At 38.7% G+C, this 72,089-nt stretch overlaps 1 protein-coding gene across 1 annotated transcript; it reads right to left on the bottom strand.

The window, feature by feature from the left end:
* Nucleotides 1-22,835: 22,835 nt before the first annotated feature.
* EMC2 (ER membrane protein complex subunit 2) lies at nt 22,836-64,082 on the bottom strand. Its single transcript, XM_048068747.2, has 11 exons — nt 63,934-64,082; nt 58,069-58,182; nt 54,836-54,900; nt 50,957-51,042; nt 48,193-48,250; nt 35,490-35,575; nt 35,264-35,323; nt 32,717-32,798; nt 31,475-31,585; nt 28,150-28,254; nt 22,836-23,244 (listed from the first exon to the last, which is right to left on the bottom strand). Exons 1-11 carry the CDS (start codon nt 64,019-64,021, stop codon nt 23,158-23,160), a joined length of 942 nt encoding a protein of 313 aa, XP_047924704.1. The 5' UTR covers nt 64,022-64,082; the 3' UTR covers nt 22,836-23,157.
* Between the last annotated feature and the right edge of the window lie 8,007 nt (nt 64,083-72,089).

Below are 72,089 nucleotides of genomic sequence, written 5' to 3'. Positions count from 1 at the left end.
AACAAAAGCTAATGGATAGAGTTTGGCAAGAAAATATAAATGAATAGGAGCTATCAATAGTCAGTGTCATTTCATATTTGTGTAGTTTTCCATAGGCAGCACGTAAAGTGAAAGCCCATGTATAGCTACAAGGACTGGGGATGTGGACAGAGTTCTTGCCCACAGTGTGGGACAGTGAGGGAAGGAGCTTTACAACCTCTGCCTGAAAATCTAAAGGGTGGGTAATGAAAGGTGGAATCAACCCCTTTACATGGAATGATAGGCAACATGAAGGTAAAGTTTTGAAAAGTTTTCAGGTCTGATACAAAGGAACTTCATTTTGAAATGAGAAAGGGAGCCAAGAAGGACTAGAATCACAGAATCATAGAATATCCTGAGTTGGAAAAGACACTTAAGGATTGAGTCCATCTCCTGGTTCCACACAGGACCACCCAAAAATCAGCCCATGTGTCTGAGAGTATTGTCCAAAGGCTTTTTGAACTCCGGCAGGCTGGGTGCTGTGACCATTGCCCTGGGGAGCCTGCCCCAGTGCCTGAACACCCTCTCGGTGAAGAGCCTTTCCCTAACTCCCAGCCTGACCCCCCCCTGTCCCAGCTCCATGCCGTTCCCTCGGGTCCTGTCGCTGTCCCCAGAGAGCAGAGCTCAGCGCCTGCCCCTCCGCTCCCCTCGTGAGGGAGCTGCAGGCCGCCATGAGGCCTCCCCTCGGCCTGCTCTGCTCTAGGTTGAGCAAACCAAGGGACCTCAGCTGCTCCTCATATATCTTCCCCTCCAGACCCTTCACCATCTTTGTGGCCCTCCTTTGGACACTCTCTAATAGTTTTATGTCCTTCCTATAATGTGGTGTCCAAAACTGCACGCAGTGTTCAGGGTGAGGCCACAGCAGTGCAGAGCAGAGCAGGACAATGACTTCCCTCAATCAGCTAGCAATGTCATGCTTGCTGCACCCCAGGGTATGGTTGGCCCTCCTGGCTGCCAGGGCACGCTGTTGACTTGTACTCAACTTGCTGCCGACCAGAACCCCCAAATCCCTTTCCACAGGGCTGCTCTCCAGCCTCTCATTCCCCAGTCTGTACATAAAAGCCAGGGTTGCCCCATCCCAGGTGCAGTATCTACACTTGCTCTTGTTAAACTTCATGCGGTTGGTAATTGCCCAGCTCTGTAATTTGTCAAGATCTCTCTGCAAGGCCTATCCACCCCTGAGGGAGTCAACAGCTCCTCCCAGTTTACTGTCATCAGCAAACTTACTCAGTGTACCTTCAAGTCCCGTGTCCAATTCATTTATGAAAATATTGAAGAGAACTGGATAAAAAATGGACCCTGTAGAACCCCGCTAGTGACTGACCACCAGCCTGATGTAACCCCATTTACTCTAACCCCTTGAGCCTGGCCTATAAACCAACTGTTCACCCGTCACATTATACTCTAGCTGTATGCAGGACATTTTGTACAGAAGGATACTCTGAGAAACAGTATCAAAAGCTTTGCTAAAATCCAAAAAGAACACAACTGGCTTCCCTTGATCAACTAGGTGGTTGTCCCTGTCATAAAAAAAAAAAAAAAAAAAAAAAAGTTTGTTAAACAGGACTTTCCCCTTGTGAACCCAAATTACAAAGAAAAGTATTATGGTCAAAGCAATGGGGCAGAAAAATTACCTATGCAGCAGTATGCTGGATGGAAGTGAAGGACAAGACTGCATTTAACAAAAATAAAAAGAGCATATAGGGAAAATCAAGATATGAGCAAATGAAAGCTGAAGGGAGAGCTTTAACTGCACAGTTGGATACGAAATGTCATGTCTTAGAGATGGTAGGCAGACTTCAACGCTTTTTTCTCTCCTCACTCCTTCATCTAAGTGTGGAAACTTTGAAAGAGATGTGGGAAGATGATTTGTGTTTTATATGGAGTAACGGATAGACAGAGCTGTTATCTGCAGTGATGATGATGGAGAGAAGTGTTCGAAGCTTCGAGACTGATCGTGACATTTCCAAGTACAAAGGAGATATCTCAGATATAAATGGACTTATAAATGATGAACAGAGATGGGTTACAACCAGAAAACATTTTGTCCCCTTTCAGCAGAGAGCTGTTGCCATTTTATTTAGTAACATGTGCCAGGCTGTTTTTTGGCTTTGTGCACCATCACTCATGTTTGTACAGCTGCATGTGCCTTCTCACTCCTCCAGCGGGGTGCTCTTGTCTGTACTGGCTCCTGGAACAGTCCCTTGCTCATCCTTGTCCCCAGACTGCTGGGATGCCCTTTCCATGAGCACTCTTCCATGGAGAAATTACAATCATTGCAGCCCAAACTATGCCAGAAGTTATGCAGTATGGCTGACTGCACAACAGTGCCATGTCTTGTTCAGAAGAAGTAAAGATGGACTTAGTTCATCAGGCTAGTTTTGTTTTACTAGACCCAACCTGAGAGCATCTCTATTGGTAGGGGGAATTGAGGGGGTAAAAGGAAAAATGTAGAGGAGGAAGTTTGTAAAAGAAACCTCCAGAACAAATCACAAGCTTAACTAACTCTTCATCAAGAAACAACTCTACCCTAAGCATCCACCACTGCATTTTTACTGCCAGCCAGAAAAACTGTGATGGGCAATTTTCTGTATTATGCAGCAAGCCTGGCTTTCTATCCACAGCAGGCCGTGGGACTGATTGGATCAATTTTAGCTGTTATATAGCACTTCATACATACTAATCAATCATCCTATCACTAAGGAGACACAAACAAGCATGCTGCCCCTGTTTAACAGGGACAATTAGGGCCAGATTTTTTTATGAAGCTCTACACTCATCGTGAAAGTCACACCTTAAAGCTCTCCTGATTATTAGTATTTATTATCTGCACTGCAGTACAGCCTGTTCACCCCAAGCCTCAGCTGTATTAGGTGCTATATATAAAAGCAGAACAAAAAGATGTTCCCATGCTCCAATGAGCTTATTCTGATCTGGCTGCTTAGCAATATTGAAGTGTTTTGTTGAATAATAAGATTGAATAAACAGACAAGGTATGTGGCATGTACTCAAATATTTTTTAATGAAAATTTCTGACCCAAATGACCCTTGAAAGGTAGAAGCTGTCATTCTGAGAAATGCGTATGGACAGGCGTCATCCTTTATGATGCAGAATCTAACACATTTTCAAAGTGCTGGCACCAAAAGTAAGAGAGACTTGGGGACAAGTTTTGGCATAAATATTGAGGAAAACTGCCTAAACACTGGAAGAAACTGAAAAGTTTACACCTTTTTGAGAATTTAAACTAACCTACAGTGCTTTAGGGTATTTTCCTTTAGAATAAATATTCTGTCTTATATGGCACTGTACAATACGTATAGCAGAGGATACCATTTTTTGAGAAAGCAAATAAGCCTCATGACACAAATTCTACTCAGTGCGCTCATGCAAACATTCTTCATATTGAATCCAATAGGGCAACTTATGAAAAGTAGAGAAGAGAATTCGGTCCATTATGTAGCTATCAGATTTAAATTACACCAATAACTGAGATGCATGGGGTATCAGTGACAGGAACACTGGACCTAGAGTGTATGATTACTCAATTACTCCAATGTCTGTTGGATGCTTAAAGGCTAAAACAATTTTGGGTTCCTTCCAGTCAGTGCATATCACTGTCAGCTCTTCAGATAGTTTACCTTTCCCAAGAAGCTTTTGCTTACCTTATCACCTTCCCAGATCTGCTGCTTGCATTCTCCAATTACTGCATTTAACTGCAAGCCACGTTACATATACTTTACACTTCATCTTTATCTGTTCCATTTCGGTGATGTGATAGGCAAACATCTTAAACTTACAGCAGTGGGCTTTAAGTCACTGACATCTTATATTTATTTCCCCAAAAGCTTTCAGTTTTAGCAGGAGCTCAAATGGAGCTCTGAGAAAGTGGAGCAGGGAGCCGTATCCACAGCTGTGAAGACAGTTTGGCAAATGAAAGTATTCTTAAACGCAAGGCAAAAGGGGTAAAAATCTGTACTTCTCTTTGTAGTTCTGACCAAATTCATGAAGATCACAAAACTGAGAATTGAAAAGAGAGCTGAAATGGCCGATAATCTAAAAAAAAAGAATAACAAAAAAAAGGAACATGTGAAGCAAGGGGTCTAATTAACCGAAACAATTAAAACAAGTCTATAAAAGAGAATATATTCATTGGAAAGATTTATTAATAGTATTGTTATTCCTATTTTTAAAAAGTCTTAAAGGAAATCAGCTTTCCACAGAGTGAGCCAGAAATAGGTATTTCTTCCATTACACATTTTTATCTGATTTAGGTTCATCCCACAGTACCACTGTTTGAAATGTAATGCATCATTCAGGGAAATAACAACTAACCTGTAGATTGTCTATAAAAGGAATGTGATTAATACTTAATAACCAAAATCAAACTTGTTCATAGTTCTGGTTTGTCACATGGGTCTTGAACATACTTCTGTGTGCTTATAAAATGAATCCATAACCAAGTGGCTTCTAATTCCATATGCATTTTGAGCATCAGTCATTGCTTCTTGGTTTGTTGTTTTTCTGAACACTTTTCTACTCCAAATCTAAAGGAGCAGTTATGTAGTAAAATCAAAACAACTTTGTTAAACGCAAGTGAGACAAACTTATCACAGACAATATATGCAAAATCTTCATTATCAATAAAGGGAAAGAAGAAGAAAGTCAGCAATGAATACAAAATAAATTATTAAACTGCTTTTCTAATATTATTATATTATTTAAAATACTGTTGTAACATGAGATAATAATGGACACATTGAAAATACCACCTAGAAGAGGGGCTTTTCACATAACTCTAGAGTACTTCTAATCCTTATGCCTTCAGGGCAAGAGTTCAGGCCCACAAAGCTATTCTTTGAGGGCTAGAAACTGAAATACCTTTTCAGAGCTAGGCTACAGTCAGAGCTGTGTCTCTACAAGAGACTTTGTAGGCACTACATGCACTGGTTTATGTCCCTCTTTGAGTGAGTGACATGAGCTCAGAGAATATTCTTCTTCAGGGAAGTACCTAAGCATTTACCTGACCATAAACAAATGCTTAAACGGTGCTGGCTGAAACAGCGTGCTTTCTTGAGAGGGTACCATCAGAACTACTGGTTGCTTAGCAGCTTTGTAGATCATATTATTCCTGGAGGTCACCCTATTTAAAATTAAAGGCACGAAATTTTAAAATATCATGTCCAAGTCACACACACGCACCCCACCCATGTGTACATAAAACTCAGTTGTATGAATTCATGGAGTGCCTTGCCCAAAAAGGCCATATAAATGCACTCCATTATTCACAATTTAAGGAAAAAACAGCTCTCTGGATAGTTATATTAATCATTGATTGGAACTTTTCAGGCTTTAGAGCTGGTAATCCAAAACCTGCCTCAAATTAGGAAAAAAAATGGATGTGGTAGTAGTTAATATTAAATTGGAATTATTCTGATTGAACTATCTATCTGGTAGTGTTTCAGATAATTAAACTGAGCTCTGAGTAATACGAAAGGGTATAGTTATGGTCAGTTTTTTATCTTCCAGCACTGCAGGGCTGTTGGGACTTGAAAATTATATGCAGGCAGGTTTGGAAGGGGTCCAAGGTAGACCACACCGGACTCAGTAACATCTGGTGCATAGGGCTTCGATTTTTTAAAAGTGTGTCCTGACAGCTGTAAAATAGCAATGACATACATCTCTGAGTAAAGGCTAAATGTAAAGCTGGCAGCAAGTTAAGTGTATGACATTTGAAAGGCACTGCTCTGGTCTCAAAGCTGGGTACAACCACCCCGGGATATACGCAAAGACATTCCAGTTATGCTGTAAAGAATTTGTTTTACATCGGGCGGATGGGAAATTGTTGTAAAACCTTCATCTTTGACTAGCATTTCTCCTGCCTCTCTTTCATGTTTAACAAGTGGAAGAAGAAAAAAAAAAAAAAAAAAGGAAAACAGTTCTAATACTTTGGGCTAGCACCGGGAAGTTACTGACGACATCTAGGCGACCTCAGAAACTGGCACTGTGGTATGAAGTGCTGATATGCATCAATCTAATCACTGAATTTGAACGGTTATATTTTTTAGCTTTCAAATAAGATTTTTATAATGTGTATGCAACATAAATGGGGTCTGTACTTTTATCCACATCGGTGTTTAAACATGCCGTTGCTTTTTCCAGTGAATCCATAAAATTGCCTTCCTGTCTCTCCTCTAGTGCCCAAAGCAAAGCGAGGTGAAAAGAGATAGTGCGACAGGCTGAGGGCAGCCTCCTGCCGTCCCCTCGTCCCCTCGCGCCTCGCCACTGCTGGCACACTGCCCGTCATCAGGGATGGCTGTCAAGGGGGGAAGGAAGACGGCAGAAGTCAAAGTTTATCCCCATACGTTTCTGGCCAACTCCAGTGGCAAAATGTGTATTTTCTCATTTTGTCCACTTCCCAAATGTTTGCTCCACTCGCTTGCTGCATGCAGCCTTAAATAGAAATGCCTCCGGGACAGGTATCACGATATACATCCCTGAGCACCCTGAGTGGTGCAGTGCCCCTGCTTCGCTGCGATGGTGCTGTGGAGGCAGGAAACAGCATCTTAGCTGATGTATGGAAAATTCCCTAAAAAGGCTTCTTTCTGTATTTAGAAAGAGGTGGAGGGAAGAAAAGAGATGGCTCTTACAAAGCAATAATGAACTGACGTATTTGATCACTAGTCAGAACTGGAAATATAAAAAATTTCAAATTTTCATTAAAAAAAAACCAACCAACCAAAACCAAAACAACACAACAAATGATATTTTCATGATAAAAAAAAAAAAAAAAAAAGGAAAAAAAAAGAGAAACAATAATTTTCTGTTGTTTGAACTGCAAATTTCTGGTAAGAAAAAGTTCTGGTGAGAAAAAGGATTTTGGCAAATATATATCTCTATCTATCTATCTATCTATCTAGATATCTAGATATCTATCTAGATCTATCTATCTATCTATCTATCTATCTAGACATAGATATCTTTCCTAAACAAATTAAAGTCAACCATGTCATTAAAACCATAGACTGCCTTAAAAATAAATTATTCATTTGGGTCTTTTCAGGTTTGTGCATGGTCAGTTTTACCATGCCTCAAGAACAGTCGGCTGTTCTTGGGGGTCACTGCAAGACATACGCAGTGGGATGGGATGGCCTCAATCTCAGCCTTCCAAGCTAGCTTCCGCACATCCAACACACATGCTGGAACCTCAGAGCACAAAACTAAACAGGCTGAAGTTGTTCATTTGTTTGTTTAATAGGGCCAGTTCAGATGTCTATTAAATAAATTCAAATTGATTTGCCTTATCTGTACCCGACCACACTGGAATCATGAGAAAAATGGCAGAGGTCCCTAACGGGGGAGTTCTCACCACACTAAATTTTAGTGTTTTGCCACTTCATTGCCAGGACATGAGGAGCGAGCAAAGCACAGAGGCTGGGCTCCCGGGGAGGCACAGCAGGGCAGCTTGCGCAGGGCGAGGACTCGGCTTTAGCACTTTGAAAGAAAGGGGAAGGTGAGGAGGAGTTTCCTCGTAGCTAGAATCACCATGAAATGGATGTATTTTCTTTTTACTGAAGCTCATAGCTGACCTAAATGCATGCCCTACATGTCTGAGACAGTAACTACTTACCAAAAAAAAAAAGCAAACCTGTGATAAGTAAAACATTTTCTCTTACTCGTCACCTGAAAGGCCCATGGGATCCTACTCAGAGCAAACCCCTCCCAGCTACACACTGGCTTGAGTGCACAGTGAAGTTCCAGCTACGCTAATTAAGTCCAGTTAATATCTCAGTTAAGCATGGGCTGCATATGTGCAACGGGCTGAGTCATCTCTCCTTGGGACTCTGTGCGCTGAATCCTTTTTCTTCTGCGTTACATGAAATATAGCACTTTTTTGTTGTGGTCCTGAAGAAGCCGCTGTGTGCAGCCCTCGGCAGGCAAGGCAGGGAGCTGGGCACACTAACCCCAACATCACACCAGTGTGTGTAGCACCAGGCCCTGCTGCCTGGAAGCTGCTTTACGAAGCTCTGAGACAACTTTGAGAAATACCCCAACAAAGCACCTGCAAGATATGCTCACTCCAGAAATATATATATTTATTTTTCACTTACCAGCGTCTGAAACCATTAGGTCAGCAAATAATATCGTTCCTGAAAGTGGAAAAAAATAAGCCAAACCATTTTCCTTCCAAAGTCTGAAACAAAATTCCTAGGCTGCGAACATCGCCAATTTTTAACCCGCAATTACGTTTTTGCTGTGTTTAAATCTAAACTTATTGCAAACTGTGACTCGTTTTTTTTTTTTTTTTACACCATATCAACTCCATACTTAAAACTCAGTCACTATTTCCAGTATGTTAGATTGGTTATACCAGCAGTGGTTTACATTAAGACCTTAAAAAGGGTTAAGGAACTATTTACAATAGGAATGCTCATTGCAAAGGTTAAGCAGGGAGAAGTAAAAATGCAAGGGCTAGAAATGGTATCATTTGTCTTCAGAGCACAAAATTGCCTATGGAAATACTCCACTGCTGAGCAAACCTTTCACAATGTCCAGGGTAAAGGATGAGCAAGAGTTTCACTATTAAGAAACGGGACTCAGTAATAGGTCTGGCACTGCTGCATGCCTCCTGTCTGTGCAGGAGATGAAAAGGTGAAGAGATAACAAAGGACTGAAAAGGTGAAAGACACAGAGTTTTGTGCACACTTTCTCAGGATACTCTGGACAGGATCTGACCTAGGGGAGAAGAATTCATCCCTCCTTCAAGGTCCCCCACGTACACCATCTTTTATAAGGTCAGGCTTTACAGTACTAACAGCTTATTACTTTCACTTCTTTTTCACTTCTACATGGAAAATGCTATTATTACTAGAAAAGAATTTGCAGCTTTTCTTCCCCATCTGAAAATATTCTTCCTGATTTGAAACATAGGGAGCATGGAAAAGGTCCAGCTACAACCTGAAATACACACCAGCTCCCACGTAATACCACAGCCGGGGACAGCTTTACACTGACCTGTAATTCCAGAAAGGACCGATCAATTTTCCTAAGGCCCAAATATCTCGAAGGTCAAGAAAAAGGCGAACGTGCTTTCTATAACCAAATTTGAAAGGAATAAAATAATGACAAAAAACCACATCACCTGTAAGTGCATTCACTCAGTAGCATACAGATGCTCACTCATAACAATGAGCTGAGATGAGGGTCTTCTCTATAGCTTACCCCTATGTTACAGAAGGATACTGGATGGAAAAATACAAACCCTATTTCTAGACAGTACTTCCAAGGCATGCCCAAACCCACTTATAAACCCAGACTCACTTCTTATTCATGCTGGGTGGACACAAGAAAGCCCCTGCTCAAAGACACAAAGCAACTCATTCTTGTGAGCAGCTGTATTGAGAGAAGGCCTGGGCTCTTGGGAGCGTGGGTCAAAGCATCCATCAGCACGCACCTGCCACAGGTGACCACAATATTACAGAACAGAGGCCCTTTGGTATTTTTGGGATCCCTTCCTTTGTTGTCAGTGGATGTTTTTGATCATGCAAATATCTGAAAGGAGGGTGTCGAGAGGATGGAGCTGGTCTCTTTTCAGTTGTGTCCAGTGACAGGACGAGAGGCAAAGGAGATTCTGGCTTCATATGGGGGGGCACTTCTTCAATATGAGGGTTGCCCAGAGAAGCTGTGGAGTCTCCTTCTCTGGAGATATACAAAACCTGCCTGGATGTCATACCGCACAATGTACTCTAGGTGATCCTGCTCGGCAGAGGGTTGTACTAGGTGATCTTCAGAGGTCCTTTCCTACCTTGGCTGTTCTGTGACTCTGTGATGCCTCTAACCAGCTTGCATGGAGCACCAAGGGTCCCTCACCTCATGGCGAGCTCTGTTGTTGTGCTCAGGCATGACGACTTTAGTCCTGCTTTTACCGCATTGCTGGGAAGAGGGAGAGCCTGACAGACACGTAAGATTTCGTGTCATTATGAGTTTGCTCCTTCCCAAAAGACAGGAGCTTTTGCTGCTTTCTGTAGGAAGAACTGCAACTTTCATATGTAAAACCTTTGTTCATATGTGACAACTGAAATCATATCCCAGCCACAGTTATCAATCCAGCACCTACCTCCAGACACACTACCTGCTTAACCAAAATGTGTTTCGGGTCAACGTAAACTGAATGGAAATCCATACAGCAGTGTACCCCATGTAATTACAGTGGATTAGATTTACTTTCCCATTTAGTTTACACTGTTGAGCATTCAACAATGCCACGACAACCTCCACCCATGAATAAAGTATGTTGCTGTTGGATCTCCTCCTTGGAGATTTTAAAGAGCAGCTTCTTGGTGCTGTTCCCAGCACAGTGATCTATGGTGGGTGAGCTCCTTGGCTGAGTTGGGTACTACATGAACAATTTAACCAGATTACCCGGATAATTATTTTCATAGTTTCACCTCTCCCAACATCCATATATGCAGTTGTAAATAAAATTATGATCAAATAGAAGCTCTCAGTATGGGTTTAAAATAGCTTTTAGTCCATGCAAACCTGATTACTGTGTTTTCTCGACAGTTGCATGGAAAAATAAGGCAGCGGGTGACACGGTGAGAACACAGCAATGTCTCTGAATGACTTTTGCAGAAAGATTCTCCTTAGCCTGAATCCTGCTCTTCAACTCATGCTAAAGCAATATTCCCCATTAAAAAACACGTAGGGTGGGAGGAGAAAGGTAATACGGCACCAGACATAACACATTATAGAAGTGTATGGTTGCAGCCCTAACTGCATGACCTTGACAAGCAGATGACAAGGCTTAGCCCATTCTCATCCTAAAAAGAATTCGGTTTTCTGCTACACTTAGGTCAAACCCCTCCAGTTCCCAGCGAATCCTCTGAGATATCATGAGCAGGCACAGAGAGACATGCAGCGTATCGGTCACTGTGCCTTCCACATACTCCACTGGGCATCTCTGGGTCACGTTAACTCACTGGTTTCACTTCTGAAGGTGGCACAAAGCTGGCATTCAAAAGCATCTTGGGTCTCAGAGCTTCACAAGCTCACGGGGGATTTATCCCCAGGGCTGAAAACTCCTGTACAGCTCGGCTGGAGGGAAGGCTACCGCGCAGTGAACAAACACAGCAAGTTCTGATATACTATACCTCATCAAGTAGATGGTTTATCAGGGCTTAAACCTCACTATACGCCATAAACATGTCCTTTAAAAGAGCCACTCATAAACTGGAAACAACACATCCTGCAAGGGGAAAGTGTGGCCTACAGTTAACGTATTTATTCCTATCTAGCATACTACAGACGTCCTGATTTTTACAGCATTACATGTTTTGAACCTTTTCAGTAAAGTGGAGGTTTCTCATTTCAGTCTAACTGCTGTTAATCTGTTCCAAATGTTAACATTGCAAATAAGGTCTGGTTACCATCTCTGCCCCAAGTCGATAATAGGAACAGAGCTGATCAGCATCTGGTTTAGTTCAGAGTACAACTTGCTGCCTAATACTGCAGAATTTGGGTTGGAAGATCGTTGCATTTCATGAACACCACAAAAAAAATTAAACTAACAACACTCACATACAGTCATGTGTCATTATTTATTGCTCTATAGGCTTGCTAAAGATGGAATATCGCATTACTAATTTTGGCAAATTCCAGCACACATAAACAGGCCAAAACCTCTTAACATAAATTATACCAGAGCTGCCTAATGATAATTAAAAAAATTCAGTTGCTTATTTTCCAGACTTAAGATGGAAAAATAGTTTAAAAATAAGACAAAATTTTAAATCAGTTTCTTATTTTGTCATGTACTTTAAACACTTGAATTGTTATATGTCCGATTCATTGCAAGGTACTTGATAATACAGCACTTTGAATGCATAGAAAACCACAGTTACAATTAAAAATGTCCTAAAATGGATTTATAAAATACAAATTAGTATTTTAAGGGAATACAATCATTGCCCTAAAACTCACAAAACCAGGTTCACATCTACATCAAAATAAAAACTCTTGCTAAGTTAAATCAGAGCTGAATCTGACCCCCAATATACAGAACGATCCATCTGAGGATTAGCTGTGACCCCTCTAAGATTCTGAAACACTTCTCCCTTTTCCTTCAAGCACTTTTTATACTTTATTTGAAAAAAAACCTTTTACTGTGTGATCTATCTTTTTGCAGGTTGAACCTTTAAAAGATTCTGCAAACAATATATTTTAATGACTTTTTTTTTTCTTAATCTAGATGGCAGATTATCCTTTATAAACTCAATTAAGACTACAGGATCAAAGGCTCTTGACAGGTATAGAAAATAAACCATGAATAAGTAATGAAAGTTTTAGGTTAGTAAGACATTCTAATTTATACCCATCAACTATTCATAATAAAGTTAAATTTGAACAAAAAAAAAATAATCACCTCAAACACTGAAAGACTTGGTTTTTTTTTTTTTTTAACAAATGCACAGAATGGTTAAAACATCTGGAGTCTGTATAAAATGTACGTGAATTCTGCCAAATTTACCCTACACTTCCCTGTCACCTTAAGTCCTGACTGCGGTGACCCACATGACATAAATTTCTTGTTACCTGTGAGAAGTGGCTCGACACAGAAATTACTTCTTTCCCCAGGCAGATGTAGCTGGTTGGTCAGCCAACTAGTAATACAATATTTATGATGTTAAACAGGATAAAACTGGTAAGTGCTGTATTAATTTCGTGGCAACACCTCCAAGCAGCGACTTTTTCTGCACAACAGGTCCCATTGATCCTATTCTGCACTAGAGAAACCTGAAACAGAAGAAGCCCAAGCTACTGAACTGCTTTCAGTTGCAAAGCCAAGTCACCAACATAACTCAGTAAGCGGCAGGCTTCTTCATGCTAATGACAAACGATGCCATCGCCCACATATTAGCAAGATTTCTCTCATCATAACAGATGGACTAATTCCTCTTCCACTCTGCAAGGGGAAAAATAATTCATCAAAGATCATTCCCAGCAAACTTACCTCTTTTCTGCATACAGATTTCATCAGAAAGACTTTAAGGCAGGTGAGATCATACCCTCACAGGCTGAATGCCTCAGGAGGTAAGACACCTTCCTGATACCACAAAACCCAGCATTTACAGGTGTCTTTTACAGAAAGATGGACATAATGAGGAAACCTATTAACTTCACCTAGCTAAAATCACAGAAAAAATAAAACCCACCAACCTTAAGCAGGTATGAGAAATCAACTTGTTTTTAAAAGACCTGTCGTTACTATAAGGCACCTTCCTTACCAGCACCAGCTACGTGCCTTTGCCCTCCAAGCCAAGTGACAACACTAGAAGCAACATGCCAAGGTAATTGATTGTCAAGATATGAATATGCATCCATATGCCTGATATATTGCTCAGTTTATTCAAGCTATCACTTCAGCAGTTTGCTGATGTATTAAGCTCTCCATGAAAGAAATGCAAAGCGCCTAGGCAATGTTTCTTCTCCTTTCAAGCTGCCAAGAAAAGTGAGATTTATGAGGCTGGCCCATCTCTCCAGCTCCTACTGGTTCATACAAAAGCGAGGACTTCTTGTCACCTTTCTCTTCCTCTACACTCCACAGAAGTCATTTTCTATATATTGTTTACATAATAGAGAACTTCATTTAAAATTACCAGAAGCACTGTTCCCTGACGTTTTTTCTTTTTGCGTTCTTATGAAGGAAGGGAGGGAAGGAGGGAGGGGAGGAGGGAGATCTCTGCCAAGCCAAAGTATTTCCTGGCGTCTCCCTTTGCCATAGCCATTACCTGAGCTGAAGCCTGCCCCTGCTAACATCTACACGCGTAACAGCTTTCCTGGGTTACCATCAGTGGATAAAAGCCAGGATCCAGGCTCTGCAGAGACAGCAAGGAGCTTCTTCCCCTGGTGTATCTGCACTTGAGGACCCCAGGCTGAATTTGGTCCCTGTAGGTGGCTCTGTCTGTACTGCTCCCTCTCACATTTTCGCTTGGGGACTCGCACTTAACAGCCACCACTCCCGAGGCAGCCTCCTGCCTCGAGTCTGCTCTGAAAGCACAGCTTCTCCTCATTCTCCTCTCCTGGGACACACTCGGGAGATGCCTCTTCCTCCAGAGAGGGAGAAGATGATGGCTGGTATAGGAACCATTTGCTGCCCAAGCTACACACAAACCCTGGCCCTTCTCCCCAGCTACTGCAGGAACAGAGAGCTGTGCACAGAGAAGGCAGGCAGGCTGCTCGGGATCAACAGCTCACCTCTGCCTTTTCAGACACAGGCAAAGTTCCATAAAATTTTTGATCCCAGGCAGCCTCTGGCTTTCCCTGCTGTCCTGAGCTGCCTCAAAGCTCAGCAGACCCATTCACGTCCTTACAACACAATGCACATTAGCAAACAAAGGGAGCAAGTACAGATTTCTCATTTTTCCTTTCTCTGTAAAGTTCCAGATTTGTTAAGAGAAAAAGATGTAAATGGCTTGTTTTCAATGCTGCCAAGCCACTGCATGTTAAAGAAATTGTAAAGTCCACGTCCTGGTTGTGAAATATCACAATTAGTGTTGTCATTAGGAACCATAAAAGCTCGATGATTTTCAAAATAAAATAACAAATGAAAAGAAAAAAATGGTTCACTGAAGCTTTCTCAGGGTTGGGTTTATTTTAGAGAACTTTTGCAAGAGAGAAACCCAACCTATCAAAGCTAATTGGCCACTCTCTCCTATTGAGCTCTTCCATTTTCCAGCCATCAGTGGGCCAGAGACTGACTCAGCAACACGATGGTTGGGTCACTTGCCGGGAATAAGAGAAATTCAAGTTCAATTTCTCTCTTAATCAGGTAGACGACTAAACTTAAATCTTGATCTCCTGCAGCCCGGGGAAATGAGTCAGTCATTAGGTTACTGGTAATCCAGTGTGGATTTCAACCTTGTGGGTACTGCTTTTTTAGCAATGAAAAGGTTTCTGTTTTTTTCCTCAAGTGGAACAAAAACACGTCAAACTTCAATTTTATTGTAAAACAGAATTCTTGCCTTCTGGCCAGTCCTCAATAATATCATTTCCCATTTAAATAGCCTTCTGTATTCAGAGTTCGAAGTGGGACCTCCCTCCCTCCCTCCCAGCCCCGTGGTGAAACCGAAGAGTTAGCTCCACCACTTTCTGCAGCTCCCTGGGGACCTGATGGCAGGCGGGATCCTCCTTAAGCCTCCTGCCCTTCTGTTTCGTTTACTTGAAGCGATCAGAAGTAGGTGAAGATAACCAACATCTGGCAGCCTTCTGATATTTTTTGTTCGCTGCCAAAGAACACACCCGCAGTCCTCACCCACCACTGAAAAGGAAATGGGACAAAACAACAGAAAAAAACCATCAATCACCCTGGAGCGGGTAGATGTCATCTCTCAGTTCTCATGCATGTCATGGATGACCACGCTGTAAGGACAGAAACCCTGCCCCAAAGAACCACAGCAAAAGATGCAACTGGTGGGATGTAATAGGAAAGAGGCTGCAGGAATGAAAGGAGTGTGAAGAGACATCCAGGCAGCTCCACGGCACAGCACAGCCGTTTTTACATCTTCTGTATTTCAAGTAGACCTTTTACCTCACTAACTTCTATCATTTTCCAGTCTCTGCAGCTGTCCTTGCATTAATTTGGCTCAGGATGTTATTCTTACTGCATTAATTACCAATCACATCTGGTGCTTTCTTCCTATGGTTTGACACATAGATGGCCATACATGAAAATGTATTTTTCAATAGCTTACAAATACACAGACAGGGACATTTGGACAACTACCCATTCTGCTTCAATTTAAGAGTCTTGTAAATGAAAGATTAAAAAAAAAAAAGTTGGTGCCTAAATTTAAGAATCAAATTCATGTCTAAGCACTTAAGCACTTGAATATGTGGTCTGATTTGGAAAAAAATAAAATAAAAAAAATTGGAATCAAGAAAGTACCAGCAAGGCCAAATGGAAGCTGATGACTTGAAGAATTCAATCCCTTACTTCATTGTCTAAGTAGCAATTCAGAATTAAGGCCTCAGAGCTCATTTAAAAAAATAAAATAGAATAAAATAAAATATTTGTATGTATATTGGCTAGAGCTGGAGAAAATAATTCAGATCACTGATCCCCTCTGAACTGGCAAATCTCTGGATTTTTTTTTTAGAAAGCACTATTCCTATTATAAAGGCATTCAGAAGATTGAATAACACAATTAGGCATAGAAAGAACATGCAAAATGTTGCTCCTGTCCTAAAGGCATGTGTTACAGTGGGGTGACAAGCCCCACCACCTTGGCCTGGGTGCTTTCAGCTTGGAACCCACTCGAGACACTGATCCTGTACTAACATACCCCCTCACTGGCCTGCTAGACTGGCACCTGTCAAAATTCCCTTTCTGATAAGTAGTTAAACAGCTGAAACCCAGATACCAGCCAACCTAAATGAACCTTCACAGAGGGCTTCCCCCCCCCCCCCCCCCCCCCCCCCCCCCCCCCCCCCCCCCCCCAACTTTACAGAAAGGGGCCTGAAGAAAAACAGCCATAAATCTCTTGCTGGACTTCTTCATCCGATTCTCTCCCAAAGTGATGGCATTATGCATCGATTTGCTCTCAAGTGACACCACCTACATCTCTGCTTCACTCAGTAGATGGTTTGTGTATAGGAAAGCCCTGATGTTCCTTGAAACTACTCCGATAATAGGCGTAGCCCTTTCTTTCATATGGCAAATCAGGCTCAAAATTACTCGAATATAGGAGCTTCCCAAGAGGAGTGAAATATCCGTATTAGCAAAGGTTCCTTCCTCAGTCTGGGCGGTGCCTCCACTTAACTAAATCAGTTTACTTAAAAGCTTATTAGTTTCTGGCTCCATACAGACATCACATTTCTGGGAAGTTTTGATCAAAAAGCCTGGCACGGCTACAATTACAATATTGTTACAATTCACTAACTGTTCTCGGTATGTTCAGAACAGAAATTGTGTTCATTTTATATACAATTCATCTCAATTTCAGCCAGCACGACCAAGGTATTTACTTTATTTTCAGAATTTTCATTCTCTCTCTGAACCCTTCAAATATATTTCCAGCTTACAATAAAGCTTGCTAAAAAGTCATGCCCAAACAGCCCATAACTGTTCAAAGAAAAAAAACATAAAGGAATAAGAACAGGGATTAGAGAATTCTAAGGACACAGCATCTACTGACTTTCAATAGGCCTATTAATATTTTTTCATGTTTTTCATTCTTGATTCTAAGAAATAAAACAAACCGCAGTGGCTGTCCAGGGGAGGAGGTACTGTTCTACTGGGTAGCTTTCTTACGTGCTGCCCACACCGTGATCTATCCACATTTACCGGTTTCCAAAACCTAAACTGAAACAAACCATCTCAGACGGCCAGTGACAGCTTTGAGTGTTGTATCTGTACATAATGGAATAAAAAACACAAACCACCTTGTCAGACACACCACTGTGTCAAGCTCAATTACCTAAATAAACACGAGTAATGGTTAATTTTACTTGCTGCTCACTTTTTCGAAACTGCTTCAGTGTCAATTTTTGCAGTCTCTTCCCTGGAGGACTACATCTGCCTGGTTTAAAGTTTCACTTCCAAACACCATGTCCAAAACTGAAAAACTTGCTGCAGAGGAAAAAAAAAAAAAAGTACAAATTTGAGAAAAATATCCTTCATTCTTTGGGGAAAACTGGCTTTAATCCTAAGAGGAGTCTTATTTAAGCAAGTACTGTCTATGGGCAAGTAGTATTTCTGTTGCCAATGCAAATAGGTCACGACCTGCAACGATGGAAGCCCATCAATAGTTTTTCCCAAGGGAGCAGTCACTCTCAATGTGTCTTTCTCCACTGGCAGCCCTGAGGCAGATGACTCCGTGCTAGCCAAATGGCATGACGAGCCCGAACAGCAACAAGGTCATATTGAAAATGGTTAAAATACATAGGGCTGAGGAGAAAGACATTTTTTTCACATTTTTTTTCTTGATACAGCCTTACACCTCTCATTGTTTATGCAATGCAAAAATGCATCATACTTTGTGATTTTCCACAGGGAAGACAACTACCGGACCTATGCTTACACAAGCTGAAAAGATGCCTCTTCAGCCATCCCTGTGCCATTGGATAAATGGCTTCCCGTCTGGAAATGTTTTCACTTAGTTTTTTACTTTATGCACTTTCTCCCACACAAAAGATGTCCCAGTGATCGCAAGAACTAAACTACAGACAGCACGAGTAACACATCTTCCTATACATGTGCACATTGTTCAGCATAAAATCCACTCACATTCTTTGTCAAGCCCCGACAACGAACTGAGCAGACTGCAGACACGTAATAGGACAGGTCTGCTGTCTGATGCGCTTTCAGTCCAAGGCAAAAGGCTGTGCTTGACCTCTAGGTGCACCGAGTCAAGAAAGTGCACAATCTCCACAGACTCAGGATCAAACCAGCAAACTGACCCACCTCTACCCTCAGGATTTTGCATCTAGCACCAGTGAAACTAGCAGGGTTGTACATCGGCATGAATTCTGCAAGGGTCCTGCTGTGCAGAAGCCAAGAGGCACTTCCCAAAAGGGAAGTGCAAAGGGCAGTCCCTAGCAGGGGCAGAGTCCTGCAGGCAGATTCACGCTGATTCAACCCTGCCAGGCTGGGGGGAGATTCACCAGCTGGGTCTCTGGCCACCTACTCTGTGGGCTCTGGGCTGTGCTGTCCAGTCTCATTCAGCCCTGTTCAGTGGGCTTGGAGCCTGCACACCAGGAATGCTCTCCTGTGGGATCCTACGTGCAGATGAATGGTGTTCTCTTTGAGACTTGCCACAGAAAGTCCTACTGTGGCATAGAGGTTGAACAGGCATTTGCACTGCCCTTTCTGCATCCTAGACAGGCATTTAGAGGATTGCACCACTATATACAGAAGGGGGGACTTTGTCATCACACAACAAACTAAGTTTACCTACGAAGTATACTGATAAAGATTTTTCATTTCACATTCAGTATCAGAAAAACAACTCTGCCAGTTATGTTTTTGAAGAGGCAGGTAGATTACTGTCTCCTTATTTCTGAAAACTATTTTGTGGGTTAAATCCAACTTCCAGCTGGTGCTTATCAAGAAGATACAGATCTCTAAGCATCAGAGAGATAAGACTGAGGACTAATTTCAGATACTTTTTTCTCCACAAAGACTCAAATATCTGTAATTAAACAACTGCTAGTCCTACAATTCCATTCAAGCACTGAGCAATGCAAGTAAGAACAGGTCTGGAAACACTGCTTAAGCAGTAGTAGTTTTCTAGAGGAAAAAGTCCCAACATCAAAGAACTGTTCTAATGCTCCCCTCTCCAATACCAATGTGAGTAAGGGTAGGAGAACTGTCCTGTCCCCGAGCTTCAGGGTAAGAGCACATTGCACAGCACTGTCTAACTGAAATCTGTATGTTTTAGATTTCAATGGAGTGTTGGTTTCACAGCTGAATACATGGAAGCTCTTGAGTTACAAGAAGAAGAATTATTATTGCAAACCTGACTACGGCTACAGTTGGTGTTCTTGGAAGATGACTGTGCAAGTAACAAGAAGCTAACAATTTCATGCCAGTAAGTCAAGTTTAATTTGCTTTCCTTTTCCCCTCCCTTCTAAAGCTGGCTGAAATACAAGTTCCACAGTAAATGCAGTGACTAGCAAACATGGATGCCATCACAAATACAATGCTGCCAAGAGGAAGTCCTCCGTTGACTAATAACAGAGTTTCCAATAGCAACTGCAAGATATTCTGGGCACTGAACTGAAGAGATTTAGGGATATATTCTAAACAAGATGTGCTTTCTGCGACTAGAGAATATGCATTGTATAACATTTGGACAAAAGGTTCTTAAAATTCAGCAGTAACTTGTATTACAAAGGCAGAATCAGAGGATTTGCAGGCTCTTCGATGACCTTTACTTTAACAGGTAACACTAAGCCCTCCTCATCAAGCCTGTTATGAAAGCACAGATGCACAAAATTAAGATACAAGTCATTGCTACACTTTCAGCATTGCAAAGGCCTCAAATTTTTTCTGTCAACTGAGACAATATGAAAGCACAGCCTTTTATTTTGGAAAGAGGAGATGGCATGCTTGGTAATTTTTTATGCAGCATTTGTTGCTGTCAAAGTACAATACAGAACATAATCAAGTTCATTTGTTAACTAAGTAACCCATTCTTTGAAAACATACTCTCTAACGCAAGACAGCGTCAGCAACGGATTATAAAATCATTTACTAGAAGTGGAAAATGAATTTTGAAAAGATCACATTCTATCAGAGCTTCTCCTCTGTATCCTCTGTACCCTTTGCTTGCTCAGACTGCAGGGCATTTCACACAGTTACTTCCCCTGCAGATGCAGGAATTCCTTTTTTTTTTTTTTTCCTTCTTCTTCTTCTTCGAGTACAGAAAAAAATAATGAATCCCCCATTGCTGCAATTCAATAGTTGTATCAAAGGCCACCCGTGGATTTTCGTAAGAGTAATTTACTTTATCTTTGAAGTAAATACAGATTTGTCAGAAATATTTGCTAGGTCAATTTGTAAGCTCAACTACATGGGAATTATGCCAAGATACAAGCACAAATCAGAGTGCTAAGAAGCAGTTTCAAAAGGATGCTAAGCACTAGGGAAAACAAGGAGGTTCTAAGCAATGAGATGAAATTTGTCACCAAATCACTGAAAACAAGAAACAAACTTTACAGAGAAACAGATATATTATATGCCCAAGTCTCACACTTAAATTCTTTGCTATAGGTTGTCTCTGAATAAAGTACTATATGTGACTTTTCAGGAGCACAGATGAATTCTGCTCTGCTATTTTTTAAAATACCTTGGAGTTACACACCTCTGCTGCATAATTCAAATTCATTGTATAACTGACTAAATATAGGTGAGCTGTTCATTATTGCAAATTCCACACAGTAAAATACTTGAACTGCATGAACAGCTTTCTACAGATCAATGTGGTAATTTTCAACAAGATGAAGCTTTACAATATGCATCCTCTACTGTACTACAAACTCAAAAGATCAACCTACTCAAGCTTCTTTGTGCTACCATATCTAGAGTACTACTTTCAGTAAAAAACATTTGGAAATAATGTCACAATTTAGACATAACAAAGCATAGATTTACATTGAGGAAGGGTATATGAGGCAAAATCCCACTGTACAGAATGAATTCTGATTGCTGAACTGTTCTTTAGTCCAAGTAATTTTAGTCTACAGTACATCTTCCCACCGTTTTTAATTTTAGAATGAAACCAAGTTATTGGAGATGTAGGTAAAATAAAAACAAGACTAATGAGGATTTAAAACTCTAGATGGCACACTCATACAATAAAAGACTATAAATCTGAAAAAAAATACATATAGATTCACCTATGAGACTTACTTGGTTTTCCACCTGAAATATACATAATCTATCTGCAAACACTGTTTTCAGGTCAGTTAGCGAATTGATGTCATAAAAGCATCTGCACCACTTCCCCAAGTTAGAACTGGGTAACTTAATACCGCACTATGCAGGATTAGCAGTTTTATGCTTCAATAGTACCGAATTGAGTTAATTTGAGAGTCTACATATAATTTACTCATGGCATAGCACCCATTCTGTCACACCATCATATTCACTGCTCATAGTAACGTATTTCATGGATAATGGGAATGAGATTGTATGTTTCCTAAAGACATGGATTCGTGCAACAACCAGTTACACATATTTTCAAGCTTTGAATCCACAGAGGTTTTTGTTGTTGCTTTGTTTTTGAGCAAGAATTCAGCTTTATTACCGCAAGCCCAAGGTCATCAACGCACTGACTTTAACCTACCTGTTGACACAGAGCAGGCAGTATAAAATCTGACACCCATTCAGCTTGGATGGTGACAACAATCATGAAAATGACACCACAATATTTTTATTAGAATTTGTCAAGGGTATGTTGCTGTCATGTAATATGACTGAAGCAGTGATAAATGAAACGACAGCTGTGCAACTGAATTGCCACAGCATACATATGAACACCAGCGAGAACGATCAGAACTGCAAAATCCATGGGTGAGGGTGGCTGGCTAGTTTTCTGAGTAAATAAGCAAGCTCCTATAAGACAAACATGATACAGACTTGGAGCGCACTAGATCCTTCACGCTAATGTCTGTAAAAATACTTGCATCCTCCAGTAAGTACAAGGCAGTAGAACAAAGTGTCTCATCCTTACAGCGCAGTAACACTCGGTTACTGCAGAGAAGCTCACATACCATAGCTTGCACCAGAGTGAGCAGGCAGCCATACTGTGGGTACAAAATCAGTACAGATCAGCATGCAGCCCTTTATTCAGATGGTTTCTAAATTCATGATGTGCAACACACGTACAACAAAGGACACATAGAAGGAGTAAAAAAAAAAAGTGCCTATGCATATACTGATTGGAGAATTAAGTGGACATGGAACCATTTGCCTGCAAAGCCACAGAGATCAATGTCTTTGGCCTTAAGCCAGTTCAAGACACCCCCTGAAACAAAGTATCCAAAAAAATTATCTCCATTTCTACAATACAATACCAGATGCCAATTCATTAATAAAATCATTAACTTCTTCCTCTAATAAAGTGTATTCATGCAGGATAACCTCTTCTTGATATATGGTAAACAGTCTCCAGAAAATTTACATCTGTAGCATGCTTTACTTTACATATTTAACTCTTAAATATTCAAATATGATAAAAACTTCTTACAGATGTTATTATTCTACATATATAAATTTGTAACTTCCATTGGCAAGTCCAATAAATCACTGTGTATCTTTTAGTCATTTAACAAGTTTATTTCTACAAATTATGGCTTAAAAGCAGGTACTGTACATACAAAAATCTTGATACTGATGTGCAACTCATTACACTTCTTTATGCTGTCTTCGTTGGTAATTCATTCACTTCAGTGGGTATTTATCACATTTCTCATAGCAGCAATAAATAGTCATTTACTTCTCATAAAACATTATTTTAGATAGCCACATTAATCAATACAAAATTAATTTTTAACAGCATTTGAGTAACATAACCCATAGCTCATTAAAGTTTGATCAGGGAATCTGTGAATTTAATATTGCACGTCTTTGTGCCAACCTAAGACTGAGTGATTTGCAGGGTCTCCAACATGTCTTCCACTGCCTTCAAAGAGTATTTACTTTCTTTCTTACTGCGACCTGCAAACTGGAAAGAAAAAAGATATTTTTTTTCATATATAATAAACTTCTGTGCATAGATCCTGTGCAAGAAATGGTTCCAAAAAATAAGTATGACAAAAACAGCTCTAAAATTATTAACTATATTTACTACAAGCTCAAAAGCATGGCCTCTTTAATGTTTCATTAAAACACAGTGTTTTTACTACAACACTAGCTATGTTACCCTTCCCCTAGTAAGTCATGAAAAAATATAACAAAATCCTTAATTTCAATCATTTGCTCTGAATTTGGATACTGAGTACTAACAAATACTCCATTTGTAACAGTAACACTTATCTAATGACAGAGATCATCCTGTTGTTTTGTTTGCTCTGTAACCTTTAACACAAATTTTGAATTGAATTTTTGATGTGATTCAATATAGATTATATTCATGATTTAAACAGTAGCAAGACTTGGATTTTATAGCTAATCAAGAAGCTCATCTATTTTCTATTTTTATTCCAGCACGACAGAGAAAGCTCTACTTACCAAAATCTACTACAGAACAATGAAGTCATCATATAATTACATTTTATGGTTCAAAGTAACTGCGAGTAATGACCTTGTGTTTGATTGTAACCTACTGCTATAACATCTATTTCAGAGAGCATTTGAAATAAAGCCTGTCTTGATAACAAAGAAAAATACAGCTCAATAGATACTACTTTCCAGTGCTATGGCTTTACATTCCCTAAGATACATGCAGCCAAATTTGGGAAAGGAAGGGGAAGAAGGGTAGGAGATGTTGATTACTCCATGCTGACTTCAAAAGGGGCTTTCTAACTGCACTGACAGCTCCCGTCGCTCATCAGCCCCATCTAACAAAGGGGATTTATTGACTAGGTTGGTCTTCAGACAAATGAAACTCTCAAACATTTTAATACACCTGCATTAAAAAACAAGTTTTGCATTTGGGGTTGGGGAAGTGGTAAAGGAATTACAGAAGCAGCAACTATAACCTTCAGTTAGTAAAATAGCCAATTCTCTACCTAATTCTTAACATCTAAACACTCAATAAATTTTCAATTTCGTGTTTGTTTTTTTTTTTTTATTTCAAATACCACTGCTGTCTTGCATAGTTAGTCTTTGATTTATAATGTGTCCCTCCTCTCTTGTAATTAACTTAATTTAGCAAACTCTTCATGACCTGTTAAGAAAGATTAAGTCATCAGACCCAGGTAATATCACACCAGCAACAAGCTGCAGGTCCTGTTAACCTGCTTTTGACCCCTAGGCTACAATCTAACATTGGGATTCCCAATCAGTACCGGGTTCTTAAAGAAACAGCTTTGGTACAGTAAAGGAAAAACTATTTCAAATTAAATAATTAGGAGAATGAAACAGCTATTGTGACAACAGCAGTTTGGGCACATATTGAAAACTCCCTATTGTCATACTTCTTGTTTTCAGAAGATGAACTGACATTCTCTGTTTTACTCTAGCAGCATGTACAAATCTATTCTCCAGGTTGCAGTTTCTATAATGCCCTGCAACAGTCAACTTCAGGGGAAAATCAAAGCTTTCATAGCATTCTCCCAGGTGAGAGAAGAAACCTCTGCTTGAATCTGAACTTAATACAGCATCTTCTTTTTCTTCATACTAAACAAGAACAAGATACTTGGGGAGGTCAAAACCCCTTCATACAAACAAGCAAATGCAAAAACAGAACTCAAAATCCTCGACAGAAGAATTGTTCCAATTCAAAGCATTTCAGAGACTCAATAAAAAAGCACAGAAGCCTAAATAGACTGTGGTCAAACAGTACATTTGGCAGAACACACAGAAAGCAGGCAGAGGAAAGCTTGAAAATAAGAATTTTACTTATTTTCCTTGTCTTTAGGGACACTGAAAGCAAAACTGACACAAGACATTAGCTTAAAAATGTTACTTGTTAGTTTCAGGAGCGGCTGCGTTCATGATATTGACGTGTGCTTCAAGCTACACAAGCAAAACCAAACTCTGCGTCATAACAAACAGAAGTATACTTGGAAATCTAATCACTTCAAATTTGCCCTGACGAACAATTATTTTGTCTATTCTGCCATTACACAGCAATTTGACTGATTGAGCCGGAATCCATTTCTTAAAATCATGATTTAATTTTCTGTTTCCCAAATGGTTTGTAACAAAATCACCTCTCCAACCATAAATAACATGTGGATTGCTAACACAGAAGAATTTAGCAATATACCCAAGAAGCATGTATCTGGAAAATTACTGTGAGTAGGATCACATTAAAGATTTTTGTGAGCATTAATCAAACTTCCCTGCCTCTGCTGAAACGCTTCTACCAGAGGACATGCTAAACCAATTACCTAATTGAGGAGCACTAGAGGTAGCCATAGTTTGTGTCGAGGTTAAAGGAACCGTGTGACTCGTGTCCTCAGCCAGGACAGTGAAAGGCTTCTGCACAGGATTGGCACCGACTGAATAATCCAGAGTTTCCCAGTGATAAAATAACACAAAACTAAGCCTGAACTTTTAACAACTCTTCAAATAATCAGTACTTCTGTAACATTTCAAATTAAAGTTTAATTTTGTTTGCTTTTTAAAGTTAAGCGGCCTAGAGAATGATGATGACTTTTTTTCTTTTTTTTTAAGAGCATGCGTTAGCAGCCAGGAATTCCAGCTCCAAGAGTAGCAGCTCTAGCTACAAAACCTTTCTGACTTCCTTCATAAAATTACATTTCTCCCAGATTAGGCACAGATGAGAAGTAGGAATCAACACAAATGGTTACATATTTAACATCAAAATAATAATATTAACCAGATAAAGCACAGATATTTGATGATTTAAAAAAAAAATCCAACCCAAATCGAAAAACTTAATTGGACTGTTCTTTATGACCACATCTTTCTGTAAAGAAACTGCTCTGTAGTCTGACACTGCTGAAAGTAGTGAAAAATAGTAGAAAGTAGTATTTTCTTTTTACACTCCCATACTCTCTTTTAAAATGACAATAAACTAAAATGTTCCTCTGATTTCAAACAGGAATGCACAGAAAAAGCAAAAATCATGAGCCAAAGAAAATTACCTGTGAGAGCATAAAAGAACCAGCAAAAATATTTAAAGTAAACTGTATGAAAAATAAAAAAAATGCAACTATAGCCAGTGTTGGATTTGAAAAAATAGAGCAGGTTTCCAAAATTACTAAGCACGCTGTTTGTACTTGAAGTTCAAAGTCCAGACTGAAAATGGGGAAAGATCTCATTGCAAGACAATTGCTCGAAACTAACTTTTTGAATATCTTCATATTTTAAAGTCACAAATGCACATAACTTGACTTGGCACCCATGTCAGGATTCAAAATGCATCTTATTCTCTAGAACATGACTAAAGGAAAAATTGCATTTAACAGTGTAAGAAGGTCCAACTAATAAAACATGTCAATGCCAAACTCAATAGGCTCTTAAGGCTCTTATTTCACTTTGCAAAGAACTTTGGATAATGCTTGGAAAGTGCAGAAGATTTATAGTGATAATATGGGTATCTAGCTTAAAACCTGGCTAGACAATCGTCCACTAATGGAGGAAGGCTGTGAGGGCTTCCACTGGCACCAGCCACTGAGGTTTCATCCTTAGGTCCAAAAGATGACAATTTCCAACCACTCAACACACTAAGGGAGCAACAAATCAGTACTGACTCATAGGGGAAACTGCCACCTACTACATCACCAAACACCATTTGCTGTAGCAGTTGGATGTTGTAAGCCTCTGACAAACACTAGAGTGGCCAAACCTTTCTGCAGTCATGTCAGAGTAACAAGCTCAATAGGGTTGGGCTGAGGAAGTCCTGTCCAGCTGCAGTCACTAGAGCTTCTTATTGTACTCCTCTGAAGATGAAAGGGGTGTTCACACCAGTTGCTTGCCAAATCCTAGGTTGAACAGATACACTTTCTGCATAGCTGAACTCCCCCTATGATTCCAGTCTGATATGGTGTTTGTCACTTCATGTTCCAAACAGCTAAAAAGAGCTGCTAAAGTGTGCAATGCATCACAAGAGTATGAAGTCTCAAAGAAGTTATGACATTTGTTTTAAATACATAGTTGTGTTAACATGATCTGTTCTGGTAAGCATCAACCAAAAGTGCTTAACATAGGTTCCAAAACAATTTCACAGAAACAATGGCATTGCACTTTCCAGTAAAAATAAAGAACAGCAACAACAGAAGTAGTCATATTAGAGATAGTGATGCTAACAGAAAAAGCTATGTGGAGGAAAAAAAAAGAAAAGGCAAGCTTATCTGGCTGTGAGTCAAGTGACTGCAAACTATCCTAATTAAACTTTCATTATAATTAGAACCTGGAGATGCATATTTCTAAGTCTTAATCGTGGTATGCCACCAACCCACAGCCAATACTGACTTTACATTCCCATTCTGATGCACCCTGAAGGAGGCCATTTCCCAGAAACACTAATGGGTCTCTACTGGTGCTTTGAACTGGAAACCTTAGTCATAATACTCATTTAAAACATGTGTTCAAGGCCCCTCCAATCTAAGCAGATCATTTTATTAACATGTAAAACATGGAATAATAGTTTTCACCCCAAATTCACATATCTTTTAAAACCTATCTTGTTCTGTCAATAGTGAGTCTATTGTGTATTCTGCTCTTCAAGGTTTGCTTTGTTTGTTTGTTTTCTCTCATAAATCCTGCAGGACTTGTGTTTTCCATCGATATTGTGCTTACTGGAATGTCAGACATACTGAAGTCAAAAATAGTCCTCCTTATTTATGGGAAATGAGACACAAGTAGAATTCAATAAATCAAAGCAAGTTATGTTGATATACAAACATCACATCTAACCTGTTGAATGGTAGTTGATAAAAGTGCAGACAAAACTACAGAGTATGTCGAGAGTATCAGAAACCAATTATGTACTAACCTGGTATGCTCTGTTTATCTGATTAGCTGCCCAGCTGGCATATTTCATATTATCTTTTTTCATTTTTGCGCTTGCTTTTGGGTTGGATGCAATATGGCTTGCAGACTAGAAATGAAAGCATAAAAAAATAAAAGCAGTATAGCTACAAAATATATGTACATGAAATAAACTGAGAGTACTTAGCACCTTTGCATACAGAGCCCCAGTAACAGCAGAAACAGAAAAACTGGTAACTGGTAAACTGCATCCAATTAAGAATTACATAAACTATTTAAGCTATTGTTTGTTCTAATTAAGGCTAAAGTAGACTTAAGCTCAGTTGTGTACTGAGTTAAGAACAGAACCTGGACATAATGAGCCAACCCAATTTGCTTTTCCTAAAGTAAGAGTTACAAATTAGTTTTTCCTATTTGATTTCTTATCAGAGAAGATTAAAAATGCATCATTTGTGTGTCCAGACTGCCATTTTTTTCTTGTGACATTAGAAAAGTTTTAAAAGTAGGTTTTATACAAAAACTATGCCCATCTTCACTTGGAAGAATTACTTAAGAACTTAACTCATCTTGGAGACATTTCCACTTACACAAATAAATCCACTTTGTAAGGAATCTTTGCCATTCTGAGTGCAAAAGTACTCGAGTGCAAAGAACCTTACATTCATCAATGAAAACCTATAGAGATCTCAAGAAAAGAGCATGAAGCCAATGTCTACTTGAGTACTACATTTAGAATTCAAACAATTTTCCCCTATTACTGCAACTACTTCCAGGAGTGAAAGGAGTGGAAGAAGAAGCCTCTACAAACTCATGAATGTTCTTTCTGAAGCCAAGTCTGCATTAATTGAATTTGCAATCTAGTATACAGTCACGGCCCTAAGCTGAGGCATAATTCTCTACAGTTTCCTGACTTTGAGGAAGCATTACCAGTTTCCTCAGCAGATGCAGCCAAAAGTCTTTTTGGAGAATTTACCATGGTTAAAGACTGTCTTCAGGGACTACAGATGCTGGGCATGTCTGTCAAGAACTGAAGTAGCAGCCACAATAAAAGCTGATCCTAAAGTCTAGAAACAACATTAAAAAGAAACTAGGAGCCAAAGAGAAGATACAGAAATAGCAATGGCAAGCTGAACTTGCAAACATCTCCTAGTGAAATCTGTCAGCCAGCTCCACGAACCTGAAGAAACTGACCAGTCAGTGGTGTACTTACATTGTGCAAACCAGGGTTTGTTTGTACAACTTTCAGGCAGTGACAAAACCAATTTTCTCAAATTCTTGGGTCATATTAGCTCAAAGTGGACTGTCAGATCATCGTGGAAATAACAGGCTCTAAGTCTACCTTACAGACTGAAAATAACAGGCAGGACATTAAGATCTGACAGAGGACAAGTCCAATTGCATGACGTTCAACAAGGGTAAGTGCCAGGTCCTGCACCTGGATTGTAACTACCCCATGCAGAGGTGTAGGCTTGGGGAAGAGTGGCTGGAAAGCTTCCCAGCAGAAAAGGACATGGGGATGCAGGCTGAAAGCCAGCTGAACATGAAGTGGCCAAGAAAGCTGATGGCATTCTGGCCTACATAAGAAATAGTGCAGCCAGCAGGACAAGAGAAGTGATTGCCTCTCTGAATTCAGCACCGGTGAGACCTCACCTCGAATACTGTGTTCAGTTTGGGGCCCCTCACTGTATGTGGGATATTGAGATGTCTGAGCATGTACAGAGCAGAGCAACTGAAGCTAGCAGGGGGGCTAAAAACAAGTCTTACGAGAAGCAGCTGAGGGAATTGGGGTTGTCTAGTCTGAAGAGGAGGCTGAGGGCAAACCTCATTGCCCTCTACAACTACCTGAAGGTAAGTTGCAGCAAGGAGGGAGTCAGTCCCTTTCCGCAGGTGACAACCGATAGGAAGCAAGGCAACAGTCTCAAGTTGCACCACGGGAGGTTTAGACTGGGCATTAGTAACAATTTCTTCACAGAAAGGGCAGTCGAGCATTAGACAGGTTGCCCAGGAAGTGGTGGAGTCCCTGCCCCTGGAGGTATTTAAGAAATGTATGGATGTGGCACCAAGGGACATGGTTTGGTGATGGGACACAGATGGTCAGTGGTTGGACTTCATGATCTTGAAGGTATTTTCCAACCTAGATGATTCTTTGACTCTAATTACTATACTAATGGCCACTCACATTCTTGTCAATAGTTCTGTGCAGACTACAGATTCATTTTGAAATTCTAGGAAGTTCTATTTAGAAATTGGACTGAGAAAAACAAAAACAACAGGTTTTTTTTTTTTTTTTTAAGTTATCATAGTACAGTACTACTCTTCGGCAGTTCAACATCCTGCAGAGAAGAGTGTAACTGCAAATCCTTTTTCAAGAAGTTACCTTCATGTGTTAATTATCATAATTATTTGGAAAACATGGGCAAAACTTACAGCTTAAAAGCACTTCAACTAAGGAGACTGACTACATCTGCAAAGATCAGCTTCTTGTAGTTGCAGAAAATACCCAATCTCAATGCACTTTACAAAATAACACAAGCAAGGTGGCATCTCGTGATGAAATTACAGTGGAGCACAACTGAACTCCTAAATGTGGGGATTTACAGCCATCCAAACTGTCTGAAGATGCATTAGTGTAAGTCACCTATCAATACTATGTGACTGAAGCCTCTGGGAGCACTAACACCCCAAACAGCTTGAGGTAAAGGAAATTTTAACAAATAATAATGATTAAAAATATTTTAAAATAAATTAATCTTTGATAAAGCTGACCTGAAAGATAGCTTGATAGCTAAAGACAGTTAACCTTGGAAAATGTTGTTAACCTTGACAGTTAACCCTGGAAAATGTCTACATTGATAGTCAAATTATGTGAGAATATCCATGGTGAAAACAAGAAGTTAAAAAAAAAAGAAAAAGACAGTGTTTGAATTTACATATGGGAAGTACATGAAGGAGAGACCTTGCTTCTATAGGAAAGCACATTCAAAAGCAACTGGAAATTACAGTTTAAACTTCTTAATAAAACATTTTGAAAACTGATTAATAAAGTATCATTACCCTATCCGGGATATGGGAAGCAAGATGCACATACTGGAATAGGGGTGACAACTTCAATGTCTTTTTACTACTTTTTGATCACTGGCATAAAATTATCCATACTCAATATTTAATAACAGTGTTAATAATCTAAACCACTAAGTTAAACCAAAAGGAAGAAAGCCCAGCAAATAGTAAAAGAAAATATACAAGCATAAAGATATTCAAAATGTAGTAAAAGAAAATATACAAGCATATTCAAAATGATAACATGGAAAATATATAATCAAGCTCACCATGTAAAGTCCAAACAAAGCTCTCATATTTCTGTTGTTAAGCTTCAGTGCTTGTGCAAAATACTTTCTTGATAGCTCAAGGTTTTCAAGCCCCCCTTGAGTGTATTTAACCTGTAAAAATGATAGGCTCTTGAAAGCTGCATGTCATCCATGCCTCTAGCATTCGCTCTTGACTCAAAGATATTATGAAATTTCTTGTCACATTTGTTTCACACAAATATTTCAGATAAGTTCTACCAAAGGCAAAATACTGGCCTGTGAGAAATGTTAACTCTTTTCAATAAACACAAAAATATTTAACTATAGAGAAAAAAGTCAGTGTTAATTTAATCAGTTACTAAAAGAATAAAAAGTGATTATTTTGCACCTATTCATACTTACAATATTGGGATAGTCTCTGATGAAATTATGACAAACTCTCAACCTAAAGCTAAATTCTGACTGCTATAAATCCATACTAACTCTAAGTTCCTTCAGCATCTGATACACCATTACAGAAAACAACAGTGTCTTTCATTAGCTATTCAACTGCAAAATAATGTACAAAATTTAAAGATCACTCCACTATTTTCTACTAGTTTTGCCTGTTATTAACACAACAAGAAGAAAGATAGCTATTAGAAGACATGCTTCACAGATTTTCTACCACAAAACTATTTAGACTTTCAACTTTCGCTGTTAATTCAATTTTATCCATTTTAACAAAACAAATCCAATTAATTCCACGCAGTTAAAGTATAGTTTAGGAAAAAAAATATCATACATCTGAAAAAATGAATACAAATGACTAAAAACCTTGAGCTAAAACTTCAGTGTCCTCTTTCTGCCCAGTGCTCTTTCAAGAAAATAATTCTTACTTGAAGGATTCCAAGACCTGGCTCCACAACAATAGGTAATACATCATAACTTCCCAGATATGATATATAGCCTTCCATTACTGTGGAAAAATTTTACTTCTCATTTGAAAAGTACATAAACATTTCAACAAGAATTGCTCATTTAACAGGAATTTTTATCCTCAATAGTTCCTGCCCTTACTCTTATTTATACATTAGTCACATTGAGCAACAAAACATTTTTTTTTTTAAATGCGCAAGCTCTTTGAGAAGTTAACATTCTCTGTGTACTCTCTTACATCTCCTAGGGAAAATTAAAGAAACTATTTTTATTCTGTTTTCACCACTTCAGCAACATAAAAGCAGAATACATTTAAACATAATTGATTTTTCTGAAAATACTTACTTCAGCATATTGCTGACAATACAAGTGGTTGTGCGGATTAGTCATCATAAGCTCCTCTAAGCAGAAGGCTGCCTTTGCATAGCTGAGAACATAAAAACAGTGGCATATAAAAACAAAACAATACACAGCTCTCTCCCTCAGTTTCTCTACAGTGCAATAAAAGAAGCCTTACTTTTTTCACAAGTCCATGATTTACAATCAAAAGAAATGCTTTATTTTTAAATGATGTTTGAAACCACAAATCACTATTTTTTACATTATAAACAGTGAAAAATATACAAAATGTAATTGTCTAAGTATATATGGAACAGCTTATAGAAAGCATAAAAATTTAGCCATTTTTATTAATAAGTGCCATTCTTATTAACAAAAGTAATGAGTAGCATCAGGTATTATGTACTAGAAGACACCTAACACAGACTACAACATAGTCCATGTTTTTTTTTTCTACAAGAAAATTCAGCTACATGATGATTGATATAGCAAGCTATAGATCAGAGCATTTACACTGTTGGTTGTCTATCTACCAACAGTCAACCACAGAAATGTGATCAAAAAACATAAGTTCTAAAACTCAGACAGTCCAAATACATGCAAGAAAATAGCATTATACCAGTCCAAACTGGCAACAACTTATCGTTGCAAAAGAAGAGGCTAGTACTCGTTCTTTATATGAAAGCTTTCAGAAAGAATTACAAGACAAGCTTATAACAACTTTGTTCGAGTTAATAAAAATCCTAGCTTCACAATATTTTGACTAATAGGGTTTCCTGCAGAATTTGCATCTTCTACAGATATGTAATAGCACACAGACCTTAAATGACAGGAGTCTAAAATACAGAGAGACAAAGTTTATAATGCCAGTGTTGGTAGATACTTAATATCAGAGTAAAAGCAATCTAGCAACAATGAGAATATTAAACCACATAATCAGCCAAGTCTTATTCCTTAAAATACACTTTTTTTTTTTCTTTTTCCTATGAACGTTGTAATGGTCAGATATATATCTCAAACGAGATATCTCATTTGGAGATAAAAGAATAGTAGCTCCACTCTCCAAAACAGAAGCCGCAGTCCTCCTATCAGGACAGAATGAGGACTATATAAACCTTGTAAATGTAGGTGTGTTTATTAACAACAGTATCAGCACGGTGATTTCACAAGCAAGACAGAATTTGTGAGACTGATAAAAACAAGTGATGAAATATTTCCTTTATTTCTAAAATTAATATTTAGTTGCTTTTTTAACCAAGACTGCATTTTTTCTCCAAATCAAAATCATTGTAATAATACATGATGCTCATAAAATAAAACTACAGTGAGCAGAGTCAACTTTTTCAATAAATTGGAGAAAGTTCAACTTTTTTTTTTTTTATTACAAACCAAGGCAAATACGAGCAAAACCAATTTCCTTCTCAGGCTTTATTATATGATTTTGTAATAAAGATTACACACACAAAAAAAAAGCTGACAAAAGCTGTAAAGGAATACGCATTCCGTTTATTCCATTATAGCCATATTCCAGCTCCAACAGATTTGACAGCTTAAATATATTTCTAAATATATATGTATACATAATATTAAATTTCTATTTTCTTGGAAAAGTTGGTGAATTTCTCAGGAGAAATGGAAATCTTGGACATCAAAATTCTAGATTAATCCAAAAGTCAGCATTTGAAAGAGTTTAATAATTATTTTTGAGAATGGGGTGGAAGGAGAGACAATGGGGAACAAATTTTTCATCGCAGTGAGAATGGCTATTTCTTGAGAATTTGATTCTTTTACTACTCTCTAGAAAGGAAGGAAGGAAACAATGTGATATAATTTAGGCTGGGCTGAAGAACTAAAGTGGGGGGGAAATACGCCTTTGGGTGGGGGTTAGAATTAATGCCGTGATATTAGAAAACTTGCACTAAGGCTTTGAGCTAATCCTCTCACACTGGGATTTCCTCCTGTCACTACAGCAATAAAAAAAGCTAACAAAAACATTAAATATCCAATAAGCAAGTTACTACAACATTCAGCATTCTTGATTGCACTGGGTTTTGTACCCAGGCGACCAAATTCCTCTAACTCTGGATCCATGTTTTATTTATTTATTTTTAAAGGTTACTAGAAGTTCTTGTAGAGGTAGGCTAAGAGAAAATAAGAATGTTACATACAAATGATGTGATGAATTGTTTTTAGAGGTAAAGAATTTAAAATCTATAACTAGTAAAAAACATCACTTGAATGAAAAATTATAGAAAATGCATACTGCTCATTGCCACACTTAAAACATTTCTTTTAAAATAGTGGATTTAAAAAAACGACTGAGACATACAGGTAATTAAGTAAATTGTTTCTGTTTAAAAATCAAATATCTTGTTAAAGCACTAGTAGTCAGATAAGGCTGATTCTGTGTTAATTATTTCCTGACAAAGCTGATATTGGAAATGAGACTATACTTTCTAACACTAGTCCTTCAAAACAATCACTGAGGTCTTTGATTTGTACAGAGAGCATTTCAATTTAACAGTTTTTATGTGGACTTAGCAAACAACTTACTCATGCTCATTGATGTAAAGTTCTGCAAGTTCATGCCAAGCTTCCTGGTCTCCAACAAATCTGTACAGAAAAAGGCAAGAGAGGAAAAAAAGCAAAAAGAATGTGTGAAGAGATTCTGTAAATGACCAGCCTGGAAGCAAAGCGTAAATCAAATGCAAATTCCATTTTAATTAAAAAGATTTATCAGAATAGCAAAACACAATCCGTATTCTTGTGAGACACTCACTGTTCCAGATACTCATTCAGCTCTCGGATGGCCTCAAGATTTTTCCCCTGGGCTTTTCGAATGGCAATCTTACGCTTTCTTGCTGCCTATGGGTTGACATTAATAAAGGATTAAGGTCTCATAATTCCCTGGGTTTTTGTAAAGAAAGCAATTTGACTGTGCAAATTATTATCTCAATACCAGCGGAATTCCACTGCAGAGCAACTGCTAGGTTGGAGTTTATAAACATACCCTATGACATCCCACTGAGAGATTGAAAACCTCTTCTTACAATCACATTATGTATGCCTTTCTTTGGAAGTACCAACTGTATGCATTATTTCATTCAAATAAATGACTGTCCAGATTCCGATAATTACAAAACAGCAGGGGACGCTAATCTTCAGCCATTCCAAAGACCCCCACCTTGCCATTCACAAGGTCCATGACTACAGAGGAGAGATGGGGACTGGGCTTTAGAGAATCCCACAGATGCACCTTGGTTGCCACTTTATGGCTTTCAGCCACTTTTAAAGATTCTTGTCAAAGTGCTGAATGCCATCTTTTAATTCCTGTTGAACATGCACCAACCTCATAAGCAAGCTTCTCACCACTTCTGAAGCACAAAGTAGGCTTTTCAATGTTAAGGGAACATAAAGCAGCCATTTCAATGGCAAAAGCAAAGAGTACTCCAATACGTAGGTAGAAAACGTGTTTCAACATAAGAAATATAAAAACAAAGAGTTAAGAATTATACTGTATTCATATTTCAAACTCCATATAAGTTGTTACAGAACACCAAAAGAAAGGCTACAGAGTTTTAATAGATGATTATTCTAAATTTCAGTCCAAAATTGCAGTTTCTGAAGTTTTCTAGTTACAGTTCTCTAAAGGCAGAAAAAAATTCCTGACTCTCTAAAACTTCCTACCTCTAGGAGTTTTAAATCAAGGTGCACTTCAGGTGTAATTCAAAACAACAGACATCCGTCTTGCTAGCAGTCTGACACAATTTGACAGCACCACACCTCCACCAGCCTGAAAGTCATCAGACCGGGGGTCTGACAGAACAGAAGGAAAAACAAATTCCAGCACAAAGTCCCCCGAAGAACGAACGCCATCTGGGCCATTGCTCCATGAGATAATACTCACGAAAAATCTGTATGCTTTTCCTGTGCCATTGCTCATTCCCCTCGTACCTCTCAGCTCACTTCGTACCGTATGAAGTGGTTACACAGCTGGGTACAGCCTTACAGAAGCCTTGACTGCACGGGAACAGACACCTCTTCCACAAAAACTCAAAAAACATTTTAATCTTTGACATCAAGATAGCTCTGAAATTGGTTTCTTCACTATGTACCTTACTAAGGCAACAGTCACGTTAACCCTGTAGGGGTTTCTGTATTTTTACGGTATTTTAAACATGACTGTTCTTTTACGAAATTTATCTTTTAATCATCGTTTGACAATGTTAATTTCTCCTGGAAGAGCACTGGAGCGCATCATTTACGTAAACTAGTTCAAGCTGGTTAGTAACACAAGAAACCAGCATAACTAGAAGTGCTTTTAATGCTAACTGTCAGCTCATTCTTTCCTTCAAGCTCGTCCCCTTCACCTCCCTCACAAACACATATTCAGCGCGAATGCAGTGAAAATGACTCGAGCTAAAAGTATTTCACTCTTCTGCTTAAACACAGTGCGGAGGTAGAGAGAAAATCCGTAGGCAGGATCGGGAGACAAATGAGGACACAGGCAGTGCGGCGGGTTTACCCACAGTCACTCCGTTATCCAGCGCTGCTTTGTCAGACTGCAACCTGTGAAATTACATTCATCTTCCTGCTTTTACTGGGAGACGTTTGGCTAAAATCCATAACCGGCTCGGGAAATTTTAACTGCTGACCACATCTATCACTCTAACAATAATATACAGTGCTTATTTTCTGGAAAGCTTTTAAAATAAAGATAACAGCAGGATTACACTTTTTTTTTTAATCTTACAAGAATCATGTCACATGTTTATCAAATTGCAACTACTACTAAACCAAAAAAAAAACCAAAACCCTAAACTAAAAGACCAAAAAAAAAAAACAACTACTTTGCTCCCTATCATGTTTTATGAAGGGGTCTCCAAGCATTTCATAAAGCAGGTCGTTATCCCTGCCCTGGGGGAAACGCTGGGGCAGCGCTGAGCTGCCTGCCCAAGGCTGGGATTACACAGCTCGGTGACCTGCTCGCTGAGCAGGAAACCTGAAAGCAGGGAAAAGTGGGGATAACAGTGTACGCAGCCAAAGGAGCACGGCGTGCAATTACAGCTTACGAAGACACAAGTTTCTTTTGCAGGTGACAGACTAGCTACTTCAAAATGTAGCTTGTAAATTGAAAATTCAGTTGTTATTTGCAAAATTATAAGAAAAAAAAAATCGTAAGACTGGAATTGTCAAAAATAACCTGCGTGAGAACTGAAATCATCTGTTTAATATATAAAACCAATCAACGCATCCAACAACTTAATTTGCAATGACAACCAGGCACAGACTACATGTAAGCCATCCTCCCTCTTCATTTCTAACGAAACTCCTTCAATCGCATGCAAACAAAGTCCTCCAAAAGCGTCTGCAAACAGATTCTCTCCATGGGTGCTTTATTTCTTGACCACAGCACTCCCAAATAATGTAAATCACTGGAGCTTCAAGATGTTAATTTATAAAAAGCTACAATTATTTCTAGTCACAAACTTAAACTGATGTTTACCTATAACAAGCATGTCGTGTAGTGTAATCAAATATTGAGGATACGAGGATTGGCCATAATTACCAAAGCCTGATGGTAGCACTTGAGAGTGAAATTAATTATATGCACATTTGATTGAGTTTATTTGCTTCTAAACTGCACACAATATTTCCTCAAAGTAACATTTTTTATTTCATAGTTGAGAAAAGTAGTATTAAAAACTTCCCATTTAATTCCCCTTATCAAAAATAAAACAGCATCTGGGCTTCAAATCTGCACTCACTTCAACCACAAACACACCTTCAAAACTCCTGGGATAAGTTAATTTATTTAAGGAGAACTCTTTGCAAACTAAGACACACTGACATTCAAAACAGTGCTGACATTCAAAGGAAAAATCTGGGAAATGGATGCACAACGTGTTTTGAAGTGACAGAGAATTTTTGAAGGTATTTAAAATTGCTGGGAAGAAATCAATGATGCTGTAGAGTTGTTTTTTGTTTTGGTTTTTAAAAAGTAATTTACAGCATTTTTCAATCACATAAATAAAATTAATATAAAAATGTTCTGAAAACATTGCCAAGAGACATTCACATAGATGTTCAGCAGAAGAGATTTAAAGTATTTGGATCTGTGACTCCTAGGAGTCATAAGACTGTTCTAAAAAATAGACCTAGAAACAAAATAGCATTGCTTTTATCTGTATTCACAAACTATTCCTCTATCTCACTTTCTAGCTTTTCTTAAAAGACCATAAAAACTATCAGTTATTTTGTTTAAATAAAGACTGAAATCAATATGATTCCAATAGTCCCTGCTTTAAGACAAACAAGTATGAAAAGGCCTAAAAACTAAAACCAGACCTGGGCAATTTTGTGTGTTGTAAACTTTTTTTTTTTTAATTTATGCTGTCTCTGACCCTATCCAGGTCCCTGTGTGCGTCAGTTTCCTCCTCAGTGATCTGGGCCTCACGTGCTGGATGCTTCCTGAGCATCTTGAGGAGAGTAGGCTACATAATGACAAACATAGCATCATTTTCTTCTTTATTTCCATCAAATTAAACCAACTGTTTTACTGCGCAGAACCACTACCAGTGCTAACAACCACTCCACCAGACAAAAACTAGTCACTTTTAAGAAAAAAGGCAGACTCCCAGCAGTACTGCAGAAGATTTTCATACATGCCATTCGTTACCTGCCTTAATATCAGGTGGTTTGAAAAAAAGGTCACGTCATATGTTTTATTAATGTTTCAGGACTTTGTTTAGTGTAAGTCTCACATTTCAAAATATAAGCTCGTTTCTGAGCCTTTCTCAGCTCATTTTGACCTACTGCAAGAGACTAAAAGACTGCGGAACGCAGAGTACAAACCTGTGCAATCATTAACTTCAAGTCCACTGGTTGTCACATGAGGCCTATTTTCAACTACCAGATTTGAGATTATTTTGAAATCTATGTAGTGTACTAAAACAGTTGCAACAATTATGTTTAAAAAGATAGCAAAATAACATTCAAACCTTACATCTCAGTTCTCCACTTCACAACAATAAGACTCTTAAGAACTAGTCTGATACGAAAATGAACTCAATCTCCTTCCACCTTAAATTAAAAAAGAAAAAAAAAAGAAATTTCTACGCTGCAACAAGATATGCAGCGTTTGACCGTGCAGAACCTATGGCATGGAATTCCCCCTATCAATTTTCCAGGGTTTAAAACAAAATACTGGAATAGTTATTGGCTGATTCTGTAAATCCAGCATTCTTAATGGAAAGATATATGCCATCTTAAAGAAACACTTATACCGTAATCAGTATCATCTGGACTAAGGTACTTTAGTATGTCACATTTATTAAACAGTGAACCTTTCCAAGCTATTTCTTTTAAAGACTAATAATCCCCAATCTGGCACAAGAACTAATCCTCCATTTGTCATGATTCTTTTTAATTAGCATTAAGTAGACTCAAAGTGAAGTGAGGATTTGAACATTTATCAACTTCTGCATTTGGTTAGTAAAATATACCAACAGAGAGTTTAAGATCCGTCTAATTTCGTGGTTGCAAATAAGGTACTAGGGAGGAGAATTGTCAAGGACTGACACGTCTAAGAAAGGAGCAATTTCCTATTTGTTTCACTGCTGCAATGTTAAACAAATTATATATTGCAACTTAAAATAAATGCATAGTTTTGTTTTTGTGAAGGATTTAATAACTTAGAAAAGGGTCATTTGGTCTGAGTTTGACACATTAAAATAATTTCCTTCAAATTGGAGTATGCAAATCAAAAGTGTAAACAACTACAACAAAGATAAAGGGAAGGAATTACATGGACGTCAAAAAATACCACATAATTTGCATACAACCACCACAACAAATACACTGTTACCAGATTTTTTATTTATTTATTTATTTATTTTTAAGTTAACCAAGGAAGACAGTTAAATCAGGCCAAATCTTGCAAATGAATCTATGCAGGCACAGAGCTACTGACTTGAAACCGCTACTTTAGGGATAACGTCGAGCGTAAGTAGCAATGGTCAACACAATTTTTTACAGGGTTCCAGAGAGGAATCCAATAAACCCATGTCTGCCACCAGCAGACAGAAAATTGGTGGACGCTATAAAGGCTAAAAACTCATGCCTGGAATTGAAAAACATGAAAAGTGTTATATATCAAAGAAGAGTGAGCAGTTAAGGCAAACAAAAGTAAGGCTTCCCAGATCTACTGGAGGTCTTTGAGAGAGTCACCAATGGTCTGGATTAATAAAGATCCATTTAAAAGTCAACTTTGACTTCAAAAAGAATTTCAAAAAGATCTCTCGCTGGAAGCTCTGGAGGAAACTAAAGTGCCACAGGATAAGAAGGGAAGGTCTTTGTGTGGATAAATAAACAACTAGACTATATAAAACAGAAAAAGATTGTCTACTAGTCAGTTCTCTTCACTGAGAATCCCAGAGTTACCTGTACTAAAAGTTATTGCTTAGCATTGTCATAAGTGATCTAACAAGGGAATTAACAGAGATGTGCTCAAGTTAATTGATCATAATGAGTTATTCAAGTATAAAAGTCAACTGCAAAGAAAAACATTCACAACAGAGAATGCCAGTGTGAAAAAACGGCCCTTGAAATTTAAGTCACTTAAAGGGATATATACAGGGTAAAACAATATTAATTTAACGTACGCAGAGAAGTTCTCTGTATTTGGACAGTCAGAAAAGTTGCAATAAACAGCTCTATAAAACGTCAGTTCAATGTTCACAACAGGTCATAAATAAACAAACAAAATAATTTGCCCAAACCCCCCTCAACAGTGATGCTGGAATTATCAGAAAAGACTACAGAGCAGAACACATCAGTAGTATCATTTTTGTCATTGCACAATTCCATAACGATCTTGCTTTTTGAATACTAACTGCAGATCTGTGCTCTCCTTCCTCATCTAAATATAGAACAAAAATCAGAAAGGATGCTGGGAACAGCAGCAGGGGTTCAGGGTACAAAATGGCAAAAAGAACTGCTACACAGGTTAGGACTTTCTCTTCCCTCAGCTTAGAGGGAAGAAAAATGCAAAAGATCCATAAAATCATAAAGAACGAATGAAGTGAACAGAAAACAACTAAACAACTGTTTACCATAACGGAAAAATTAGGGGTATTAAATGAAATTGTTAGGTTGAAGGTTAAAAAAAAAAAATTGAAGATGTGCCCAATCCATGACTAAATGATGAGGCTTCATCATTGAGTGATATTGTAGACACCATAATTATTACGAATTTATACAAGTTCAAAAAGCATCTCAAAAAAAATCAATGCAATGAAGAGCTATAAAATATACCGTTACCAATTCTGGCACAGGAAAACCATAACATGAAGATTAATAGAAACTGGCAGGGCAGACTAGAGTACACTGCATGACTGCCCTGTTCTTATACACTTCTTCCAGTATCTGCTATTGGTCACTGTCAGAACAGGACAAGCTAAATGCACATTTGGCACAATTTCAGTATAGTCCTTCTTCTGTTTTCAGATACTTAATTTCAAGGGACAAAATCCCCACCAACATTAAAAAAAATGCTACAACCACAAAAGTAAAACATAGGAAAAATGCTAGAAGATACCCTGCTGCTATCTCACTTCGTTGATATGATTCATCAAGAAGCAAAGTAAGTCTCACAAAGGTCGATGATGTGTGTCAGAAGTGTCAGCAGATGAACACATTTCTTCAGGATCCATATAGTGCACCCCAGCTTAATCACCAGATCTCCTTGGGGACTATCCGAAGAAGCAGCTGCAGCTCTTCATACCTCTCACTAACTCCATCCTGTGTCAGGCACAGTGCCAAACTTTCTTTGTCAATCCCCCTTAAACCTACCACCATACAAACCTAAGCGTAGGACTAGTGGAATCTTTCCTGGAAGGGCTAGCAACGTATTTAATGAAACATTCACATCGCTTCACAAATTTCTTTTATTAGTAGGGATTTCATTTGGTAAGCAACTTTACTTTTTTGAAACTTAAAAGACTCTAGTAGATCAATGTACAAATCTGCAAGAGCTTCAGAGAGGTCTCTGTCTGTTCAAAATGAATGTATGGCTACTGCTGGAGTTGAAAAGAATTATCACTATTCAGATGATAAATAGATAGACAGTGACCAAACAGTGCTCGTTATCCTCATCTTGTTTGATAAAGGAACTGGAAAACAAGTAAGTTACCTACATTACAGAATCATTGAACAGCTTGGGTTGGAAGGGACCTTAAATACCACCCAGTTCCAACCCCTTGCCATGGGCAGGGACACCTCCCACCGGACCAGGTTGCCCAAGGCCCCATCCAGCCTGGCCTTGAGCACCTCCAGGGATGGGGCATCCACAGCTTCTCTGGGCAGCCTGTGCCAGGGCCTCACCACCCTCTGAGTGAAGAATTCCCTCCTAACATCTAATCTAATCTCCCCTCTTTTGAAACGATTCCCCCTTGCCCTATCAAGTCAAGGTACTAGGTAGTAGTAACATGCAAGGGTAGAAAATGGTAGAAAGAACAAGCTCAGATTTAATGATATATAATTCCTGTTTATTTACACGATATACGTTCCTAAAACTTGACTCTTTTGTTTCTAGTGTCTGGATTCCCATCTCTAGATGGCTTGACTGGAAAAATAATCTCAAAATAGTATAGAGAAGTGTTAATTCATATGACTCTATGCACTCACTTGTGTTCATTCCTAAAAACAGAGCTGTTCTGGGTGAAGCCACGGTGTTTCTGGGTTCTTAAAGTAGTTCACTATCATGTTCTGAAAATTCCATTTTTAATTCTTCGTTCAGTGAAACACAATTACTAGACCCATGAAGTTAATGAGATTATTCACATGCCCTAAGCTAAGCAAGCATATACAGTGTCTCATTGTATTAAAAGCTTAGCTGAAAAAGTGTCTCTAGAGAAACAGCAGAAGAATTACACCAATAAAGACTTCAGATTTTCCGTGGATTAGAAGACAGAACTGTGTCTTATCTCACTTTCCCCTTTTGCTGACTAAGTGCTCTGCAATCTTCTTGATGGTTGAGTTGAAGAATCGGGACAAACTGCAGCTGTACGAGGATGACAGTGGAGCAGTTTAGACACCAGCCCAATTCTTGGACATATGAACTCGATTTCGTTTCTTATCAGCCTTCTTTGAACTCCTGGACAGGCCATATCGAGAAGAGCCCAGTTCACAAGAATATTTAGCTATTTAGTTACAAATAGATGGGTCTTCATTTAAATTGCTCCCCAAAAGGAGAAATCTTTGCCAGGGTAAAGTAATGCAAAAAGGCATTCAACTTAATCTGATACAGACATATACACATAGTTTTAAAATTACTCATTTAATATCCATTACAGAATTGAAATTAATGGCAAAATCGGAGAGCTGTCTACTTTGAAACTGAGCCCTAAAAAATTTTGCAGAGCTGTGCTTTCATCTGCTCTCCACATGTAAAATGACAGTACTGTTTCATCTCACATGGATGCTGTAGGACAAATGAGAGGAAAAAAAATGCTCAAGACACTACTTCTTCTGTAAGAGCCTCATCCCAAGAAATTACGACTTAAGCATCAGTTAGAAAATATGAATATATCAATTCCAAGCAAATTTCCTATCAAATTTTACAAAAGCAATTTATCCAGAACACAAATGCTACTGTAGTATCCATAACACTAATAAAGATATTGAGAACATTGTGAAAATGAAGTTACAAATTAAAAACACCTAGAGATTGAATCTGGCTTTAAATTTCGTATTATGAAATCATATCAAATTTTAGCCTTTATTTTCTTAACCAATACAGCTCAACTTCACTACACACTTCAAAAGACTACTGGTCATTTCAAGGGTGTGCAGATTATCTTCAGGAGGTATGACGTATACTATACCTGTGTTCTCTTTAGTGAAATAATAGATATTCCATCCTGCAGAACTGCAAGTTTTGTTACTTGCAACGTTCAAATGGTATATGGCTTCATGATTAGAGCTAAAACAGTTACTGACAGAACTAATATACACCAGGTACTATAGGGAATAAAGACAACTTGCACAAGTAGGTCTCAAAGCTGTTTATTGACAGCAGAAAATATGCTGCCTCAAGGCAAAATGTGATTTTTATTAAAAAAAAAAAAAAAGGGGGAAGACGTAGTCCAAGACACAAATGACAATACAAATCTGTTCTTATCTCCTACCCACCCTTCAAGCCATCTGTTCCCCTACATCTGACCTGACCTCTCTTCTTAACTAACCACCTAACCTGTCCCTCTCTCTTTAGCCCTCACAATTCTGCTTTCCTCACTTTTTATTCAGTTCCTTCTGAATGTTTTTTCCTTCTCCTACTCACTGCTGGGGTCCAACTCGGGAAAGAAAGGAGCCTCCCTCCTTCTCCCTACTTTCTGCCCCTTTCCCACAGTGCTACAGCCATGAGGAACAACTTCTAGAAGTCCTGCTTAGTTTCCGTAGCCTGGGATAGATCATGCTCAATACAATTGGGATTTTTAGAAGATGTATTTAATAAAAATTCCATCAGTCTCTACTGAGTACATGAAATGAAGACTTTCAAATGCCTGTAACTAAGCCAATTTGGGTGTTTTTTCATAGTATAATACAAGTCGCATTCTACCAAGTGCTCTTTTCCTGTTGGTATCCAACGTTTTACTCCAAAGCAGGAAGAGGTCTTCTCAATGAAATAAATTATCAGCAAAAACAAACAAACAGAAGTCCTTCCTTTCTGCTAAAAAACAATGCTCCCCTTATTTTGTTCTGAGAAACAGGCTAAGTATGTTTGTCTACAAACAACTCAGTCACTGTTTGGCATCAGTATAAAGATTTTCAATTGGATACTAAATTAAATTTTAATTAATAAAAAAGGGCCTAAAATGGAAAATGTTATGCAGCCTTAAAAACAGCTACAGCTTGAATATGCTTGCATTTCAACGCAAATGGACAGGAAAGGAAAAGGTTGCCATTCCTACTGTATTAAAATGCACGCAACTTGTGGTTTTCACAAAGTCACGTTTCATTCACGAATGTTAATCTCTTTAGAAGGGACAGACTGTTACTCAATGCCTACAAGTTTTGATGAATGAAATGTGATCTCTGAAATGACAGCATTAACATTGCTCTATTGTCAAATGAGTCATCTTTTTCAGCAAGTAAGCCTTGAGTGAGGTAAAACACAGAGAGATGACCATCTTTTAAAAACAAAGGCTACTTACAATTCTATCCTGAGAAACAAAATAGAATAATTACTCTTAATTTCAGAGTTTCATACAACAAAACGTGATCTGAAAGTGTAAGCATCCATTATGTAATTGGAGTTCAAGGTTCACTTAACGTAACAGAAAAGCCTGCTAAGCGTTTAAAATAAAAGATTTTCTGAAAAAGCTTTTACCATTCTACTCTGTAGTTGAAATTGTCAGTTGATGCAAAGTATGATTTTTACACGATTCGTGTGAACAAATGTCTATGTTTCACTCACAGCACTTGCCAAAATGTTTAATATATATAAGCAACTCCATGTGTCAGCACACCAGAAGAAATTGCTATACAGTAAGGTGACTGCCAAGACAAACTGAGCAACAGCTTCTTTTTTAAAATCTTGAAATACTTATTTTCCTACAGCAGCCATATGTGTGCATGGAAATAATTAACAGGTAAAAGACACAAAGAAATCTACTCATGTCAATTTATCAAAACTTTCTACTTAATTTTCACTTTTGACATGCAAGACTGAGCCAACATATCCTACAGTTATACAGCAAGGAACTTTTGCACTGACTTCAACACTCTTTGCTTCTGGTCTAAGATTTTCAGAAATCTAATAAATGATGGAACTGTTTTATGGGTCTTTATGATTTTCTTATGGAGGAAATCCAAATCAGGCATGTTACTTATTTAAATATATTATTTTGTTTTATAAAAATATCCTACAAGCCACTTACTCAGATAACATTAGCCATGTTGAGTCAGGTGAAAAGTAAAAGTGCCAAAAATGCACCCTTCAAAGTTCTGTGGTCTATGGATGTCATTGTAATATGGTGCTCCATTTTCCAGTGGCTTCAGCAGAAGGTCATAAAATGTGCACCTAAGTGATCTATTCTTGTGTAGATGGTTTCCATCTTATTTTAACAAAACTTTGAAGACTTAGCGTCTCTGAAAGCCTTTGGTCATACACTTCTAAAACACGTCAAAATTAACAGCAGTCAACTACACAGCTTGTGCTCAAACTTCTACTCAAAAACACTACAGACTTTCAAAGAACAACTGCAGATCACCTGTATTTGTCTTCCAAAGCAAAGTTCAAGAAAAACTGCTTTAGGGAAAGAAAAAATAAGAGTGAAGAGCTGCAATAGTTCATTTTATCTGCACACCAAAAATGGCTAAATCACTGCTCAAAGACAAAGACTTTAATCTACGACTGCTGTCTGAGTGTTCAACTTGGTATTAACATTTCAAGATGTGTTTTAAAATATATTTATTTATTTACTTTAAATGGTTTACTTCATATAAGTTCTGACGCTTTATATCCAGTTCTGGCATACCTTAGCTACCCCAGTTACATGTTTCTATTCCTTAATAACAGACCTCATCAAATAAACCAAGTGCAGAAATGCTGAGGTTCAAAAAGCACCAGTGAAGGTTTACACGAGACTGCCAAAGCATCGACAATAGCTAAATTATTATATTTACATAGAAGTCACAGGTCCAGTTCCTCAAGACCAAGTAACACAGACAAACATATGCCTCAAATGGACAATGAATAGTAATAATTGTTAACTGACATTGCACCGTATGATACAAAAATTATGGAACTCTATATTTTCTTCATATTTCTGATTTTATCCTTGCTGGGAAAACCAAAAACAGACAAAAAATAAGTTGTTTAAATACACAGCTACAAGTTGGACTTTTATTTTTGCATGTAATAACTCAAGGTGGCTTACACAACCAGTACTCAAAAAATCCTTAAAAAAAGCGTAGTCTGCCTCAGATTTTGCTTTATACAGCTGGCCAGCTTTATGGCGTTTTGTTTCAAAAGCTAATGAAGCGTTCCAGGTAATAAATCAAAACAACTCTAGTATTCAAGCACTACCTGAGTGCATTCGTACTTAATCTTCAAGTAAGATTAAGCTTTAGGAAGACAGAGGACACATGGTGGACTATATTGGTCCTTTAAATACTAAATATTCAGGGAAAATGGAAAAGCTGAAAGGCCCAATATAAGTCCTATTAAGCTTGCTGGAAAGGTTAACAGTTATAACCTTGTGTCTTCTAAATTCAGTGTTAAAGAAAAGATTAAATCATACCTTCTCTTCTTGAAGAGAATCTCATTTGTTCTAACAAACATAACATACAAGGTTATTACACTAGGAAACTAAAGGAAACAAATACAGTAATACATGCAAACTCATCTCCACAGTGAGACCATCATCAAAATGTTATCAAACAAACCACTGCAGTTCAGAAAAATCTCTTGAACTTACTGTATTAGTTGAATCTTCTTGTAAAATTCGATCATATAACTGTATGGCATCATCATACCTGTTCAAAGAAACCATTCACATTTATTTCTGTTAAGACAGAACTCTTTGACTTTCTGACTATCCTATATTTATGCAAATTATAATCATGCAGAATTTCTCTTGAGTGAGTGCTGAATATGAACTGCAATATTTTATGTCATCAAGTTAAAAACAAAATAAATGGCAATTCATTCATGGAATACTGTTTCAGCAACAGCTTACAGGTTCTACACCAAAGTTGTCTTACTCTCTCATCTGTTCTCTTCTTCTGTACCCAACAGGTCCAAACACCACATCCCAACTCTCTCCTTCTCCTTTCCCAAGAAGCAGAAACCCCAAAACTTCAAAGGCCATCCAAAATAATGATTTGTCACCTCATTATTATAATTTAAAACTTCATACAAGTCTTTTCTGTCATGATTTTAAAAATCTAAGCTTTAATTTGCTTGTTTAGCTAGCCCTGTACAGAACTCAATCTGGACAAATGAAACAATTCAATTCAAAACACATTTGACTATACAGCTATTGCTCTATCACCACGTAACTAGGGCATACTTCATCCCTTCATGTAGACAAGTAGTTTGACAAGCAGTTTTTCAGAGGTACTGCTGATTTTGCTACACATCCCCTCCTCACCTCGTGCACTCATTTACGTACTCGTACTCACACCATTTCCTGAGCACTGCCGCAGTTTGCACAGCCAGCTATGAGTACAGTACTGGGCACTGCACAACAATACTTCTCCAGTCCAGTTACCATAAGGTGTAGAACAACTTAGAGGCAAATCCTGTAAAATGTTATATTCTTGTTTCCCATTAGCTGCTATTGCATCCAATGTAGTTTACAAGGCTGAACAAAACGGCCATAATCCCAGCTTAACCCAGTCAATTCCAGTCAAGTTCCAGAATGGTACTCTCTCGATCAACGTCTACAAGATTGTTCCTTCCTATCTCTTCTTTCTGCTGAGGAAGGAAGGATCTTAACAACTCCTGGAGTCACTCAGAATTTAATGAGGAGTGCACGATCACTGCTGCCTAGGACTCCCTAGGCTTCCGTTGCAGTCCCTGGGGACAGGCAGGCCTCTCCAGGGCACAGGTCAGAATACCTACAAATGGGTTCCCGTACGAGACAACCTAGAGCTAAAGCCCTTCTTTCTCCTCCGAGTTCTAGAGAAAACCCGTGGAGATGAAACCTCGACTTTCGTTAATACCTCTGCTGCCCTGATAGTCCAGTCTCGAGGACCTAAACTGACAGCAACATTCTGTCAAGAATTTTCACATGCACTTTTGGAAAATTGCAGCTCAACCCCCACTTCACAGCTGAAACAACACACGGTGTTTTGCAGCTATCATCTCTTACAAAGACCTACTCTCACTCAGTAATGTCTTCAACATAGTCACCTAAGCCTGAACATAATTATTATCTTTTGCACTTTTGGAGAGGTTTTGGGAATGGGGGAAACTGTGCTGCCAATCTCTCACTGTATTCATAGAAACAGAATCATTAAGGAAAAGACCTGGAAAAGACCATTTCCATTAATGGAAAAGACCTCCAAGATCATCTGGTCCAGCCATCCCCCTTGTAGGCAGAAAGAAAGCTAAGTTTTAATGGACATTCTTCAGGAAGATGTGTAGAGAGTATGAAATGTGGAACATTTAGTTGCACCAACACTGCTCCTATGGCAGTGGAGCCCAGTTATCCTCTCTTTTTGTTCCAAGCAATGGACCTTCACTAGTGGCTCATATCAAACTACATTTTCAAAGTTCATTTTGCAAGAAACATCTGCTAAATAAATAAATTATAATAAAGCATTTAGGAGTTTACTTTTAAATTCCAATTCCCTCATACCAAGATGGGCCAAAAGCTCAAAATCTCATTAATTCTGTATGCAGAATGTGGCATGGAATAGATTTGCTGGAGTTCAAAGGCACAGGAAGCTAAGACTCTTGCTCATACTTTTGGCCACACTCTGCAAAACCCAAAACAAGGTCCTGAGAACAACATGTTGGTATTAAGGAAATAATCAAAGGAGGAAGGCAGACAAAAGTGGTCAACCTCAAGCCTGGACGTCATTCCTCTCGGAAAACTAAGTTCTCAGCTGTTCATAGAAATTCCTATTAAATTTTGTATGTTATAACCATTCTATAGGATATTTCAAAAAGGTCACTCTAACTTTAAGTTTCTGCCATTCTATTCCAGGTTTGGTGGAGGTGTTTTTTTTGAATTGTTTCTATGAAGAAGTCTATAGATTTAATTCTTATTAAATTCCACTGGATTTATTCACACTCAGAAAATAAACAAACAACAAAACCTCTATTTTGCAGTAATTGGTAGTACAATGAAGCAAATAAATAAATAAATAAAAATAAAAGAGCTGTCACTCATTTTCACACGCTGCTCCAAACCTGTAAGATGAAATGCACACCTCACAGGCCTTGCCAAAAAAATGCCTAGTATTTTAGTGTATAATAGCTTAAACTGTCAAGTAATAGATCTTTTTAATCTATGAAATCTGATGAAAGATTGCAAAAATGTAACATTGTATAGTACAAGCAAAAATGCAATAAAAATGTCTGAACATAATATGATCGTGCACACCATTATTTTCTTTAAAGAAAATGGACAGTATTGCTTTGCCATGTGCTTATTATGCCTGAATTCCTTTTTAAGAAATAGCATGCACCTTTCCATACAGAAATTACATTTTTTTTAATCCAGGTTTTACCTTTCCATAGCTTCAAATCTCATTCCAGTTAATCGCTTAACTCTGTGGCTCCCAGGAAACTGCCTCCTTAGTTCCTGAAGACAAAACTGTACAAATAAAATCAAAAATACTATTGTGAACATAGTTATCTACACCGAAGCAGGAAAGGAAATAAGTCCTTGACTGATGAATTCAACAGCCTGCAATGATTAAAAGCAAATATCAATTTTTGAAATAATAAAAATAATTGATAAAGAGAAGTTCAGTAACTGAAACTTTGTCTGTAAGAAGACTAATTCTAAGAAATATTTTCCATACAGTTTGTTAAGTCATCAAGGCTTCCTGGAAATAATTAAACTCTTCTACTAAAACTGTTCATATACTATTAAACACTGCAGTCTACTTAGTTGCCTCATATTAACACAAGAAATTGAAAAAAAAAAAAAGAAAAAAGAAAAAAAATGGTAAGAGCTCATGCGATAATTCTTTAATAAAAGGGTAACTCAGAATAAACTATGCTAATACTATGCTCTGTGTTTATTTTTTAAATAAAACTTTGAAATCCAAAGAAAATGTTTGTCACTGGCTTGAACTGAGCCCACTGGCAGAGGAGGCATAACTTCTACCTCCTGAAATCAATGAGACACCTGGCCTGGATAAAAAAAAATAAGATGTTTGGTAGAGGGACTGAGTCACAACTTCCCCAGAGCAAACTGACTCTAACCATATTACAAACGTGGCTAGATAGCAGTGCAAAGTTTGTAGGTGACTCATTACTCTTTGGTAAAAGACAATAGACCCCAAGCACTTCAAAAGACCAGTGGTTTGAATTACATAAAAAGCTTCACACACAACCCTTCTTTTCAATAGCATTTAATTTATGCAACTGAGCTTATAAACCTGTTCCTGAGATCTAAGGTTCTGGCTAGGGCCTATCCACATAATCTGTTCCATCATCACATCCACTGGTTAAAGGAAAAAATATGGACAGTCAAGCAAATTGGTAAAAATTAGCAGATTGTGCCCCACAATCGGCAGATAGACTTGCACCTAGACGGAAAGACATCAACAGCATAAGAAAAGCTGATGAAGTAGCAGGAGCACTGTGAAACTAGAACTGTTCATATTAGAACTGACTACAGCATCACTATCCAACTAAATACAGAAGTTACAAGGCCAAAATAAACTCGTGTAGATTAAGAAAGGCATCAGAAGCAATAATGAGACATGAAAAGCTGTGAGACAATCTCAAAAAAACTTGCTGCAATACTTTTGAAAGCAAAAAAAAAGCCCTCTATCTGAATAAATTACATTAGGTCTACCTTCAGGTTGTTCTGAACTCAGAAGCGCTGAATGTCGTCTTTTGAAATTTAACCTGTAATCATTTAAACCATAATCATTTATGATAATATCTATTTTTGAAATACTGCATTTTTTAATAAGAGATTATCAATTCTTACAGAGAGGACTGGTTCTGCACTATGTTAACTGACTACTTTTCAGTTTCTCTCAGAAACCCAGCAGTTACAATGGCAAATCTAATTTATATGTGAAACTTTAACTAGCAGTTAATTTTCTCCCTGATTTTTTTCAGTCACATAGGTTTTTAACTTTAAAAGTCTGACAAAAGTAAAGAAATATAAACCTGAACTTCAGCATGTAAAACACTGCTAGTGCAGGTGTCTGCCAGCAGTAAGTAATTTCCCTAAAACACATGCTTAAAAAAGAACCAGGTAATTGCAGTAGCTGCATGCATTATACATTGTCATCATGTGCATGACAAAGAGGACAAGTCATAAAAAGAAGAAAAAAAAAAAAGGCCAGATAAATAACTTTGTGAAATCCATCTCAGCCTCCTCATTTGGAGCAGATGAGACCCGTTCCCCTAAGCAAAACTCATCACAGCTGTCAAAAGCTTTTTCTAAAAAACAGAAGTTCCAAAGCTGCTTGTCTACAGTGGGGCAACAGCTGCAGCAGAAAGCCGCATATGATGTTGACTTGCTTGAATTAACTACTTATTATAAATCTATCAAAGAAAAAAAGAAAAAGTATCTCAGTTTCCCTCTAAGCTTTTAACTTCCTTTCTGAGCTGCATATAAAATGCTGCACTCCCTGATCTTGAGCAATATACCTTAGAGGGCATAGAAACTGAAATTCAAAATCCCTTCCAGGGTGAGTAAAAACAAATAATGTTTCAAAACCGATCTTTCAACACTGGCTGCCTCAACAATTTCATGAAAGTCTTCCTAAAAAGACCCTGAAAATAAAGACCAAAACTGTTTTAGATATAAATCAGAACACAGAAACACATTTATTTAAACAGTAAGTCTGTTTGTTTTTGTTTAAACAGACAGTTATATACTACAAATGTTTTCTTTTGGGACACAAAAGAAAGGGAAGTTCAGTGGGTTCACAACAAGTTCAATGAGTTGTGCTGTGTTTTCCAGTGTACTCCATTTTACCATACACATATGAAAAATGAGATCAACTTGTCTAGTTCTGCCTACTTTCAAATTGTCCTTCTCCCAGTTACATCCTCTAGTCTGACCCCTTGTATATCACAGGCCATTAAATTTCACCCAAATGACACCACATGAAGCTCAAAGACTTCATGTGGTGTCTTGCTGTCTGAGGGAGAATAAGGCACTAGAAGAGTAATTCCCAGGAAGGACCTGAACTTCTGAAAATATCTTTCTTTTTACTTTGAATGAGCTCAATGTTGTTGGCTTTCAGGGCACAAGACAAGCCCATGATTTTTTCTCAGTCATTTGTGAAGGACGTATGAAAAAATTATTAAAATTTGACTGCAAAGCATTTTTTTTTTTTTTTTGCCTTTTTCAGTTCCTTCCTTTAAAGGAGCAGCTAAGGTCGTGGTTTTTTTTTTTTTGGGGTGGTGGTAGCGATGGTGGTGTAATTTTTCATTAGTTAAGAGTTCTAAGCAAGCTCATTTTATCTGAATTGCTACTTGTATAATTCAAATAAATTTGCATACAAAATTACTAAAACCAAATACCCATTACCAATATTTATATTAAAACCACTGAATAATTTGAATTAGAAAGGGCCTTTGGAGGTCACCTGTGCTAAATCCCCACTCATAACAGAGCCAGAAGGTGGTTCAGGCCATACCACAATATTTCTGAGCATCTCCAAAGAAGGAAATAATACTGCTTCTCTGTGCCATGTGTCCTGAAGTGTTCACCATCCTCATTGTCACAAGCTTTTTTCCTGATGCTGGAAATTGGAATTTCCTCTGTTGCTGCGTATGTCTATCGCAGTTGTCCACTGATGCACCTCTACAAGTCTGTCTCTGCTTTCTTTATAACTTTCCACTACATATTATATATGCAGTCAGAGATTTGAAGATCACAGTAAGATCTCCTCTTCACCTTCTAAGGACTTAAACACATATCTCTCGGCCTTCCTGTATACATTATGAAGTCCAGCTCCTTATTCATCTTGGTGGCCATCTGCTGGGCTTGCTCCAATAAGGCAATGACTTTGTCAGCAAGGATAGCCAGCATGACATATAATTTGATGTGTGTGACAGGGCATTTTACCTCAACACATTAAAGAAACAATATAATTGGAGAGGTTTTTAATAAACAAACACACTCTGTACAATATGGCAACTTCGGTATTATTCTTGACATGTAGCCCATGCCAGAGTAGCTGTAAATATTTTCATGGCTATTGGAAGAGACACGATCTGTCTAAACAAAAGTCACGCATTATAGAAGGTGGGTGGAGGTGGTTTCTTCCCAGCAGTCTGTTTATTGATACTCTACAAGTCCAAGCTATGAAGTTCAGAATATCCTATAACTGTCCAAAGAGCTACCTGGAAGAAATACCCAGGAAAAAAACTTAAGGTTTGGGAGAAAAGTCAACTGGAAAACTTACCAATGCCAAATCATCTCGACTGCAGTCCAGGGCAGCAATCATCACCTGTTCATATATTATCCAAACTGGACACAAAAGAGATATGAAATTTAGATAATTGTTGTTGTGTTTTGTAGTTTTTGTTTTTTAAGGTTATGGGAAACACCTACAGTATAAATAAGGTTAACGAATTCTGTCTGTTTATTTTTCCCCTACTACTCCTGTGGATCACTACTGAAACAGGGACATTTAAAGAAACTGCTGGAATTAATTAAAAATGCATTTAAGCAGTTTTATTGCTTTCAGTAACATAAAGTACCTTTTGACATCTTGAAAGGCAAAAGCTCTAATCCTCTGCTATTCCTAACATTATAGCTGCAATCTTTTAAACAGATCCCCATTAGGACATGCTCTCTGATCAGACCTGGAGAATAGCCATTTCAGTCTAGAATGAAAACAATTTTTTCTTAACTGCCAAAAGTCCTATAAATACTGTCTTCTTTCTGGAGTTGAAAAATGTCTCTAAATCAATGACAGATTATATTAGTTCTGTTCTAGGCCTACTGAGTTCTTGAATGTATAGAACTTAACAATACAGCTACAGAAGCGATAGAAAAGTCATGCTATGGCAGAAGGAAATATGTAACACAGGTGCTACAAGTACTGACTGCATTAAGTTGCCTGTAACCTTTCTTCCTCAATGGAACTATCTGTAAGACATATATTCTCTTTTTACTATATAACGTATATAATTTTTTCATGAATGTAAAAATACATACATACAGACAAAATACAGATAACATATATACAGGATTTAAATTTTGTGTTAAGTTAAAAAAAATCAAAATACAAGAGTACATTTATAGCTTATGAACAGCTCTCCTCATTAGAGCAAACCTCTGCTTTGATACTCTATCCCTAATACATGTCAATGTCAAATATTTCACAGAAGAACATTTGTAGTAAGAAGTTTAAATAACCATTTCAGGGGTAGGTATGTGTTTTTCTAATGTGTATTAAAACTTTATTACTTAAGCTTAATAAAAATTAATACAAAGCCAAGGGTTTTACTCTTCTACTTTGAAATCTAGCTCTGTAACTTTGGTCTACTGATTGTCCATGTGAATCCCTACTTTTCACGAAAATTATAAAGTGAATAATAAAACCCTCGCCCTTTAGGCTCAATATTCATTTAGCTATTTTTATTTTTAAAACTCTTCAGTAATGATAAAATATTTTTTTTTCTTTTCCAATTACATTGGATGCCTTCTGCCTGAGGACGCAAGTTACAATGATATTGAAATAAATCTACCCCACCGCATCTACTATTTTGCCTTCTGTATGCATTCTGGAATTAAGCACTGTAATATCCAGGGTTTTTTTTGAGAATACTTTAAGCAACAAGACATCCATCACATATAACTCATTCACCTTTCATAGCTATCCAATAAAGAATTCTATGTGAGCTGTAGGTCTTGTTGCTGCTGCTGTTTTGTTTTTTAAACTGCACAAAGTTGCTATTCTGACAGTACTTTTTTTTAAAAAAAAGCAACCCAATTATGTAAATAACTTACAGATACTTTTATGCATTTGTTAAGAAACTTAGAAATACTGCAGCTAGTTAATCTAATGAATCCTGAATGTCAGGTTTATGAAACAACAAGACACGTACATCATGAAAAGGTCATATTCAACACTGACAAGAAAGGAATGACAAGTAGTGACTTTGCTTGTGTTACTTAGGACAGTGTTTCAGAAGGGCACTGGTAAGATCTGAGAGGAATACCAAAATCCTCAATAACCCCTCAATAAACAACAATTCTCATAAATTATTAACAACATTGTAATGAGAAAGTAAAACCAAAGTTAGTTTTCATTTTTTTTCTATAGCAGAGGGACATGATGACAATTCTTCTGCAGGTGACTGTATTAAGCCCATCCTGCCGCCTACCAGCAAGTGCATTCCTCACAGTTACAGTGTAAGACAAGCACAGAACATTGTCTTCAGGTACTGAACCTCCAAATGCACTTCATGCTTCACTGCTATGCAGTCTTTTACATGATATATACAACACGTGATTGATTCTTTGGGTAGATTATCCACATATTTTTATTTAAAGCGTATAACATTGGCCGTGGCTAAGTTCCTGAGAAGTGAAAGAGCTTCACAACAGAATTACTGCCCAGAGGTTCTGCATGGCAGAACCAGCGCAAAATACTGACATGAAAGTAATCCTACCTGTAGAACCACGAAGCCAACACCAAAAAACGCCTCACTTAATAAATTAATGAAGCAAAATGTTTTTCTGAAGTAACTATGTGACTTCTGGAACACTGCATGCAGTTAGGTATCCAAAACTAAAGTTAACTTACTAAAGCTGAACAAAGTTATTAGAATACTATCACTTATATTAGTGAATACATTGTATTATTGTGGCTGCAAAAATCCACTATACAACAGCAATTAAGAAAAATTCAAGAACTAAAATAAAAACGTATTAAAAGAAAGTCTATATAAAATTATCTGAACTATAAAGAAGGGAGAATAAAGAAAAAAGAATGAGCATTAAAATAAAAACCTGCCTGTGTGACACTTTGTTATACTTTGTTTTACATTATGCTTATAGTACAGAGTGCTATTGTACGGTTGTGACATGTTTCCAAACAATTCTTTTGCAGTACGAAATATCACATGCCAAGTTTCTGTCTCCTCCTGTCTATGAAGTTAGTATAACGCAGTTAAAATAATGTGAAAATAATAATTGCATGCATAGTGAAAATGCAGAGTTAATCTTCAACTATAAAATCACAAACATAATGATATAATAAAAATGGCCTTAGTATTAATTTCTGCAGTTTGTGTGACTTGATTAAGGAATAGCTTTCTCTGTTATAAAATTATCCTTTCAGATGTTTGCTGTGCTGTTGAAGAACAGAAAATCAGTCAAATGACAGCTACATAGAAGAATTACGTTACTTCACATAATGAACTAACTAATAGTATAGCAAACTAAGTGTTCTAGCAGGTAATTTTTCCATCTGTTTTCACTGCACCCCATATTTGGGAAACAAATAAAATCTGGGAATTTTGGCAACCTGATATAATAAAAAGTTAATATATATTTTACCAACACCAGCAGATACACAAAGGCAACACAGAGGTATAATACAGAGTCTGAAAAGAGAAAAACAAAAGCAGACAAGTGCATAAAATCCAAAAACAATGGATGCTGTAAAAAATAATGTTTCCTTACTGTCATCTCCAAGCTTAGAGGCATATTCATTAATTAACTCTTCTCCAACATCCACTATCTGTTCACTGTTTCGGTAGTTTTCTTCCCTCCATTTTCTCATTTTATCACGCATATCTGAGGGTAAAGAGGAAAAGAAATCAGAAGAAAATATTGCAATTTCCAGGTAGTAATGGAATTTGAAATTTATTTCTTGAAAATATGCATATGAAGAATGGTTTAGAGAGCAATAGGTCTAAAAAAGTGACTTCCACTATTAGAAGAAAACTACTAGAGAACAGGTAGATGTACTAGACCTCTGGAAATGTACCTCAAACCTTGCTTATGCTGTAATATAAATAATCAATCCAACTTCTAAGTTTGCAGGCTATTTAGTTAATAAAATATGCACTAGAAAAAAATACAAACACACACACAAAACTGACACCTGGTTATCCAATAAATAATACAATTTAATGGACGTTACTCAGTGTTAGGAAACACAAGCTTCAGGAGTTTTCTTCCAAGTAGTATTACACTTACATTTACACACCATAACCAAAATTGCACTTCTGCTCCATATACTTTCACTTGAAGAAAGAATGAGAAAAACGATGAGAACTCAATCACTGCTCATTTTTATCAGCGTAGGAAAAATGTTATAAAATTCTATTCCAAAGAATCTGCACGCTCGTACCAATGGGAGCTGCAAGACAGACGTGGAAACAAAGTATTTCTATGCCAGGGAAGTGCTCAGAGGTGAAAACTCTCATTGCTCATCTAGATAAGATAAAGGCAGTTTCCTGTAGCTTTAGGGTTTTTGTTTGCTTCCAGTTCCAAGAGTACGTTAACTATGAACTGGATCTCCGAGTCCACAGACATACTCAAGGTCATCCACAGAGCACCACCCAGCCTAGGTTTTATTCATCTTTTGGATCAGAAAATTGCTAAGAATGACTTTGTGCACGTATTTACACTTCTATGCACGTATGTGTCCCATACACAAGAACACATTTTGGGGGCACTCAAGGAAAACAGTTTTTGCTATTAAGTAGTGGTTTTACTCCTAGGAAGGTACCACGAAAACCACTGCCAGTATTTTATTTAACTTTACAACAGCTGGAAAAACAAACACAATGGTAGATCTAAACACTGACAGCTTTTCTTGCACTTCAAAACACACAGTTAACATAACTGACAGCCAAAAATTCAGCACTGACTTTTCTTCCATCTACCTGAAGTCATCTCGGATCACTCATAACACTGTTATTGTGCTACTTTTTGTGTTTTGAAACTTGACCAAAACCACCACAGGGTTACGTTTCATATGCATGAGCAAAGTTAAACTGTTCTAGACACATGATGGTCCCTGGAAATTCAAAGTTAGACAGCAAGAATGTGAGAGAACACGAACAGTCACAAAACCTGACAAGCTACACGCATAAAAGCAAATAAGCCATCTGATTCCTAACTACACATGTACTTGGAAATTATCAATGCCTCCATTCCAGTGCAGTTCCAAATGGAATAGTGTCTAAATATGTACTAACAGAATGTACATCTACCATTCCTCAACCAGTTACTGAATTTACCACAATGGAAAAAAAAAGAGCATAGTATATCAGATGATGACTGAAAAAATGAAGTAAAACTAGATGTTCTCATTCATATGAATCCATCAAAAGGCTCATTAGTTTTAGAAGTATTGAATTCTAAATTAAAGGTAGAAGAAAATACTAAAAACTATAATAAAACTTATCAGGACTTTTTAGAATGTTGTCAATTTTTTAATACAAAAGCTATCAAAAGAGTCAGGCAATAATAATTTCAGTCTTGGAGGCAAATGTACACACGGTACGTAATACAGGGTTGGACAATAGCACTCTGGGATTAAGAAATGTCTAGCTTTAATTACAATTACTCCTCCGTCATGTATGTGGGTTGGTCTTGAGCAACTAATGAACCTGGTTTAGGCTCTCTCTAAGTCAGCAAGCTCTGCCTATATGAACCAAAACATTTTAAGTTCAAAGGAAGAAGCACACTTGCTATGAAATCTGTTGTTCCCTAAAAACGTGCATGCAGGAAGCCAAACGAAGTAACCATTATTTTATTTTTGTTTCTGTTAAGGTGTCAGTTAATTTGGCCAGATACTAAGTAATCCTTCTATAAGGACTCATACTTTGTTTAGTTGGACCAAAGGTTTTAAATCCTCAGTATGGAAGACCTGGTCTTCCATACTCAAGCAACAGTCACCAGAAGAACTACTCAAAAGATTGCAAAATACTCTTTTAGCTTGTTTCTAATTTATATTAAAAGAAATGTAGTTTAAAGCATAAACCAGCTGTCTTTCCGCCCCCGCCTCTTGTTTTTGGTATTCGGTGAAGAATGATGGACTGACTGCAACAAGAGCTGCCCTGAGAGCACCTCAGGGTCTCCAGAAAGAACTTCTGTGCTACAAAACCAGCTTCTAAAACAACTTTACAAAGGTGTATTTTTCTGAAAACTTCCACTCATGGGTCAAATTCATCTTTACTGTGTTACTGAAATCATGTTGAATATTTATGAACGGTCTCCACCAAACTGTATCTGGCTTAAGAGGGCTTACAGAAGGCTGCACATCACCAGTTAGCACTGACAAGCTAACCTACAGCATCAGGCTGCTCTGCCAGGCCTGCAGTTCTTGGCTCTCTGCCACTCCATGGAGTTTCTAATTCCTGTACATAAAAAGGAGACAGGAACGATAATGCCATTTTCCATGGGATAATCAGCAACAATGACCAAAAAAAAAAAAAGCCTCAAATAAATAAGCTGTAAAATATATATGATGCAGGCCCACATTGCACTTACCTAAAGTACAATTTAATCACTGTTGAACACCCAACTTTGCCACAAAGAACACAAGTGAAAAATGAAGCAAGGTACACAATGTAATTCACATGCCTCACATTCATTCTTCTTCTCTAACCCCCTAATCCCTGTTTCATCTCTGAGCAACATGTAATTAAAGCCATCCTGTTTAAGGACTTATAATATATGAAGGACACTTTTCAGATAAATACCAACCATAAACCTGGTTGCAAAATCAAGCACTTTGTTCGGATTCTTACTTAGGGACTAGGTCACAACACTACCGGGATCATCCCATGAATGAAAAACCTCTTTGTACTGGGGATCTGTTGAAATACACATGGAGTAGAGAGAAAGCCTTCTTCTCTGAGAAGAGTCTTTGTGCAGCCTGTTGCAAGAATTTGTTCGCTTGTTAAGAGATGCAAAATCAAGTAAGAAAGGGGAAAAAAACACCACCATTTCACAGAATCATCTAGGTCAGAAGAGACCTCCAAGATCACCTAGTCCAGCCTCTGACCTAACACTAACAAGTCCTCTGCTAAACCATATCACTAAGCTCTAAATCTAAACGTCTTTTAAAGACCTCCAGGGATGGTGACTCAAACATGTGCTTCTGAAACAGACGTAGACCCTTGTACCAACACAGGTCTTCAAGGTCAAGATGCTCAAAAGGCTTGAGCATCCTACACCTGACCTGCAGTCTGACTTGGAAGACTCCTCTGGAGATATCCAAAGCCTGCCTGGATGCCATCCTGTGCAATGTGCCCTAGGTGATCCTGCTTGGCAGGGGAGTTGGACCAGATGATCTTCAGAGGTCCCTTCCAACCTCGGCCATTCTGTGATTCTGTGACCTTTACATTAAAGCCACGTTGACTCTGTAATACCCTCAGCCAAAACAAGGCAAGGCTAATTACAGAGAACATGTGTACAGCCAGTGCACATTACTGGTCCGCAAAACATCCTACTTCTCTTCCCAATCACTGACACTTTAAAAATGAGAGGAAAAAATATAAACATCTGATTTTATACTTGAAACAGTTTATATTCAGGCAAAGGAAAAACGGAAAAAGTTATTTTCACAAGCTGTTTTCAGAGCAACTTTTGGGAAATCCTAACAATAAAGCTAGTAATACTCCACACAATTTTCCTTCCCATGCAGTGGCCTCCCCACGAGTCTCTATTTCAGTTGAGCTTCACAACTGTTATTACCTTCTCACAAGACACATAAAAGTACTGGCAAGCCATCTTTTTCCAAAGTGCTAACTAGCCTAAGGACATCAAGGTAATGCAAGTGAGCATCAAAGAGAAAACTAGCTACAAACAAACCACCATGCACGCTGGCAAGGAAGCCCTCTTTTTCATCCTTAAGCATCTCTTTTCTATACCAGACAAAATATTTTCTGAGATTAATGCAATTTGACCTGAAAACCAAACATTTCAAATTCCCTTTTGTTTTACTTTGCAGTCTTCTAGAAAAAGGTGCTGGCTACTGACATCTGCTAAAATACATCCCATGTTCCTCCTCTTTCCCCACTCTACAAAACCAACCCAACCAATAATCTATGCTGAGAATTATTAACTTTTTTCCCCCAGCTGCTCAATTAGTTTTTCATAGATTAACAATAAACAAACAAACAAAAAAGATCACACTGCTTCTCCCTAACAATGCATTATCTTCTCTACCATATAATATTTGCAACTCATTGGAGTACTTAACTAAAGGTTATTCCTTTATGGACAAAACTATAGAAGGATTAACTTTTTCCTGATGGGAGACTAATGGGCTCCAGTGCTATATGGACTTGCATTTGAACATGTGCTGTTTGTGAGATGAGCCACTCACAATTTAAGGTAAACCATAATAACTACTGCCATAAAAAAATCATTATGATCAAATGGATAGCAGAGCTATAAAAATCTGTGAAGCAGGCTTTTCAAAAACTTGACGTTCATCTTCAAGATCTAGCAAAATATGAGATAAATTTCAGGCATTCAAGCCAATAGTGGGTTTCTTAGATTTAAAGACTCTTGCCGTTTCATCCTAAACCCTGACTTAAACTAATTTACCACTTCTGAGGCTTTAACTAAAAGAAAAAGGGTTGACCACAGGTACAACAGAAAATTGATCAAGTATTGACATACTTTATCGCAACAGGTTTAGGGCAATTGAAGAAACGGAGAAGCCTTTTCTTTCAAATTGAACCACCGGCTTCCCCCTCGCACAAACAAGGGCAGAGCAATTGAGAAAAAAAATCAGTTTCTGGCCAACAGCAGTCACATCCACCAGGAACCTTGGAAGGAGAACAACCTGAGCAGCAGTTGCAATGGTTCAGAGCTGCAGCTCCTTGTAGAGGAGCTTAGGACAATGCACCAAAAGAAGCCCGTGTGTAGCTTGATCGCCAGGAACAAAATTAAGTTTTTCTGAACTGCTCTTACCAAACTGATAATGGCCATGAAGCATAGCTTTAAATATGGTAGGGAAATAAAGTTTAGCTGGTGTTTATAGAATTTTTGAATAACATGAGTGGTGAGGAACACGTCGTGGGAAGAGACAGTGGCACCAGCCAGCAGGGCCTGGATCCAGGTGCCTCTGGTGGCACCACCAACAGCCTGGCCGGTATCCTGCTGTGATCTGCAGCGCCCTGGGCCAGCAGAGCTTAAACACAAACCTGAACGAGTAATTAAATTTGGTTAGAGCTCAAAAAATAAGAAAAGCGAACTGACACAAACTGCTGACCCGGTTCAGTTGTTGTTTATTTTCTTGCAGGTGCACGAGGGGGAAACAGCAGCGATGCCCCCCAGGGGAGCAGGGGGTCCTTCAAGCACAGGGGGGACCCGCGACCCCCTCAGGCGTGCCCGGCCACCGGGGCCAGCACGCCCCGCGGGGACACCCCGGCCCCCCGCGGCTCCCCCCCGGTGCTGCCGTGCTCCAAGCCGGCCCCCCGAGGGATGCCGAGATCCTCCTCCGGCCACAACGCCCCCTGCCAGAGCCGCCCCGGCCTCCCGAGCCGCCCGCCCCCGGCTCCCGGTTCGCGGCGGTACCTTCCCAGGTCACGTCGTACATCTCCGAGACCTTCGCCATCTTGGCGGCCGCCCCGTGACGCGGCGCCGTGACGGCCCCGGCCCTCATTGGCGGCGATGGCGGCGGCCGCCCGCGGCGGGGCGAGGCCGGGCGGGGCGAGGGGGCGGCCGCCGGCGGGACCCCGCCTGAGGGACGGCGCTGGGGGATTCGTGCTCGCCCGAGCGTCGCACCAAGGGTCGGCAGGAGGCTGTAGGGCGATCCCCAGAAGAGCCGTTCTGGGCAGAGAATTAATAAAAAGAGGGCGTTTGGCCTCTCGTGGTTTTGGTGTTTGTCTTTTTTTCTTCCCGTCCGCCATTTGGCCGTGTGTCCCCCCAAGGCCGTGTGTCCCCCTGTGTCCTCAGGAGCTGCCAGGCGCCAGCAGAGCCGCTGTGTCTCAGAGAAACACGGCGAACAGCTCTGCTATCCCTGGCCGCTGTTAGCACAGCTTCCATGCAGGCCCGCCTGGCAAATGGAGTGACCAGCTCATCGAGGCCTCTTCATCAGGGCACCAAAATCCATGGGTCAGCCCCAGATGTCACCAATCCTACTGTCCAGCAAGCTCAACCACAAAGCCATACTGAGCTAGATCGAAAGCCCACCCAGTCCAGTATCTTGTTTCCTGCAATGTCCAAAGCTGATGCTAAGGAAAATTACAGGACAGGGCAACTGTAAAGCAGTGCTCCCCTGATCTCAGCAAATGTTAGCCTGGGACATCCTGAATCAGATGCCATTACTGTCTGTAAATAAATTTGCCTCATTTTTTAATCTGTAGATGCTTTCAACATCCGGTTCAGGTGGCACAAAGCTTTACAATTTAAACACATGCTGCAGGAGGAGGCACCCGCTTTTGTTTGCTTTAAGCTTATTAACTACTAGTTCGTTTCATGCTCCCAGGGCTGGTTTTGGAGAAGACAAGGAATGGTGGGTTTCTGTTCATTCCTCAAACCACTTGCTGTTTTATAAACCACCCAGATGACAAATTTCAGGTGCTGACTCAGAGGAGTCCTGAGATAAGTTGCAGACAGAGGTCTGCCGGTGACCCACGGGCTGTGATGTGCTGCATCAGGCCACCTCTGTCCCTCTCTATCCTTCAGCTCCGTAACTTGTGCAGGCCACAGACTATGTGGATGGAGGTTTTTGCAGTAACGTACGCTCTTGATTTCAGCACAGCATAAGAAATAATTGTAACTCCACTTCCAGAGCAATATAAACTAAAAGGATGTTCAAAAATGTTTTAACCTCAGATATGTCGAAGGATTTATTTATTTATTTATTTCAGAAAGTATCACTAGAAACTTACTTGTTTCTCATTCACTTTCAGCTCTGACAAGAGCTCTTCTAGGAAAGGCATCAGACTCCATGATAAAATCCATCCCTAGCTCCATCAGTAAATGTGCCCTACTATCCGGAAAAAAAAAAAAAAAAAGTGTTTCTGTATTTATTATGTTGCTTACTTTGAACTACAGTAAACTACTAATTCCTAACACCAGCTGCAGTGTAATTATGTGTAATGTCTTTGACAGCTGAAAAATCTAAACTAGAAACTAGAATTCAAATGATCGTCTAGAAAGACTGCATATACCTGATTTTTCTTCCCTCAGAGGTGTTCTTTAATATTCTTCTAAATCACTGAATTGGAAGACCACCATTTAGACCTTGTACAACAATGCAGTCTTTCCAACTAATTCTACAATGCCTGTGTCTGTGAACACTTCAGAAAACATATATGTATTTATTCTCATAGTATTCCTGTAGGGTAGATAAATCTTGCTCCTGTTTTACAGATAGAGGAATTGAATACAGAAAGGTTTAGTGCCAGGTCCATAAAGGATTTAGTACACACCTGCTCTGCACATTACAGTGTAACACAGACATAACTGAGGTAAACTGAGAAATTAGCTTGCAGAGGGCAGTGCTTCAGGATTGCTGAGCTAGCAGTAATGCATAATGTGGGAGACAGACAAAACTTTTAAGCATACAAATCAAAATTTTTGATCCCTTTAAAAGCCTTGTCAGCTGCCACCTGATGCTGAATGTACTGAAATTTGAGAAATGTGTGTTTGAAGTGTTTGCGAGGGGTTCTGACTCACTTCCCTGGACATTGAGCTTTGTGCTTCTGCACCTGCCCAAAACTTTCTGTCTCAGCAGGACATAGGAAATTGTGCCTCACAAGCGCTTGGTCCAGTTACTGTTCTCAGAGATAATTCTGACCTCTCTGTTAGCTAGATTTAGACAGCTCTCCAGTTATTTTGGATTGCTTCCTAAGACATGCAGCCCTCCACCTGCATTGTAAGAGGAGACTGGATCCTGTAGTTATGCACTGTAAGTGTTGCCTACTGCATTTTTTGGATGTAGTCTTGAGCAACTTGCCTAAAAACACACACGTTGTGTTCTGCTGAGTATAAAACTGACCCTTCCACTGCATTCCTCTCTTCTTACTGTGGAAGAGAGAACCTTTCATACTCACTAAGAGCGGGGAATTATGGTTATGATATCCATTTATGCCAGATAGTGTTATAGTTGGAAACAGAAATGTTTTTGGTATTAAGATTTTTCTTCTTGGAAATGAAAACAGCGGTTTTGAAAACTGTTTTGTAATGCCAATGAGCTCCATCACTTAATTCAAAGTTGAAAGCGTTTTGCTAATAAAGCTTAAAATGCTCTGAAAAGGCAATAGTCATGTGAAATCTGTTTTCTGGATCTGACATGTTCTGCTCTTGTGCCACTTCTGCAAGAAACAACAGGAAAAGTAGTGATCCAAATTTCACATAATAATGTTAAAGGTGTTTTGAGGTGACCGATTAAAAAATGCAGAAAGCTCACAATAAGCTTGTTGTATGTATCACAGCTAATATTACATATTACCAATTTAAAAATTAAAAATGCATCATTTTTTTTTCTCAACTTCTTATTAAAAAAAAAAAATGTCTCTTTTATTTTGAAATCCATCAGTCAGATCAATCATAATTCAGTCAGAATTACAGTTCGGAGAGGTGACACATACCAAGGAAGAAGAACATAGTAATTGAATTCACAGTTTACCAATGTAGAAAAGCATGGAAGTCTCCATCCTGTGTATGAGATACAGGGCATATAGAGATATTTGGGCTCAGTACCTAAAGGATCTAGAACCTATTTTAGCTAGTAATATCAAGGTTAATTCTGTATTGTAACAATGGTGGCATCCTTCAAGTAAACGACAGGTAAGAGAAGACAACTCTGGGACATCTGTGACACAAGAAAAAATGTACATGTATAGGATCCATGGAAGCTGGGAATTGATAAAGTACATATTTTACTTTGTCTTTGATGCCAACCAAATGATTCCTTTGTTTGAACAGTAGTTCAAGAGTGTGGACAGGCTTCTCTCTCAGGCTTCTCTCTCAAAGAGAGAACTTAGAGATATTATTAACTTGTGTAGTGATGGTAAAGATGAATCCCAGAAAATAAACTAGTGGATGAATAATATAGGAAATTCAAGCCATTTGAATCATAAGATCATATGAATTAAGGACTCTGTATTTAATGCAGCTGCCTTTGAACCTGATCCTACCTGACACTTATTTATTAAATTTGGAACTTTAGACAGTACCATACATCTAGTTTAAAATTTCCCAACATGAAAGAAAAATAGGTAAGAAAATAAATTAACGAACTTCCTGCAAGTGGATTACTCTACAAGGCAATATAGAGAAAAGGACATTTTAGCGTGCTTTTTGGTTTTATCACACCATCACCATGAATGAGAAATTCAAATAAAAATTTTGTATGTCATCTTGATTTTTTTTTCCTTATTTTAACTAGAATGAAGTATTATTATATATTTGGAATATATATATCAGAACTGTAACATTGTGAATTTCTAGTTCAGCCTTAGTATTTATGGTCAATTTAAAATGAATTCTTTCTGACTACCAAAGTAAAGTACAAGAAGAGACCATAACCACAGGAGGTTTTTATGCTTAAGAGATCAATCTTCCTAGCTATTGACACTCACAAACAGAGAACACTCCCAGAATTACATCATTCAGCACGCCATGAAAAAAGACAAAGAGGAGACAGTTTGGGAAAGCTGGGGAAAACGAGAAATATAAATCAACTTGATGAATTGACAACACTAGCAATCCTTAAGCAAGTCAAACAGTATTTCCTCCAAAACGTGGTTCTCTAAGCTATATCCTGAGAGCCTCCTGAGACTGGTTTTACCATTGGCAGTGAACACTGCAGATCCAAGTTTCTGAGTTCATATGATAAGGTAACATGAGCTTAATTTTTAGAATTTACTAGCTCAGTATACTCAAGCTTGAAATCGCTGTCCCAAAGACAACTCTCTGCATGCTTAATTAAGAATTTTTGTATAGTCTTAACTAGATCCTGTGGGCATTAATTAAGTGTAAGCATCCATTAATAGTAATAAGTTGCGGAAGCTTAAATTGGGTGGGAAGTGTTGGGAGCTGTTAACTCCTATGGCTAGAAATAAAAAATCGGCAGTAACGAGTGGCTGCCGGCGGGAGCTCTCGGGAGGGCAGGGCTGGTGCCTGGGCCCCACGAGGCTGCTGCCCTAGTTTTGGTCCTAACGAACAGGAAGAACGGGGCCAGCCCGATGGGGAGAGCTGTCCCAGTTCTCCCCACCAAAGGTGCTGGGCGCGGGAGGGAGGGATGTGCTGCGGTGACTGGAGGACCTAATGCCATCGGGGAGGTGGGGGACGTGGGATGCAGGCTGGCTCTCCTGTATAACCTGATGCCTTGTCTGCTTTGTGAGAGTGCCTCTCCCAGGGCAGGGAACACTGCAGTGCTCCAGAGCTGCCGGCTGTGGTGGGAGCAGGTGGGGAAGAGCCAAGGGGGGGCTCAGGGTCGGGGTCTGCAGCTGAGCGGGGCTCAGGGACCTCCATCCACGGTGGTGGGGCCTGCAGGCAGCTGTATGCCTGTAGGCCTGCGGCTGAGGAGGGTCGGATGTTCCCTCCTGCCTTCGTCTCTCCAGCTCCCAGCCCAGTTACTCATCTCCTCATAGCTGCAATAGTGTGTCACGGACATTTGGGGTCTTTCTTGTCTGACTTGAAATAAATTGTACTGAAGTTAAGGGAATTGCAGCGCTCTCCCTGGGATCTCAGAATGAGTCTGCTCTCTGAATGTTTTTTTAACACCCTCCTGACATCCTGACCATTTAAAACATCTTCTCATTTCTGAACCTCTTGTCTGTCTCACAAGGAATTCTCCTGTGCTTTCCCCCAATCCTTATTTATTAATTTTGTTCAGTTTTCCAGTTTTTTTCTTGTATCCAGCTATGTCTCATTATTTCCACTATGTTTCTAAGATACTTTTGTAAGGACAATCTTTAGCCTTCGAGGGGAAATAATCTGTCTGTAGGGCAGCATGTTTTATTCATGGATACAATGGTTTCTGTTTCTACCCTTAAAAAAAAAAAAAAAGGTAAGCCAGAGTGGAAACAAGGGCTGATTATCATATCTGCCACGACAAAATGATGGTGAGAGCCTGTCAGCAATAGCTAATCCATTCTCACTTCAGCAGAATCAGAAGTAAAATCCATGCCATGCCATGAGATAGGCATGTTCTCACTCTGAGAGAAATTGTAATTTTCTGTCTGTTTCAGAACACACTGGAAAGGTGTCCTATGCTCAGATGAGAAAATCAAAATAGAGAAAGCTGGTGTAACTTACTTAAACTCAAAAGTGGAATGAAGGACACATCTCTTATTCATGCATAAACTACCTAATTGTCCAATTTGAAGGTCCTTTTCCCTGTTTCTAACCGTATCACTGTAAAGGCTGTTCAGTATTGAGCCATGTTTGTCTTATGTGCTGCTCGATGCCAGGTCCTGCTGTGATTAGGGAAGGTTTGTGGGGTGTAAAATGTCAGTGTTAATTTTTCTAGATGTTTCAGCTCTTATCCTCCCTTGACTTCTTTGAAGCTTAGTGGCAACATACATCTTGTTATTCATCATTCAACGCCTTATTTTCCTAACAATGTGTACCAGGCTGTTTGGGCAACCTTTATGAGTTTCCATGCCACCAGTTAGCTGCTGCTTTACCAGTCCAACCAATTGCTGTCACACTTGAAGCTGGTGTTTAGAAAAGTACTGTCCGTACCTGAAGGATGGGGAGTGCTGGAGGAGGTACAGTGACCACCACCATTGCAGTCAAAGCAGCTGTAACGCACAACAGTATTTGCAGCAGCCTCCTCAGCTGTGTGTTTATCCTACCAGGCTGCAGAGCCATGAACACACCAGCCATATGAAACAGCTCAATGGGAAATCATAGGAAATTCATTAGAGGGCCAGGAATGCCTTGACTACACACTTCACTACAAAGAGCTGAGTTAGATACTTGCCAGTCCTCTGAGTGCTAATCTTCTGATTGCTTCATCCAGTTCTTCAGCGTGGGGCTTCTTTTGGGGGACAGAAGCAAAGCGTTGAAGATCAATACTAGAACATGGGTACTGCAATGGCAGAGCTTTGGCACTTACACATGTGGATCTCCGAACCTGCCCAGTTAGGTGGCCTGGGCGGTTCTGTGCAAATCCTTTCAGCAGTGCAACTTCAGCTGCATCCCTAGCAGCCCTGCAGTCTCAGTTTCTGCCTTCTTTGATTTTGGTGAAAAAATGTTGGGAAATTTTCTCATGGACTGATAATGAAAACAAAGCTAAGGAGGATTCTGTCTTTCCTGGGGTGTCGCTAGCTTTGATTTGGGTTAGAAACGTTCATGGATGATTTGCACAACATTTTTCCCACTACCCTAACATCTCCCCTGCTTTGCCACATCCCTGGCAGTATGGCTGCCAAATGAGAGAAATAACAGTTTAAAAGCACAAGCCAGGCAGAAAATGCCTCATAATAATCTAAACTGTGATTCTAATTACCATGACATTGTTACACACTGGAGCTGTTACATAAGATTTAAAAAGGAATATACAATACATCATTACAATCTGCATGAGTGAGTGTTAATGGACTGCAGCTTCAGAAAAAAATATAATCAAAACAAGGCTGTGATTTTGCCTGCAAGTCATATGAGTCGTTTTATGGAAACTGTTCACATTAAAAGTCAGCAGTAGTAGTATTCATTTCACTTGACTTTATATACATACAGATGTCTATATACAAGCTATTTATCTCAGGGTCCATTTGTAGGTAGTAGAGCAAATTTTCGGGGTGCCTCTCAACCTAAAGTAGGTGTCCAAGGCCTAATCTAAATCACAGCCTAAAAGCAACCCTTTTTTTCCATTAAGTATAAGGGGAATCAAGAGGATTAGCTCAGATGCAAATGTCTTCACTCTGAATGCTTATGTTTAGTTACATGGATTCTCCCTAGAGGAATATTGAGATTCTTGGAATATTGGATCTGAGGAATATTGGATTCTCCCTAGAGGAATAACTGAGCCTTGCTACAGCCACTGAAAATGAGAAAGAGAAAACAATGCTTTTAGCATCTCTCTCACACAGGAGCGAGTCATTAAATTTCCCAAACAAAGTTCCTGCGAGTCATCTCCCTTCTCCCTCTCCCTTCCCCTTGGTGATGTTCAGGAAGTGCCAATGTTCTTTCACTGCGGTTAAGAGGTGACATTTGCAAGTTTTTGTACATCTACTAGTTGGTTGGTAAAGGCAATAATCGTAGAGTCAGAGAATGGTTTGGGTTGGAAGGGACCTTAAAGACCACCCAGTTCCAACCCCCCTGCCATAGGCAGGGGCACCTCCCACCACACCAGGTTGCCCAAAGCCCCATCCAGCCTGGTCTTGAACACTTCCAGGGATGGGGCATCCACAGCTGCTCTGGGCAAAATAATATAATAAATTCCCTTTTTTCAAGTAGATATATTGCAGTCACCAGACTTGCAAAAGACTTTTTGAAGGAAGTTCTTCACGGGTGTAAAGTGCCACCATGTTCTGCCAGCCAGGAACCTGTGAAACATGTATGTTCCTAACTAGATGATCAGCTTGAAAGAGAGCAATGGAGTCCTGGCTAGACATAACAGATTTAAAACACAACCATGTTCCACATACTGGAAAATTGGTACCACTAAGACATATCACCAAGTTAAAATTGGTAAATATAATTAAGTGTGGTAAAAGACTGGGCAGACTGTAGAGTCTGTCACTGAAGGGCATTAAGAACAGACCATT

Source organism: Anser cygnoides, chromosome 2 (assembly GCF_040182565.1).
Source record: "Anser cygnoides isolate HZ-2024a breed goose chromosome 2, Taihu_goose_T2T_genome, whole genome shotgun sequence".
NCBI classification, from domain to species: domain Eukaryota; kingdom Metazoa; phylum Chordata; class Aves; order Anseriformes; family Anatidae; genus Anser; species Anser cygnoides.
The sequence above is the reverse complement of the archived record's forward strand: the minus strand, read 5'-3'. Positions and strand labels throughout refer to the sequence as shown.

Coding starts and splice junctions, on each gene's coding strand:
- EMC2 (XM_048068747.2), bottom strand. CDS start 64,021: ATGAGGGCCGGGGCCGTCACGGCGCCGCGTCACGGGGCGGCCGCCAAG. Junction 58,183..63,933: donor GTACGACGTGACCTGGGAAG/GTACCGCCGCGA, acceptor CTTTACCCTCAG/ATATGCGTGATAAAATGAGA. Junction 51,043..54,835: donor GTCGAGATGATTTGGCATTG/GTAAGTTTTCCA, acceptor TTATTTGTACAG/TTTTGTCTTCAGGAACTAAG.